General features: G+C 38.4%; 5 protein-coding genes across 9 annotated transcripts in view; all 5 read right to left on the reverse strand.

Annotated features, from left to right (window-relative positions):
- LOC139984180 (uncharacterized) overlaps nt 1-8,711 on the reverse strand; it is a 30,520-nt gene extending 21,809 nt beyond the window's left edge. Inside the window, exons 1-3 of one of the 2 annotated variants that reach the window (XM_071997958.1) lie at nt 8,460-8,711; nt 2,560-2,712; nt 494-601 (exon numbers count right to left, since the gene is read on the reverse strand). In XM_071997958.1, the coding sequence (XP_071854059.1) occupies nt 494-601; nt 2,560-2,712; nt 8,460-8,649 (451 nt within the window). In that variant the 5' untranslated portion in view covers nt 8,650-8,711. The remainder of the gene's footprint in view (nt 1-493; nt 602-2,559; nt 2,713-8,459) is intronic. The other variant, XM_071997957.1, reaches the window with a different exon arrangement.
- A 5,654-nt stretch (nt 8,712-14,365) lies between these two features.
- LOC139984196 (uncharacterized) lies at nt 14,366-28,943 on the reverse strand. 2 transcript variants are annotated; one of them, XM_071997988.1, is made up of 7 exons: nt 28,601-28,943; nt 24,244-24,560; nt 23,471-23,524; nt 22,677-22,745; nt 22,424-22,582; nt 21,527-21,664; nt 14,366-19,861 (listed from the first exon to the last, which is right to left on the reverse strand). In XM_071997988.1, exons 2-7 carry the CDS (start codon nt 24,481-24,483, stop codon nt 19,349-19,351), a joined length of 1,173 nt encoding a protein of 390 aa, XP_071854089.1. In that variant the 5' UTR covers nt 24,484-24,560; nt 28,601-28,943; the 3' UTR covers nt 14,366-19,348. The 2 variants fall into 2 exon arrangements, with proteins under 2 accessions (XP_071854089.1, XP_071854090.1); XM_071997989.1 differs by lacking the exon at nt 22,424-22,582 and having other exon boundaries at nt 22,632-22,745; nt 28,601-28,926.
- Nucleotides 28,944-31,989: 3,046 nt separating this feature from the next.
- On the reverse strand, nt 31,990-41,996 carry LOC139984195 (uncharacterized). Of its 3 annotated transcripts, none has more exons than XM_071997985.1 (6): nt 41,781-41,995; nt 39,002-39,301; nt 38,240-38,293; nt 37,327-37,548; nt 36,404-36,547; nt 31,990-34,631 (listed from the first exon to the last, which is right to left on the reverse strand). In XM_071997985.1, the coding sequence occupies exons 2-6, from the start codon at nt 39,299-39,301 to the stop codon at nt 34,116-34,118; spliced, it is 1,236 nt and encodes a 411-aa protein (XP_071854086.1). In that variant the 5' UTR covers nt 41,781-41,995; the 3' UTR covers nt 31,990-34,115. The 3 variants fall into 3 exon arrangements, with proteins under 3 accessions (XP_071854086.1, XP_071854087.1, XP_071854088.1); XM_071997986.1 differs by lacking the exon at nt 41,781-41,995 and adding an exon at nt 39,572-40,055; XM_071997987.1 differs by lacking the exon at nt 37,327-37,548 and having other exon boundaries at nt 41,781-41,996.
- Nucleotides 41,997-43,370: 1,374 nt separating this feature from the next.
- LOC139984181 (uncharacterized) lies at nt 43,371-52,946 on the reverse strand. The gene is made up of 2 exons (XM_071997959.1): nt 52,242-52,946; nt 43,371-47,939 (listed from the first exon to the last, which is right to left on the reverse strand). Exon 2 carries the CDS (start codon nt 47,928-47,930, stop codon nt 45,183-45,185), a length of 2,748 nt encoding a protein of 915 aa, XP_071854060.1. The 5' UTR covers nt 47,931-47,939; nt 52,242-52,946; the 3' UTR covers nt 43,371-45,182.
- Nucleotides 52,947-57,461: 4,515 nt separating this feature from the next.
- LOC139984553 (large ribosomal subunit protein uL30-like) lies at nt 57,462-65,421 on the reverse strand. Its single transcript, XM_071998491.1, has 6 exons — nt 65,368-65,421; nt 63,786-63,891; nt 62,603-62,769; nt 61,863-62,000; nt 61,037-61,146; nt 57,462-57,833 (listed from the first exon to the last, which is right to left on the reverse strand). The coding sequence occupies exons 1-6, from the start codon at nt 65,376-65,378 to the stop codon at nt 57,625-57,627; spliced, it is 741 nt and encodes a 246-aa protein (XP_071854592.1). The 5' UTR covers nt 65,379-65,421; the 3' UTR covers nt 57,462-57,624.
- Between the last annotated feature and the right edge of the window lie 6,668 nt (nt 65,422-72,089).

The following is a 72,089-nucleotide window of genomic DNA, read 5'->3' on the forward strand; positions in this document are numbered from 1 at the left end:
TTTATTTAACATTGTAAGTACCTTTTTCTGCATGTTAAGCTCTAATAGGTTCACATATTTTCTATTAACTCCCTTCCTCTATATATGGCTGATTACTGAACTGTCTGTACACACAGTATCTTACATTCCTGAACAGGGAATTATTTAGAATTCATTATTTGTGTAGCAGTTTTGCCAGCTCTAGATTTTGTCTACTTATAAAATGCAATGGTTCATACAAAAGAAAAGAACAAATTTGCTATGTAAACATCTTTGAACTTTCATAGCGAAAAGGTTAACCATTTCTGCATAGAATTTTGCAATGCTATAACGGATAAAAAAAAAATATTCCCTGCTGATAAAATCTACCAGGTCAGCTCCCTGAAATTTCTACTTGTTCATTTCTGCTTACATATTTAGGTAACCTTTTACACAGTATTTAACAGTTTGCCCAAAATTACTGAAACATCTGTACATGTCAACTGGATTCTCATATTTGACCGCCACTCCTTACCAGCCTTTGCTTTAGGTGGGTCCTGTTTCCCTCCCGGGCCAGTATCCGGTCCATCCTTCCCCAGAGCTTGATCCACGAAAGCTTTGGCACTGATCCATACTGGACTGTCTGTTGGCAGATTTCCATAAAAATGAAGCTTGAAAAAATTCCTGGATCATAAGAGTAACAAGTTGAAGGAACAGGTCCTTACTGTCACATTTGTAACAGAGAAATTTCAAGTTTCTTTTTTTTTCATCAGAGTAATTCTACAATTTGTTCATGCTAGCTCCTGATAACAGTTTAACTGAAATGACAGGACGTTCTACTGAAGCAATATTTCTCTGCTCACTGAGTTATTACAAGTGGATCAAAAAGGTGGATAAAAGCCTGGTCGATATTTGCTTCCAAAAGTACCCAAAAAAGGAGAATGTTGACCAAACAACGAGGTGCAAAATGATAACAACTATCCATTAAGCATTTTGTTGATACCTAAAATTCAGGGGTTGATATTTGGTTAGAAAGGTACAGCCCCCAGAAATGTAGACTATAGTTTCTAATTTTTTAAATTTGAATTCATGATATCAACTGTTGTTAACAAGGTTTTCACTCTAGTTTGATGAACATACAGTATTTTCACAAGGATAGCACTTACACTGTACCTTACTGTGAATAAAACACACTACCTGTTGCTTTTAATAGAAAATAGTAAATTTCAGGTAATCCTTTCATTGTCACTCTTCGGGGCATAGATCTGGCTTTAACACTTGTACTTTTCAATAAATTTATTCAAGTCCTATGAAAAGTGCTTTGAGATATTCTTTAATTATGATCATTATTATTAGTGTTGTTTTGTAGATGTCTATTTCTTCAACTTAAACTCATTATGTCCATGTTGTGTTCATATTGTAAATTCTTACTTTCAAAGTAACATTTATATTGTTCTTAAAGTTTTGCTGAAACATCTTTTCTTGTTGTTGCAATGTTTTGTTTTAAGAGCTTCTTCCACACAAACTGATCATGTCCAGGCCAAAGTTACAAATATTATACCTTGGTACAATACTGTACATTCAAGGTAAACAGGTACAACTTGACAATAATTGCTTTATGACTACACACTTGACTGATGTTAAGGACGGTTGTTAAACTATATTAACCTAACTCTACTAGTGTACATACCACTGGTATACATACCAGATATCTAGGTAAACTCACTGCAGGACTAAGCTGCAGGTGGGAGTTGACACACAATTGTTTGCCCATATAGAGTGCCAACACTCAGGCACTCTTAAAACCATTGCTTTCACTGTACAGATTGTAAACACTCTCTACATGTACAGTATGTACTCAGACTTCATGATTCATAACTTCGACAAAGATCAAAGATTTGCTAGGGAGGTACAGTAGGTAGGGAGACAGGTAGGTACGGTGGGAGGGAGGTAGGTAGGGAAGGAGGTAAAGTAGATAGGAACCGAGGGAGGTAGGTAGGGAAGTAGGTAGGTAGGTAGGGAGTGAGGTAGGTACTGTAGGTAGGGAGGTAGATAGGTAGGAAGGAATGGAGGGAGGTAGATAGGGAGGTAGGTAGGTAGGTAGGAAGGGAAGTAGTTAGGTACAGTAGGTAGAGAGGTAGGTAAGGAAATAGGTGATATGTAGGGAGGGAGGTAGGGAGGTACAGTAGGGGGGTAGCAAGGGAGGGAAGTACTGTAGGTAGGTAGCCTTAGGGAGAGAGGAAGGTAGGGAGGTAGGGAGGGAGGGAAGGAGGTAGGGAGGAAAGTAGGTAGGGAGGGATGGAGGTAGGTACTTTAGGAAGGTAGGTAGGTAGGGAGGGAGGGAGATAGATAGGAAGGAATGGAGGGAGGTAGGGAGGGAGGGAAGTAGGTAGGTAGTTAGGGAGGGAGGTAGGTAGGTAGGGAAGTAGGTAGGTAAGTAGATAGGTAGGTAGGAAAGAATGGAGGGAGGTAGGTAGGAAGGTAGGTAGGGAGGGAGGGAGGTAGATAGGTAGGAATGAATGGAGGTAGGGAGTTATGGAGGTAGGTAGGTGGGTAGGGAGGTAGGTAGGGAGAGTAGTGGTAGCATAGTTCCAACCTTACCTTTAATTTCATCAACAGAGATGACACCCAGTGCAATAGCAGCAGCTACACCTGCTACCACAACCAATGTAAACCCAAGGAGCATCTGCCATAGAGGAGTTCCTCCTGACTTAGTGGATTTGTGTGACTTTGTTGATCCATTAGAACTTCTCCCTACCGAGAAAGAACAGAAATTGATTATCAGTAAGATTCACTCATGCATATGACATATGCATATGACATTGACCTTGTCAATTACATGATACTGTTTGTCACTGAAACTTGATTGTTGATCCATTAGAACTTCTCCCTACCAAGAAAGAACAGAAATTGATTATCAGTAAGATTTACTCATGCATATGACATATGCATATGACATTGACCTTGTCAATTACATGATACTGTTTGTCACTGAAACTTGATTGTTGATCCATTAGAACTTCTCCCTACTGAGAAAGAACAGAAATTGATTATCAGTAAGATTTACTCATGCATATGACATATGCATATGACAGTGACCTTGTCAATTACATGATACTGTTTGTCACTGAAACTTGATTGTTGATCCATTAGAACTTCTCCCTACCAAGAAAGAACAGAAATTGATTATCAGTAAGATTCACTCATGCATATGACATATGCATATGACAGTGACCTTGTCAATTACATGATACTGTTTGTCACTGAAACTTGATTGTTGATCCATTAGAACTTCTCCCTACCAAGAAAGAACAGAAATTGATTATCAGTAAGATTCACTCATGCATGACATATATATGCATATGACATTGACCTTATACAAAAATACATGATAGTGTTTGTCACTGAAAGTAAATAAATGCCATATTATAAGTTTAACATTAAAATAGTTTACTTTTTGACTCATTGGGAAAATTGATCTGAACCCTGGAAGGAATAAGGCTCTTTGACTGCATACTGTACGTACAACACTTCATACAGTAACAAGCAAGCATAACAAACCCTTTTTTGAATGAATATCTTTCTTTCTTTCTTTGTTTTCAAAAACCATAACTTCTCAAAAGATCCAAAATTTCTTCAAATCCTTTGTACAGATAACTGAGTTTTCTGAAAACAAAAGAATCATCACAAACAGCAACCACAAAGTACAGAGTTGACAATATTCCCATTACAGAGATTTTAATGCTGAAAATAGTCAATGATGCGTTTCCAAATTTCCTGTTTTTTTAAATTGTTTGCAAATATTCTTGCATCAATAGTTATCAATGAATACAAAGCGTGCTGTTTACATGCAACTGCTATCCCCTGTGAACAGATAGCCAAGTTTTCCCACAGGCTATCATAATATGTGTGCAGCTCAAATATCATAACGTTAGGCCTTGTTGACACATATATGACAAGAAACACTCATTGTAGGAAGTTGTAGCTGAAATGGTTTCTAAGAATATCACGTATATTTGAATCATTGTTTTGGTCACAAAATGTTATGAGTTGAGACAATTTATCTATGATACTATCATCTATGATACCTGACCCTGCCCCCCCCCCCCCCCCCGTCACTCCTCTTCTCGTAGCTATCTTCCCCATTATTTTTCTCCACACCTTTCTGTCTTTGTCCTTCTCCAGTTTATTCCCTACCCTCTTCCCTTAATACTCTCTTTGTCCCTCTACAGTTTATCTCCTACCTCTTCTCTTCCCACTGTTGGTTTCTTCTTCTCTCCATCCCTTGTACTAATCCTCTTACATCTATCTCTTTTTGTTCACCATGCTCATTAACCTGTCTGTATTCTGTACTTGTACAGTATTTCCCCCTTATGTTACTGTTACTTGTCATATAGCCTCCGAAGAAGATCCTGCTAGGATCGAAAGGTCAGGCCAAAGTACTTTTACACGTTTATGATACTAAAAAGTATTTTTCATCAAATTCATCTAATAGTATGATTCTCTCCCCATTGAGAGTTGCTAATTATGTAAAATGTGCATACACACCACAGCAAACTTGCATACATTTTTACAGCCCCTTTCACCACAAGCTTCAGTTAAATTTTGTGTTTGAAGTGTAAACTATATACCTCATATTTCGAAAAAAGTAGCCATTGGCACTTGAGTTTTTAATTGACATTGCATAAAAAATTGTTTACATGGGAAAGGGGTCGGAACAGGCTGGAGTTGGGCTGACTTGCCTGTAGTGGTTGGGCCCGGGAAAAGGAAAAATGTGTCCAACTTTGAATTAAAACTTAAAGAATGAAATTGCATTGGGTAACTGTTAATGGTAAGTTAAGACAAAGTCTCATAAATGATGTGAGCAAGTACTAAGCCTTTTTAGGGGCGTATTCTTGTGTTGCTGAGATCGATAAATATTTTCTACATCATTTAAAGGGCCTCAATTAAATCAGTTGAAAGTGTGGTATTTTTATTCTTGCATTTTCTCCCTAGGCACTAGATTTACTAGGATTAATTATCTTGGTTTCCGACATTCATAGCATATTCATAGCCCATAACATTTTCATAGGTCTACCATATACATGTAAAGGAGTTGTATACCCGGTACAGAAGTGTGTACTGCATGGTGCCTAGGCTAGCATATATGGTAACTAGTCTACGGCAAAACTTCCTGCTTTCAAAATGCACATTAAATACCTATCACTTAAATTAGGCTTTCAATGCACACAAGCCAATGTTTTGTCAGGGGTCATTATAACTAAGTATTCTGCATTCATGTCAAGGTATTTTAAAGTGCATGTTTTCATGGAGGACTGCAGGGACGCAAGTTTTTTCTGAACAGACGCAAACAATTTTTAAGACGTCGAGTCCCGCGGACGTAACTGTTATACAGTAATCCTACTTTACAACAATACTGCCGACTGTGTGGGAATTTCCCATATAAATTTTAACGACCAAAAGTCACTGTACTGTATATACTTTACCTACTGTACATGTAGAAGTTAATGTACTGTACAAATTCATTGCTATAGATTTGGTAGAGCTGAATTATAAAGTAAGCCAACTCGGCAGTTCCATGATTGTCGGCGAAAATGGTTTACCAAAATGACAGATAATTGTGTACCGTGGATACTATACTCGACTGTTTAGGGGTTGCCTGCGCACAACCAAGCCGTAGTGATATCAATGTTCAACAAACTTTTTTAATTGGCACATGTTAATGAATTCCTTTAAAACACATTTCGCATTTCCCTGAAATGGTTCTCTGTAATCAATTGTATAGATTTTAAATGTGTTTTGCTGTATGTTTTTAAATGCTCCGTGAAATTAATGAACAACCTCCGTACATGAAAATTCTTGTACATAATGCATGTGCATAGAGGGAACCATTTTTACAGTCTATTCTCATTGTTTATTCCAATGTACTGCTTTTATCATACTGTGTAATGTTTGCAACGATATTCTTGCTAATACTGTATATTGGGGTTCAAGAGTACAAAATGTCAAGCGTAGTACATCATGTTCTATTCGCCAAAGCTAAAATTCTACTCCAGTGGCGAATTGGCGACCATATTTGTCGAGGCATGGCTGGTAGTATTAAAGGCAAATGCTTTGTGTTTCAGAGAGCTACTGCACTTCTCAGCAACTCCCTGACTGAATAATAGACAACTTTCCCAAGAAATAAAAAAAAAGTGTCTTTTCTCCAAACTGTACTATTGTCCCCCCCCCCCCCCCCCGTAGGAACTGTATAGACCTGTATAGTATCTCAGTATGTGACTGAATTAAACTATGTACTAAGAAAGCATTGCCACACTGTACTATTTGTGGAATGCATGATTCAACCTAATTATGTACAGGATAGAACATATACATTCCACAAGATTATCTCTCCTTACTGAAAAAGGTGGTAACTGCTGTACTGTTATCCTTCACTAGCCCTAGCACTGGCAGAATTATCATAGCCAATAAGTTTACCAACTTCTTGCCTGATTACTGTCATGTAGTTTTAAGTTTTAAAACTAGGGTTTGCTCATCTGTGATGTCAAGTCTTGTCTTTATGCTACAGAAAGTGTATGAAGATTAATAAGCAGTTTGCTAACAGTTTTTATTTTATTAAGATTAATAACTGTATATTAGTAATCTAAGTAGTTCATTGTAGCTAACATTAACAATTTCGAGGTCCAAGCAACTAACCTTGCACAAGATCGTGATACGTGGCGGAGGTTAATCACTGAGGCATGTCGGATAGACGAGACTCAACTTTCTACTACTACTACTATATTGTAGCTAAAGGTAGCATGCTAGCCTTATTGATAACTACTGTAGTACAAGATCATGAAAGGGGTCTGTGTTCCAATTGTTTCTCATGGTTGTGCTATAAAGTACTACAAGTAGACCCTACTACATTTCAAATTTTAGACTTTAAACATTACATAGTATGACATATATATTATGAGGCTTAAAGGCATTGAAGACTTGCCCCAAATCGCGTGCAGCCATCTGAAAAAGTTAACTTTCTGTTGCGTGCAAGTGAAGTTTTGTTTGTGTTGCTAAAAAATGCAGACAACAATGAAACGTGATACCTTGTCATCTTTAGCTGGACCTGAGATATCCATCGCTGTACATATCGTGTGTACACTGTGCTGTGGGTATTGACAGCACCTGTATGTTCACTGACTGCACACTAGTGTCTAATTACCGAAGGTAGCAAGCTGTGTGTGTATTTCCTGGGATCGATGGTGGTGTCTAACACTCTGTTACACCTCATTGAAAACTAGGTCAGATTACCGGCATAAGACGTTTCTTTTCGCGCAAGTCTTCACATCCTTTAATATCAAAAAGATTAATGCATTCCTCTTATGCTAGTCTCATTTCAAATTTTGGAGATTATAATCAAATACTGATGGCCCATAGATTACCCAGCTGATGCAATGAAACTATGGAGAGAATGACTAAGAATTTAGAAACACTTAATTGCAGAATACACCGCACCACATAGCAGGCTGTAGCTGACAATACTGTCTCACAAACCAGGTTTTTTGTTAAGAATTGTAGTAGGTGGGTCAAGTTGAAAAGTTGGCGGGACTGTCTGTACCCGGACATGGGGGAGGGGTCTAAGGGGAGGGGGTGAAAATTGGAATTTAAAAAGTCTCTAGAAGCCAAATGGTGCAATATACAGCTGTTTGGTCAATGATATTGCCCCCCCTCCCAATCACCCCTTTCTTCTGTCCTATTTTTCACAAACAAAAAACAAACTCACGTTGAAGTTTCAATCACACCTGACCTGGTTGTGGGTATTTATTCCTCTTGATTTTTTGGCGTCATTTTTTATATATTTTTTTAGCCGGGTCATGTACGTGCAGTAGGCGGGTCATTTGACCCGGGTCCCGGCTACTAACGAAAACCCTGCAAACTAGGTAACCAAGTTACCCTTTCACAAAACGGCTAACTTAAAATAAGACTGAGAATCTGATTACATTTTTAGTAATAATATCACAATAAAATTATAATTTCAACAGGTCCCATAGTAACAATGTAAAGATGGGTCAGTTTTAACGGAATGGCAAAAAAATAAACTCCAGTGTAGCCACAACAGCACTACTATTAATACTTACTATTACTAGGCCTTCTACTACTAGTACTACTGTACTGGTACTACAACTACTACTACTAGACTCCCCATAGCATAGCCGATGCCTTAGCCAACCACTTTTAAGTGCTTGCTTCAAAGTTGTGGAGTATACTACAAGTACTAGAGTCTATGTACTTTAGTGTAGGCTGGCACTAAACGTTAACTTATTTACAGTATAATAACCTAGCCTAGGGTTATTAGTACGGGCAATACCCTTGAGTTCTTACTTGGGGACTAGGCCTACGCACACAATCTCGTAATATGTATACTAAGACAAGTAACATGATAACTGTGGTAACTATTGTACGAGTTTGCCTAACGTTGGTCTGAGTTAGCCCGCTCCGCCGTTCAACCTTAAGTTCCGTACCTTTCGTCGTAACTGCTTTTGGGCTTTTCCTTTTTCTTGCAGCCTTTTTCCTATCCATTGTGCTGATTAAATTAGTAAATGAAATTGACTTCACGGGGAAAACACGTCGACAAGAAAATTGCGAGAGACAGGACCACGTTGAAGAGAAGAAATATGAGGTCAATGCCAGGTCACAAGACCCTGTGCACATACGTAAACAACTTGAGCTAACACAGAGTACATGTGCACGCTGTTTTTCTGGCTGGTAGTATTACGTAATATGTTGATACAGACATTATAGACCGGCAGCCCAGAGCACTTTGATCAAACGAACGAGGTACCAATATCTGAGTATTGGAACATTTGTGGAAAAACCCAGTATATCCAAAAGTGGACGTCTGCCGTGGTCGCTCTGCTGCATGTGGCCCATGGGGCCGGTTAAAGGGGGCCAAAAAATGCATCTGATCAAACGAACGAGGTACCACTTGAAACCAATGTCAACTTAATGCATGAATGCCACATAGTACTGAATGGCCCATGACAGACAAATTTTCTGCTGCAAAGGGCCCGCCAGACGCCCCAAAAGGGCCCCTAAAAATGCATCTGATCAAACGAACGAGGTACCACTTGAAACCAATGTCAACTTAATGCATGAATGCCACAAAGTAATGAATGGCCCATGCCAGACAAATTTTCTGCTGCTAAGGGCCCGCCAGACGCCCCCAAATATGGCCCAAATGCCCATTATCGTAGCATTGACCCAGATTAAATATGCAAGGTACCACTCAAAACCGGTTTGGAATGTTCGGGTTGATCTTACAGACTATGGAAATAATCATGCCAGACAAATTTTCTTCTACAAAGGGCCCGCCAGACGCCCCAAAAGGGCCCCTTAAAATGAATTTGATCAAACGAACGAGGTACCACTTGAAACCAATGTCAACTTAATGCATGAATGCCACAAAGTACTGAATGGCCTATGCCAGACAAATTTTCTACTGCTAAGGGCCCGCCAGACGCCCCCAAATATGGCCCAAAATGCCCATTATCGTAGCATTGACCCAGATTAAATATGCAAGATACCACTCAAAACCGGTTTGGATCCACACAAAAACAATATTAAATGCAAAGGTACTTTCCACAGAGTAAAGAACTACCATACTCGGTTGGCGGGATGCTTCTTGGTATTAGCATATCACATGGACTCATTGCCGAACACGTTCATGTATACAGAATCTCTGCACCATTGGTCAGTTAACTGGGTACAGCCAGCTGACGCAAACACAAATATAGGGTCTGCTCAAACAAACTTAATGAGGATATTGAAAAGGCGTAATAAAATTTGTACTACCACGACCTCGGGTAAATTGTCTAATCATTATAATTTCTTCTCTGCCTGCTCAACCCAGGACAGTTATGCAACTATGGTAGGAGAAAATTTAAATGAAGGTTATTTTGGACAGATATCTCTTTCCGTGACAGGGCAAGGAATTAAGGGCCCGGTAAGCAAGAACGTAATGGTCAGTCGTGGATTCCGGTCGGCGACACGCTGAGCGGTCGATGTCGATCCCGCTGATAGGTCCACCAAATACTGGTCTGTACATAATTGTGTTATTTCCAGCCTATATAGCGCAGACCGAGTGTAGGATTTACAGCTGGTCACGGAGATTGAGGCGTGGAACTTCTGAAACGGCCTGCCAACCACACATCATCTTCCATATAATCAGTGGCGTCGCCAAGGGGGGGGGGGGCAGGGGGGCACGTGCCCCCCCGAGTGCCCCCCCATCTGAGATTTGGGTTGGTAAAAATATATATATATATTTTGTTATATTCAACTCCCATCATCTGAGTTGGTTTTTCATAAGGACAAAGAAGCACAGTAATTCGTATTTTCTTCAAATGAGCTGCGAAAAATGAAAAAGTTTATCCTTGAACGTCGGGTATCGAAGTCGTGACCTGCGCCATCACAACAGGTGTCGATATTTACATTGAATGTGTCAGTGTTCACGCCATACCAGCGGATATACACGTCCGGTTCGCGAGCTACATGACTGTGAGAAGGGAGGGTACTGCAATATGTTGCCTTGGTCTGAGGTTGACAGGTTAGGAGCTGACGAAATGTGAGAATGTGAGGGTCCGCAGGCACCATACTTGCCTATATTTGTGGACCCATATATTAACCCTGTTGTGTAGGGGTGCAGAGGTCATTTGAGGTTAGATGCTTGTAGGAACAAATGGCGAATGTTCACACCTGCATACTGAGCCATACTCGATGTGTGATCAAACTTTGGATTGCATGGTGAGATCCCTGATAGGAGCCAATAACGATGCTGGAACCTGTTACATCTTAACAGATACTGGGCGAAAACGAGAAAGACAAGAAAGGAGTCGGGGGTCATGCACACATTACTTCAACAAATGTAGGTTCTATTGATATAGGGTTAGGCATAATATCGACAGCATGTGGTTCATATCCTCTGCAAAATTCTGCCCCTTGTTAAAATCATTACCTCAAAAATAGCAATTTCTGGAGATATCTTCAGATCGAATTAAGCATCATATGTGGCAGCATTTTGCATCTAGCCCATCATCCGTAAGCGAAAATTTTCCAAAGGGGAGGGGGGCAGTGGCGGCGGAACCGGGGGCTTGGGGGGCTCATCCCCCAATGAAAAAGTTGAGGGGGCAAATGCATGATAAGCCCCCCCCCCATATTTACCAAGGCTCCGAAACGTGCATCTGCCCATTTTTCAATGCATACTTGTCGATCTGTCCGATGCACACGTATACTATATAGGTGTAATAATTTTAGTAAATGCTGGGGGGACCCTCGGCCCGTCCCCTGGCTATAGACCACATTGTCACCCCAACCGCGTCTTCACGCCCAGTGAAAAGTGGAAGCAGTGAGTGTGAGTACCGGTAAGCGCAACACAACTTCGTCTTAGGCCAATGACTTGCTTCATTTCAGCCAGTTCTCCAACATCCCCTTATTACACTCAAAAACGTCTTTGCGAGTACACTACGAGTAATAGCTACTCTCTTAAAACACCATCGAATATACAAATTACAATGTTTTTACAGACTTTTACGTGCAATCTGAGAAATTGCAGGCTTGAGACCCATATTTAAGGGCTAGGTATTCGCAGCATAAAACACTCGGAAAGTGCCGTTTCCGGCCATCTGGGGGTTTGAAAAACCCAAAAATTTCTTGTACGCTCCGCGCCAACCGATGGTGGCGCTCCGCTTAGATAGTCTCTACACATTAGCCCCCCCCCCAATAATTTTCCCGTTCTGCCGCGCCTGGAGGGGGCACCCCCTCCCCTTAGACCCCTCCCCCAGGACGGCGATCCGTATCCACCTAAGTGCCCCCCATCAAATGCTGGTGCCCCCCCTGTGCCCCCCCCCAGTCTGAAAAGTCTGGTGACGCCACTGCATATAATCATATAACACGCCTCGGGATTACGTTCCTTTGTTCAGTCACAATGATAAGACAAGATACACGATCGCCATGATATCTCTATTATAATGTGTAGTTAAAAGTATATGTGCTCCAATTAATTAACTGAATACGTTCGCTAACTTAGGTCTGGTTGTGCCGTAACCATCAATATAATCATGGTTTAGGTTTGAAAAATGGAATTATAAGCTGCAGGCCAACCTTATTAAGCGATCTTCATACTTTAAAGGGACTCGAAGACTCGCGCACAAAGACACGTCTGATGCCGGTAATCTGACCTAGTTTCGAATGAGGTGTAACAGCACTGTTTGACACTACAGTCAATCCCATAAACTACACACACAGCTTGCTACCGTCGGTATTTAGACACTAGTGTACAGTCAATACATGTAGCTACGGTCAATACCCACAACACAGTGTATATGTAGCAGCGATGGACATCTCAGGTCTAGATAAAATTAGATAACAAGGTATCACGTTTCATTACTGTCTGCATTTTGTAGCGACAGGAAGAAAACTTCACTTGCAAGCAACGGAAAGTTAACTTTTGCAGAGGGTGACACGCGGTTTGGGTCGAGTCTTCAATGCCTTTAAGCAACATCATCTCGTATCATAACGTACGTACATGCAGTACGGTATGCGGTTCTACATATTTCCAGAAATTGGCAATCAAAACGAAAACATGCCACTTCAAATGAGGAATCATGTTTTTTGATTGTTTTTCAGGAAACTTGGAGTAAAATTACTCATGTTTTCCTTTCCCTTCAAACTGCAGGAACTATACAAACCAAGGGGTTGGTGCGGGCTAACCTGGTATTGAGTCCACCAGTAGGCTATATCCTGCCAGAACAACAATTCCCTGGTTTACCTGCCTCGGACATGTTAGATCTCAGTCGCGGTAGACTTAGGGGAATTCGAGCTGTGCCAGTCACATTTCCACTCTCGTTTCCGTTGCTAGGCTTGGGCAAATTTATTACGTTACACACAGGCTAACGTTCCAGACTATAATAACCTTGAACGGTGAAGAAGTGGGCAGTGGCGAAAAATGAACGGCAGTCTTACTAAAAAGGGCTGATTTTGAAATGAAAACACCGCTACTCCCTCCTTTGCCCTACGGTAATATCCAAAAGATTTGTTATAAAGTATACGATAGACTTTCATGAGAGGATTCTGGCCTTCCAGACATAGAATTGTCTTCAGTTACTCATTTCAGACAAATATAACATCTCTCTGTTTGTATATATAAACCGCAGACGTGTTATTACCGGTAATATCATAAATCCTGTAGAAAGTGAAACTTATAGCACCGGAAGCCATGGTTTCATGTTTCTCTTTTTCTTAACAGAGGAAGTGAAATGGTAAACGTGGTATCGCTTCCTCAATATGCTCATATTTCGAACAAGACCAAAGACATATATATACATCAGTTGCCTATAACACACTGGTGTTTGCCAAAACCCTGCTGGTTTAATATTTGTTATCTTAAAGTTGTTATCAATATAAAACTCGGGTTCTTCATATATCATACCACCATACGATATCGCCGTATCGCGTACACCATCCTGTACTGCAGCAAACTATACTCGTTTACATCCAACACTCGCCAAACTCAGTGTTTTCACTTAGCCGAGGATTTGTTTCTGATCTGTTTCATATAACAGCGACTACCATCCAATCGACGTGGAACCTTATTTCACGGTTTGGGTATATAGAAATATTGAAAAGTTCTCAGTGCGAGAGTAATTATTCGTTCCAATACTTGTAATGCAAAGCGTGAATCATAGATATATGCATAGCCTATACGTACATGGAACATACTTTGTTGCTGATATATACCGAGTGAGGAATAAATTTATATTTGGATAAAAAAAACACTGAAAAAAACGTTACCGGTTCATATCACAAACCGTTGCTATATATTGCCATTCGACTGCAGTTATACAAAAGTCCTTCGAGTGCTTTCATCAGCTGAACTGCAGTAATACTAAATTGTATGGTCGATCACAGGAATATATAGATTCAATCTAATGTAAGAATCTCTTAATACTGATAAATTAAATCGAAAAACGGATAAGAAATAACTAGAAATCGAGATCATGGCAGTTTCCTTTGGTATCTTGGTTCTGTTCGGTTGTCTGATGGCGTTGATAATGTGCATCCTGTTGGTTGTAGGGACTACAACTCTGTGTGGGCTGCAAGATCGATTATTTACTACCCACCATGCATCTGAAGACATCGCGGCCCAGCATCAACGCGGAATGGTTGCAGAGGATCAGAGGCGGATGGAAGAAGGAGTTGCAGGGACATATAACCCAATTCAACAGTGAGTCTACAGGTGACAAAGATTGGCGATGCAAGAAACCAGTTGACTCTTTACTAGCTATACAATATATACCAAGCTTAGATTAGTGTTTAAATTTCGCAACTGTTAAACCCTACAATTGGACATCATATTGAATTGACGTGTTTGGCGCAAAGCTCGGGAGGGATTTCGATAAAGCTTTCACCCTTTTTAGCTTGCAACATCTACAAAATCATGGTATATTTTTTTTTCAAGTGGCGTGGAAGTCCAAGCCTTTAGCTATCATGTGGTGGGTAGGACATGTTGGTAGGACAAACTTCAACTATGGTCTATATAGCGACATCGAAAAGTGTTCAATTAGTGTGTAAGTCAATGGAGCAATTACTTCTGGCATGTACGATGCATGATACAGTTTGCGAACCAGACGCTCTTTAATGTAGAAAGAACAAGTAATTACTAGATAGATCTGTCAACTTAATTAAAATGAACACTGGGAGTTGATCAGTTGCGTAGCAAGTAGCAACAAGGCCCGGTGCCACACTATATGGATGGAGGGTCGTTGAAAGCGACACCCATGTATTGGGATCAGCCCACGAGATAGTTGATGCATGGTTATTATCCAATAGATCCCAGTAGGATTACGTATGCATACATTATAAAATAAATGCTGGTAACATCACTGAACTTTGCCTATAACCCTATTCCTTAAGTAAACCTATAGAATGCTTATCTTTCGTGTTTACTATACCATATGTCAACATTTAAATAAAAAGGTTTCAATTTAAATTTACTTTGAAGAAACGTATTGAGGTTTGTCGTTTAGTTTATTACATACCCATTCATATGTACCGTAGGTATACTTTTGCCAAATGGTTTTGGAAATTTAACAAGCATTAATTAACATCAAAGTCACTCTTCAGGCAAAAGTTATAAGGTTCAAACCAGACGGTTTGAACAAGATCACATTCCGAAACCAAATGCTCTAGTGTTTAGCTTTCTTTCTGACAAAATGTACATAGCGAGCTATCCTTTACATTAATCTTGAATGAAAACATGTTGGTACTAACTATTCTATGCAAGAAACGGAACTGAAAGTAATGTATTTTAGTATCTCGTACAGCCAGATTAGGTAACGCAAAAATTATCTCCCAGTCATACGTCTCGCTATCGATTTCATGCCATTTCTGGATTACTGTTGGTTGTTAATTGTGATTTGTTCTCAATTAGATACTTGTAGATATACTTTGTTACTTTGGGTGACGTAAAGGGGTTGCTCATTACCATTTCGGTTGTGAGCGTGATGAACACTTACTTTCCATGGGCTTGGAATCGCCCAAAAATTCCGAAGTCAAAAGTAAAATGGAAATGATCAAGATCGAACTTTGTACAAAAACCATCATACCCAAAGCATTGCCATTGTTGTTGTCGAAAAAGTCACGCACTCAAAAGCAACTTTTCGTTTGAGAATATTTGAAAAGAGGAGCTTATTTTGATAAAGGAATTACTCAAAGCAAACAGGATACCGTACGTCTCTGAGGGTATGTAGTAAAGATCCAAACATGCGTAAAAATACATTACTAATAACATTTTTTGACATATTAATGTCATTTTTTATAAAAGTTGCATTTAAATAAAAGTCCTTTTCCATACCTCTAAGTCCTTTGTCAAATAAAACTTTCCATAAACCTTCATTTTCATCAACTTACAGTTTAACTCACTTACACTTTATACTTGTTGCGAAAGACCTAAAGTCAATCATATTCAGGCCTCATTTGCATTTTATCTTTAACCAAAATGTTTCTCTTCACTTTGTCGGGTTTACTACACCAAATGAACCAAAAAGAAGACTTTCAAAATTGTGTATTCGGATTTGGTAAAACGGTAAATAAATAGACAAGTTGTGAAATAAGAAATGTTTTAATGAGAACAATTTTCCGATGGGCGTAAGATCTCTGGAAGACCAGAGATTCATAATACTTTCAATACGAGACAGTTTGGGAACATAGTTCAACTTATGAAGTCTTTTTGGTGATGAGTAAAATAAGTACCTAAATAATTGGCAGGTTCGTCGCTAATAACTAACTTTAAATTGCGAAAATAACGTGGTGGTGTCGAGGACAAAGGTCCAAACCAGAAACTTTACAAGCGTACAAAAGAAACCTCTGCCTTCCCTATGGCATCGATCAATAGACTGATCAGGTGCGTCTTCGAAAAGGGAGGAAACTTTCTCCTTAACCAGACTTTCACAATCTTCATTTTCAGATACATGGATCCCAAAAGCTCTGAAATTAAGTTGTTTCTTCGGGTAAAACGTTCTACTTTATTGGTCTCCGTAGTGTTAGCCTGGACAGCATTTTCTAGAGCGGTGATTTTGACATTAACAGGTCACATTCTTTGCTCTTCTCATCTATAGTTTACTCATCGATTCTTTTGCCTTGAAACTCCACCGCTTTACTTAATATCTTTCTCCTATTTTGCGATAGATTTCTTCATTGACCGTTCCACGGCATTTTGGAATAATTCGATATTATATCATCGATATATATCATATAATAACTTATATACCGTTCAAGTTTACTGTTAAAGGTCATCAATGTTGCCTCCAAATATGCATGAAGTTCAGATAATGGCCACCCGTACTCAAAATTCAAACATTGCATTTTACTGACACTAGTACTGTTAAAGTAGTTACCGACACTGAGAAATCAAGTTGGCTATTCTAGTAATCATGAATGTCCGAGTATAATTTAAGGACGAGAACCTTCAGGAAAACGCAAAGTTGTGCTACTTACTAGATTGAAAGGGGCGGGGTAGGGGATGGGGGTAAGGGTTGGAGAGGTGTACAGCCCTACCACCCACTCCCAATGAATCCACGAATGTGTACACGAATAATACCGGAAAGTGCGGGTACTCTACAACCATGCATGAGTACGATTAAGAGCAAAAATGATCGGCTAACATATATATATATATATATATATATATATATATATATATATATATATATATATATACAGTGGGACATAATTAATACAGGTACTTTATTGACTACGACAGTTATTACTTCGATGTTATAAAGTGGTCATCAAATTGCAACACTTACAACAACATTGAAATCAAAACGTATCTTAGATTCGCAAAATCAACATGCATTTTCATTATAATTTCAAGATACCCTTTGCGTTCACAAGCTGGTTACACAATCAGAGGAAGCCTGTTGTAGTTTGTCGAAAGTTGGTACCATAAGTCAATAAATTGTTGGTTTAATTTTTTTTTTAAATAAGAATATGTCATTATAAAAGGAGTAAACACGTATTGAGTTCCATGACGTATCGTGCAATGATTAAGAGAAATTCAGACACTTCCAAGGTAAGAATTTTACGAGTCGATCCTTCAATTCAACAACCACCACCAACTTGGTATTTCTTTCTTTTTTAGTTAGACAATAATAAATTTATACCCAACACACAAAAAGTCTTATAGAACTGTCAAATAGAAAAATAGAAAATCTGCGTAGCATGAAAGACAATGACAACAGTAAAAATATATGTTTTACATAAATTTACACAACAGGACGGTGTCCAACACCAGATGGTTCCTCTGTGAACTTTCCATGGAGATAAAAAAAAAAGTTGTTTTGCTAACGTTTTGTTTTTCGGAGAAAGAAAACAACAATTACCATTAGAAATAGAATATTCTCAGATCATTCAATCAATAGATCAATTCCTTTCCTATTTATGCTTGCAAAATTGTTCTGTATATCTTTGCAGCAGAATAACAAGTTGTATGTTGATATTAACTGTACATGTGTGCAAATATAACAACTTAACTCATTCAAGCAATGCATTCTGGGAAATCGTGGGTTGGATCCATGGCCGGCCAAAGTATAAATTACACAACTTAAAATTGCATTAATTTTAAGAATACTTTTAACATAACTGTTTGTTTGTTTAATCATTAATTAGACATAATTACCTCATCTAGTTTTTTTTTGTGCGAGAAAACTTGTTACACGAGAGCAATCAAATGCAACATTTACATTTCAGCTTTTGCTTCTGAACTTTTTCAAGATAATACAAAAAGGAAAAAAAAACCTCTGAACTTTCCCATCAACAAGTTAACCTATTTTTGAATGTGTAAAAATACAACGCTTACATTTCTAATTGTGCATTTATACACCAAATTGTCATTTACTGTTTTAAAAACAGCTGCGAAAAGTATATCTCCTCGTTTCTTGTTAGTAGAGGCAATTGCAGGAGGAAAAGACAACATTAAAACAACATAACGAGCTGCAGGAAGGAAAGACAAATTTATACTGTAGCTGAGTAAATATTATAAAATATATTCTTTGGACTAAATAAAATTATAAAATCTTATAGAGTACAAAACAACTGACTAAAAGAATACAGTACAAAATCTTGTTAATGTCAATTAAGGAAACCTATAACTTGCAGGTTTTAGTAACAGTCTTGTCAAATTTTGTGGTTAAAATTTAAGACTTTTTTTCTTCCAATTCTCTTCATGTAGTATCTTTACCTCAATTTGTATTTCCAAAAACGAAAACTGACATAAACATCAGTTATATGTTTAATTCCACTTTGTAATTGACACCAAACTTACAACACCAAACAATACTTATATTCAGAGCTGAAGAATCTTAATTTCTTCGCAAATGTGCCTTTGAATGATGAAAAGGTGAAGTAATCGCCATTTTAAATTCAACGCAGCATGAATTTTACGATCACCCATAATTACCAAAAATTAACTGCCATTTTGTTTAGTTTGATACAGTTTCTCCTCTATTATTTCATAAACAGAGTTTCATTTATTGAAAGCAATAGGTCCTGAGTATAATCTATCGAAAGTTACATTTGGCACTATAGACCGATGAACCTTGTTTGTCTTTTAATATTATTTCTAACTTTATTTTAAGGTTACCACAAGACTACAATCAGACTGATAATATGAAGCATATGTGTAGTACAGAACCCAAGATTGCCTACTTGCAATTTGTTAAGCAATTTTGGCTAACCTGATCAATGATTATATATACGAGGTCAAAAAGATGAATTATCTTCTGACACTCTATGCAGAATGGCAACAACACCAACAAGTTTTAAAAACAATTTAAAAAAAAAGTAAAAGGGGCCATGTTTAGTTATTGATGGTAACATAGCTATCATCCTCATTATCAGCTCTGTTGTTGCTATGATCATCTGGTGGAGTAGTCGGTCTGTACTGGGGATCTGCATATGAATATTCTTGTTGATTCCCTGGAGAAGGGATCGCTCTATCAAATCCAGCATTGGGTTGTAAGTAAGTAGAATCATCATCGGCTTGTACTGGGGAAGTTGCTCCTTCCCTTACATTGGGAGTCAAATACATGTCACTGGGTGGTGGTTGGGACACAGGTGGTGGTTGGGATGCATGTGGTGGTTGGTACGCAGGTGGTGGTTGGGACACAGTTGATGGTTGGTTAACAGGTGGTGGTTGGGACACAGGTGGGACTACTACTTGCTGGGGTAGACCACCACTGGGCAAAGCATGTCCAGTTGTTTGTATCACTGGGTAAGGTGCAAGTTGGCCTGGATAGGGAGGTGGGGACCCATTCTGAACGATGAATGACGAAGGGCTCTGAAACTGTGGGACCTGTGTTTGATAGTACATCTGTTATATAAATAGAGAGAAAGAATACAGAAATTCCTTAGAATGCCTATGTGAACATCTTGAGGGAAAAAGAAAGGAGAAATAGTGAGTTTGCAAGAAGGCATCAAAAGCAATTAATACATTTTTCAAGCACAATTGATTTAGATATTATCAAGGAAAGCAGGCAGAAGAGGTTTTGGTACACTGAATGTGATCATTATTGCCTCTACAATTGGGAAACAAGTCAAAAAGTGGATATTCATGTTTGTCAGCAAGCATTTCACTTCAAATCTAAAAGGTACTTTCCATCAAGGAGGCATTTAATAGTTTTAATAATTTAACAATCCCCATTGTCTAATAATAATTTTGTTTGTCAAGAAAGTCCATGAATCCTAAGATTTGACATCTGCTGTGATAGCAAATGCAAACTTTATCAATAATGTGCATAACTCTATTCAAATGACCTTGATAGAGAAGGAAATTTGCATTGCTGCATGTGAAGCCGGCTTTACATGCACCGTGTACAACAGACCACGGGCATGGTGTTGTATGGCGGGCCATCAGTCTCAAATCGTGGGGAATCGACTTATACCGATTTAAATCGACATATACCAAATTTCCTTTGACTTTTACCAGTTTCCATCAGCTTTAATTGACTTCTACCGATTTAAAGCGACATTTATCAGTTTAATTCGACATATCATCGATTTAAATCGATACATACCAATTTGCATCGACAAATAACAAGTTAAATCGACACATACCAGTTTAAATCGATGATATGTCAAATTAAATCGGTATATGTCATTTTAAATCGACATATACCAATTTAATTCGACTTATACCAGTTTAAAAAAATCGACATCTACCAGTTTAAATCGATGATATGTCAAATTAAATCGGTAGACGTCAATTTCCTTGGACTTCCTTGGACCAGTTTTTAGCAACTCAAAGTGACATATACCTATTTAATTCGACATATCATCGATTTAGCTCATTAACATATTCCAAATCCCAATTCCGGTGATGATCAATATCATCGATTTCAATTGGTATATGTTGATTTAATCAGTACATGTTGATTTTAACTGTTATAAGTCGAATTAAATTGGTATATGTCGATTTAATTCGATGATATGTCGAATTAAACTGGTATATGTCAATTTAAATCGGTGGAAGTCAATTTTAGCTGCTGGAAACTGGCATAAGTCGAATTAAATTGGTATATGCCGATTTAAGTCGGTATATGTCGATTCCCCAAGATTTGAGACTGATGACCGGCCATAGGTGTTGCACCCCGCACTCTGTGTTAAATTTGTACTGTAAACGCGGATCACTGACCCTGAGATTTGAACCCCGCAATAGATTAGGATTGAGGCAGGATCAGACTCCATGTTCAGTGTTAAATACCGAGTGCAGAGTCTCATCTGTAATATAAATGCGGCCATAATAACGACACACAGGTTTTATTTCTCGTTGGTAAAAAGTTGTTTTTAAAAGACACCATATTTTTATTGCTTGTACTTTAATTTGATTGAGGGATTTCTTATTAAACTTTGGAAACACAACTTTTGGTTGTCAAAGGTGTTAACTTTTGACAACCAAATTTTCAAGTTTATAAGTTATTTTTAATATTTGCCTTCATTATTATGTTTTGTTTTTTATCCACACAATTGATTTACTTACCACTTGTTGTCTTGGCTTGCTTTTGTCCAAGCCGCTGCAGGTGGAACTTGCTCCAATAATGGCCAACAAAAATTCTGCTGACAAGCAAGTTAACATGATGCAATACATTGCTAAGTGAAGTCTTGCAGCTGTTAAATTCTGTAATAAATATGAATATTCATTTAAAAGTGAATGGCAATCAACAAATTTTCAATCCTTGTAAGTACTAGTAAAACTTAAACCAGGACTGTTGTACAACAAAATGGGGAATCCGATAGAGTTGTCGTTTAATTTATTTTCCACTTAAAAGATAACTTTAGGCAGAATTGAAGTCTTCATATATTACATCCAAGAAAAAAATGAAATATTTGAATGCTGGAAATGTTTCTATGGCTATTCCCGTTTTTATGTTATTCTGCTTAAAAGAAATATGCTAAATCTCTGTAATGATCCTTTAAGGCTTAATTGACGACGACGTCGACATCACTGTGCAGCGCAAAATGTTATTTGTTCAATCCATTGTTTAACAAATTAACAATAAGTGGGACAAGAAAATGTTCTTTTTTCTTCATACAACAACAGAGCACACCTGATTAAAATTCCACACCATTTTGTCCTTTGACAAATTTCTAACATATTGTCAACATATCATTTGGGACAACAGAAGTATTATGTTTCCACATTGTGTTTGTGTTGAATCTGAGCAACTGACTTACTGGTCTGTGTATTAGACTGCATAGTCCAGTCACTTGATTTGTTTATTTAAAGGGTCATTCATCAAACATTAAAAGTGTTATAGGAATACAGTATGGACTAGACAGCAGTGTTTGATGTTCTACAGCATAAAAGAAATATTATTTTTGCCTAAGGCCATCCTTTAATGGTTGTACTCCTCTGTAAATCTTAAATAACACTCACATCTTTAATACACTCTCTCTCAAGTTGTGACAGGTTATTCGAAAATGCTGTATTATTTGAATAACACTCATAACCATATGGTTTGAATGGGTCATCATAGCTGCTGACTGAATCATCCTGCAATACAGCCCTTATCTGGTTTGATTTACCCAATGAAATTGACACTGGGATGAGACCAATTCCTGAAAAAATCTTAAGTAACACTCACGTTTGAGTTACTCTGCAATACACGGTTTGAATCAGCAAATGAAAGTGACACTGGGATAACAGCACTTGCTGAAATCACAGAAACAGTTATTGAGAACGCCATGTAGAGAGAAATCTGTAGATTGGAGGGGAAAAAAATAATCTATCAGATATTGCTACCTCAAAAGACGAGCTGTTTAAAGATTTCTCTGAGTTTAACTAGCATACTCTCAGCACCATACATTCTACATACATAATAGAGCCCTTCCAAGCAAAACATGGCATCCCTCACCCCCTTTCTCTGCAGTACAGTACTTTAACAGCCAAAATGGCTTACCGTACTTTCTGACTTGTAATGTTAGTACAAAGACCCACGTACCAGTATGAGTACATGAAATTTGCTACGGGTACGAGAACGGAAGAGTGTACTCCATCATGAGTACAGATTGGAGACTACAAGTCTGCTTAACTGTAAGATCATATGTATGCATGTTATCAGCCGGACAGTTGCATAGTTTCAAAACAGTTTTGCAATTGTCAAATGCATTCAATAATTCTCTAACTAGGAGCACCATGCATGGTTGCATTACCATGTATCACTTTGATTGACTGAAAGGGAATCCATGTTTGTGAGTAAAATACCATCATAATCCCAAACAAATATCCTACTTTTGGTTAAGTCTTGAGATTGTCGTTGCTCTGCTATTTGATTACAGGAACTGACTGGTCTCAAATCAACAGTAATTCTCCTTTTGTATTTTCTACCGATCTTACCAGCTATGGGGCCGGCATGTTTTTCTTTTCTTTTCTTAAAAAAAAACCTCTTTTCTTCGTTTGGAGAAGTTACTTTTAATAACTCACCAGTGTTTGACCTTTTTTGCTGAAAATCCCAAAGACAGATTTAAAGATGATAACCTATAATGAAAATTAAAGTCAAATAATGTGATCAGGTTTTCATTTATGAGCAATAAATGTTATTTAACATAAAAATGTGCACACTTGTACTTATTTATAAGTTGCATCCATATTATCTCTTTGTAGATATGTGATGTAATAGAGTAATAACTACTAGTAGATTCTTTACAATGTTATCGACAACATTTACATTCTCTTTGTTTTATTTTCATATTTTTAAGGAAGAATGTGAAAATTATAGACACTGAAAATACTTTAGTGCCAATTATACAGTTAGGTTATGTTAAGAGCTTCGAGATAATTTCGATTCAGAATTTGCAAAACTACCTTCATGAATACAGAAAATTAACATTTGTTATAAATATTTAAAAATTAGGACATGAAAAACAAAGAGGAAGTTAAAGATAACAGATTCTAACTGTCACTACATGACATCACAGAGTTACAAAATGACAGCCCCCATACAGGACTTTTATACTGCAGTAAGATAAACAGAGCCAAGATTTTTCTCAGATGTTTTGGGGGAGTTGTTAATGGCAAAGATGAATATAATCTTGAGGTGATAGCTGGGTTTTGTTTACCTTATACAGGTTTTTGGACATTGTAGGGCTCAGTACATTTGAGCCATGAAAGTCTGACACCTGAAAACATTTAAGACGTCATTACAACTGAATTAATCGTTTTGACTATTACGACAGATATTCAAAATAATACAGTACCACGCCGATCCAAATACACCAGGCCTGCTTATCTCTGCTGTCTATTCTTCCTACAGTCACTGTGTTATTATTTACTTCTGGGAAGTCAACTCCAATGACAATGATTCCACAGATAAGAAGAGCCAGACCAAGGAGGGCCTGAATGAGACCAGTACTCCTAGCTGGGAAACCTCTGCGCGGCTCCGCTGAGGTTTGTGTTTCCGTCGGTACCACTGGAGGTGCAACTGTTTGCCACTGCATGGTCTGTGGTAAAGGCTGTTGTACTGTTTGAACACCCTAGTACTCGGTGGCTCCAAATAGCCTATAGTATACAGTACCTGATGTAGGTTTAGAAAGGTTTAGAGAACATAGTACATGTAGTATTTTGTAGTAGCTCAATTGGTTACATACAATGCACCAGTACACCTGTACATGTCCTATAAACAGACAGACTAATTCAAGAATACGATGCAGACCTGTGTAACAGAGCCCTATTGTACCACACAATACAGCACACACACACACATATATATATATATATATATATATATACATACATACATGAAAATATATGTAGTATAACTGTAGCTGTACAGTATATCACCATTATATCTTGAAGGTCACGTTTGTGTGTAAAACCTGCCCCTTTCTTTTTCCTTCGTGAAATCTGTGGATCCACAATATCATCGTTAAGTATTATCGTCAAACCTCTTTTACTTATTATTTATTTATTTATTTATTTTTTATTTATTTATTTATATCTTTTTTTTGGGTGTGCTTTATTTGTACAGTGACTAAGTTCTTGTAGCTATTCTGTGGTCGGATGGGTTTCACGTACACTTCATATCCTCCTAACAGAATCACCATACAGCATAAAAGATTGGTATTGTTGACTTTATGTCTACAATTTACAGTATTGTAACTCAACTTTTTTTCAGAATACATTACAGGTGTTTCAAACACAATCGGTATTTTGCATCCGCTGAATACTGAATAAAAACCTAGGTAATATGGAAAGCTATACTCTTTAAGATTTGTAGGCAGTAAATTTCAAAAGGTGTACTGTGGTGTGTACTGTACAGTTTATACAGTACTTCACTTGATCTTGCTGGTGCCTGCTCAGGGTTCTTCACAAATTTTATGATGTAAAGCACACACTTTTGTTTGCCACTTGAACAGACTTATTTTGTGCTATAGGAAAAACCATTTATTTACATATATTTATTCTAGTGCGTGTGCACGCTACACTATTGGCATTACTGGCCAAGTGAACAATACCTATATGATTGGACCTTGAAACTCAAAGTTTCATATAGTACAGAGACTATCAGAGTAGCCAACTTATTATGAGCCTGTCACGGTGCTCAAAGCGCCCTCCCTTTGTAGATACCTACATGACTAAACTCCCTGGTGTGTTGTCCACCTTAAAGACATTGCAGACTCGCCCCAAACCGCGTGCTGCCATCTGAAAAAGTTAACTTTCTGTTGCTTGCAAGTGACGTTTTGTTCGTGTTTTGTTCTCCTATTAGAGTCTATATCAATCCGCTTGGATGTACTCCTCCAGGAAAAGTTCCAAAATGCAGTAGGAAAACATCTTTGTTGACCTGTTACCAATCAGGATCAAGTTTTTTTGTGGCTTGCATGTTGAAAGGCATGTTCAATGGAAGTATATGTTGTGCAGAAATTGGGTCAATTGAGGCAATTTTAGACCCCTTTAGGCCTCCCACGAGCAGCATACGAAAATTGTTTACTACAGAGTGAAGAGGTTTGTTTACAAGTGACGTAAACTTCCGGCTACGATAGCAAAAATCTGCATGGTCATGATACAGAAAATTGATGGTGCCATGAAAGGCCAAATTGTCAGCTAGCTGGTGATGGGTAGCGTTTAGCAAGTGAGAACTTCTATCTACACTAAGAGACCATATTTCTTTTTCTCAATGGGGCTGTTAAAGGGCGTATGCAACCCTAAGCTGTTTTTTCACAACAACTATTTGCAACGTTAAGTACTATCCCTTGTATCCCTTGAAGTTTGTGTTATAGGCTTTCATAGACATGTGTGCTTTCAAATATCATAACAATAGGCCTTGTTCACACACATTCCGACAAAATAATATACATTTATACCACAGTAATTCCTTTGTTGCACGGCATGCTTCAGTTAATTTTTTATGTTGCGCTCATACTTTTTCCAAATTAGCCATTGAATTAAGCTTGAGCATCGACATTGCGTACAAAGCTCATCGACATTGCGTACAAAAATATTTCCATACTGTATTGGTTAAGAGATCGGAACTAACATGGGTTGGGCGGAGTGCCCTTTAGTCGTTGAGTAAAAAGAAAAAAATCTTTGTTCAAACTGAATAACAGTTATGAATAAAATTGCATTGCTTAACTTTTAATGGTTACTTACAGTACGACAGGGGTTCATAAAAGTTGTTAGAAAGTAGAGTTAGGTCTTTTGGGGGACATGTTATTGTGTTGTTGAGATCAATAAGTATTATTTTCTACAAAATTTAAGGGGCTCACTAAAATCAGCTATTTATATGCAGTATATCTATTCCTGCATTTTCTCTCACTTTTTTTCGCACTGTTAATGTTGAATTCCGACATTCACATCGTATGCATAGCCCATAGCATTTCCATAGACATTGTATTATAAGGGAGTTGTTTACCATACAGTGTATGCTTTTGCATGATGTCTAGGCCAGCCTATATGTAACTAGTCTACGTCCGGCAAAATTTTCAGCTTTCAGAATTTGACAGTAATTTTGTTGTTGCATAATTGTACTTAGAAAACAAAGCTTTGGTGTTGATACCAATTTACCATTTTATCTATTTGGTGGAACAGACCCCAATTAAATGCAAATGGCCTTAAATAACTATTAGTTATTTAACGCAATTTGAATTTGATGTATACAACTACTACTGTACTGTTCCCATCCACTGGACAACCTCCATGGCAGATTTTGTTTGTCCGAACAGAAATTTGGTTGGTAATTCCAGAAGTGTCAACCTGTTTGACCCCAAAATAGGGAGAATAACATTTTTCAGGGCCAAAGAAAAGGAAGAGAAAAGGGGGTAAATAGGGAGATTGGTAATTTTCAACTGAAATGATATGAATACTGAATACTCCTAAATGAGCATAGTCTACTTATGCAATACAGTGAGAGAATCATCCAATCAATGTTACTTGTTGGAGTTTACAGCAGCTCGCTTCGCTTTCTACAGGGTTTCTTTAGTAGGCTTCCATTTGAAACAGGGAACAGTGGATACTGGGTACTGTGACTTCATGGCTAGTATGCTAGATAGAGTCCCATCAAGCTTGAGACTTGACCTACTGTCTGTATTGTTCTTGCGAACTACACTGAATAGCCTTTCCTGTTCAGCGTTACTGTGGGGAATTATTAAGCATAGGACCTATTGTTGGCTATTTTCAGAAATGTTGCAAGTGATGAAACATTAAAAAACCGGGAGAATAGAATATGAAACCGGGAGGCCGGGAGATTCGGGTAAAAACCGGGGGCTCCCGGTAAAACCGGGAGAGTTGACGGGTCTGTAATTCTGACTACCGGACATCCATTAAAAATTTGCCAAGACTGGTATCGTACAACCACTACAAATTCTCACTGGTTTTTGTCCAAAATAATTTCCTGATGTGATGTAAATAAATATCTTCCTAAAATTGGTCAAAGATTGCTATATAGTACAGTAGATCACCTGTGATACACCTGCCAGCCTGCAAAGTGTATAATTTATATATAACTGCATCAGTTTTACCCAGTTTAAAGTTTGAAGTCAATGTCTGGTGTCCGCTATGGATACCGTACAACAATTTGAACATTAATGTACTGTAATGAATGTGATACATTTTGTATTCCACAAAGCCATGTGCCTAATCATACATAGTGATGATATACATTACAGGGTATGGATTATTTCCAATGAACAAATTAATATAATCGTTCGTTCCTGCAATGAAACTGAAAGGAAAAGTAACAATTTCAGGGTCAAAAACCACTATATACTACAATATGGTGTAAATTAATTCCAGTAAACAGCTTTTATCTTCAGTGTGACAAAGCAGAAACAGAAAATATATATGATATGATAATAATGTGATAATTAATGGGGGTGACCTCCTCATGTTGTTATCTCGAGTTTCCAGGATGGCCAAATGCCCAAACTAATGTCTATATCTGTAGGTGAGAATACACTGTAGTTGTGAACGATAACAATGTCGACTTGCTTTCAAGCAGATTCAACACAGAGAATACCAAAGACGTATAAATATACTACTACTTAACTGGCCTGGGCTAAGCCAACCTAGTCACTCTTAGTAAGGGTAAATCTCACTGCTAAGCCTACTCTTATATTTTACCTTCGTTATGTGCGATCGACACAAATTCTGATGTTAGTAATTGTATTCAACTGGAATCCAAAACGAAATCTCTGGTAATATGTCTTGCCACTTTTGTACGCGTCATTAGGTATATGCAGTCCAGAAGTCGTGTCAGTGACAGATATGACAATAGCTTTTCACGGAACAAAACAAATTCATATGAGGAAGATACGGCAGGTGATATGAATGAAATGACGTCAGGACGTGTGCAGCGCCGTTCAATATACAAACTACAATTATAGTGAGAATGCACGACAGCATGTTTTTTTTTTTTCTCGTGCATACAGAGGTGAAGAAGTGCTTAGGTAGTATATGATCGGAGGACAGTAAACCTATCAAATTTCAATAATTGTGTCGTTTGTGAAGATTAAAAAGTAAAACAATGGTGACTCAGCATCGCAAGGCATTTTGAATGGGTGAGGGTCAGCGGAATTACAGCGGAAATATGAGGGCGATGTTTAATTATCGTGTGACAAGAACTTCAAATTAAATCGAAAACGGATGAGAAATTACTACAATTGAGATCATGGCAGTTTCCTTTGGTATCTTGGTTTTGTTCGGTTGTCTGATGTCAGTCATAATGTGCATGGTCATTTTGGTTATAGGGACTATAACTCTGTGTGGACTGCAAGATCGATTTTTCACTACCCATCATTCATTTGAAGACATCGCGGCCCAGGCAACAACGCGGAATAGTTGCATAGGATCAGAGGCGGGTGTGACAAAGAATGGCGTATGTAGTATATTAACTGTTATTATCGAAACCGTTACGTCATATTTCTATGTAGCGCCACCTACTGAAAGTTGTCGTCAGCCATTAAATAAACGAGTCGGTAGTTAACTCTGCTCTCTCCACCTCCACCTCTCTCTCCACCTCTCTCTCTCTCTCTCTCTCTCTCTCTGTTCTCATTGAAATCTCTTGAAACAAGACTGTGGCATTGGCATTCCTATCATAGGCCTTCTTCCCCTTAACAGCAGCTTCGATTGCATGTTTGTTAGCGATTTCAAATGCTTCTTTCATTCTCTCTTTCCACACCTCTACGTACATCTTATGGTTATTTGACTCTCCTTGTACCTCATTGAAAGTTTCAAAAATCAGATCAATGGGGAGACGGGATGATCTCCCAAACATCAAGAAAAATGGTGAGTAATTTTTGCTGCCGTTACGGGTACAGTTGTAGGCATAGAAACAATTGTGTAGGTGGTCCTTCCATTTTGACTTTTGTGTTTCTGTTAGTGTTTTCAGCATTCCTTAAATTGTGCGGTTAAATCTCTCCACCTGACTATTGCCTTGTGGATGGTATGGCGTTGTCCGGGAGTGGTTTATTCCAAAATAGATTTGCAATCGGATGAAGAGCTGGTTCTCAAACTCTGTCCCTTGGTCGTGGTGGATTCTACGAGGTATTCCAACCTGCATGATGTAATCATTGAACAACGTATCTGCAACTCCTTGTAAACCAAATGGCGGTATCTCAGATGTAGCACCAGCTGGTCTTTTCCCTTGATCACCCTAGGATCCCACTTTGATAAATTAATTAATAAATGTTGATTTATTTTAAAAGTTTATCCCACTGCAATAGGAGTTTGGACACATTCTTTGTCTCAGCACGCATGGTCTTTGGCGAAGGCCAGTGGCCACTTTGTTTGTAGAAAAGCACTCTCGATATGATTTCATCATCTGCCTGCCAGTGTGCCTCTCTCAGCTCACTATTTGATATACTTCTGCCTCTCTTATCTTCAGGGAACTTTAGTAGTTCAGACACTTCAACACTGGAGCAGACTGTTTCTATCAAAGTCGTCGCCCCTTGGCTCACAGCTTCCACGTTATCTTTTACACAGGTCAGGACAGTTGGTGACAGTTCTTCAGTGCAGTCATCCATCATGGTTTTTGTATCATATGGTATTTACCCTCCCAGGTCGATATCGAATGGTGAAATTATAATCTGCCGGCTCCGAAACCCAACGTTGTCCTGTAGCATTCAGTTTGGCATTTGCTAGTACATAGGTGAAAGGGTTGTTATCTGTATAGACAGTGAAATGCTTCGAATAAAACAGATAGTCCCTGAATCTTTCTGTTATGATCCGCTTTAGGGCAAGGAATTCTAGTTTCCCTGAATGCATGTAGTAATTCTTTTCAGCCGGAGAAAGACTCCGTGATGCGTATGAAATAACTCGGAGCTTTCCGTCTTGCTCTTGGTACAGGATAGCACCGAGGCCTCCATTCGATGCATGTGTGGACAACAAATTCTTTATCAAAGTTTGGGTAACTCATCACTGGAGGGTTGGTCAGAGGCTCCAACAGTTCCTCTAAGGCCTAGTGATGTTGTTCTCTCCATACCATTGGATATCTGGATGGTAACTGCCCTTTTAGGTTGCCCTTGCCTTTTGTTGAGCCTTTACGCCCACCCTTGATTTGTTTACCATTCAGCGTCTTTGCAGGCGGTGGTACTGTCAATAGATCATATAGAGGTCTAGCTTTCTTAGAGAAACCTCTGATGAACTGGCGGTAGTACCCTACCAGGCCAAGCATATGCCTTACCTCCCCTACAGACGTCGGTAACGTTTCCTTGAGATGAAGGACTACCTTGGTATCCTCTGGGTTTGCTCGATAACCCCAGGCTGATACATTTTTCCCAAGTATTTCACTTCGGACTGGAACAGTTCGCATTTTGAGGCTCTCAGTTTCACACCTTTGGCCTTCAATCTCTGTAAGACTTATTGGAGCCGTCTCAGGTGTTCCTCATGTGTATCACTAAAGACCAGTAGATCATCTAGGTAGGTGTAACAGATTTCACCATTCATGTCCTCCCAACACACTTCCATATGTCTCAGAAAGGCTGCTGGGGCATTCATCAGACCAAAGGGTATCCTCACCCATTCATAAAGCTCCCACGGAGTGATGAATGCAGTGGCCTGTCGACTCTCTTCGATGATGAAACCCTGGTATATATGACTTATAAACCGTTAAAGATTGCGGTTAATTGTCGTCAATGTTGCCTCCAAATATAATAAAAGTTTACATGACCACCCGTACTCAAAATTCAAACATTGCATTTTTATGACGCTGTTAAAGTAGTTACCGACACTGAGAAATCAAGTTGGCTGTTCTAGTAGTCATAAATGTCCGAGTATAATTTAAGGACGAGAACCTTCAGGAAAACGCAAAGTTGTGCTACTATACTACTATTGAATTTTTGTGTTAGATTGAAAGGGGCGGGGTGGGGGCGGGGTAAGGGTGGGAGAGGTGTACAGCCCTACCACCCACTCCCAATGAATCCACGAATGTGTACACGAATAATACCGGAAAGTGTGGGTACTCTAAAACCACATGAGTACGATTTAGAGCAAAAATGATCCGCTAACGTATATACAATGGTAATTAATACAGGGACTTTATTGACTGCGACAGTTATTACGTCGATGTTATAAAATGGTCACTAAATTCCAACACTTACAATAACATTGACATCAAAATGTAAAGCAGCTTTGCGAAATCAACTTGCATATTAATTATAATTTCAAGAAACTCTTTGTGTTCACAAGCTGGTGACATAATCAGAGGAAGCCTGCTGTCATTTGTCGTAAGTCGGTACCATAAATCAATAAATTTTATGTTTAATTATTTATTTTTTAGAAATAACAATGTGTCATTATAAAAGGAGTAAACACGTATTGAGTTCCATGACGTATCGTGCGATGATTTAGAGATATTCAGACACATCCAAGGTAAGAATTTTACGAGTCGATCCTTCAATTCAACAACCACCACCGACTTTTTATTTCTTTCTTTTTTGGTTAGACAATAATAAATTTATACCGAACACACAAAAAGTCTTATAGAACTGTCAAATAGAAAAATAGAAAATCTGCGTAGCATGAAAGACAATGACAACAGTAAAACTATATGTTTTACGTAAATTTACACCACAGGACGGTGTCCAACACCAGATGGTTCTTCTGTGAACTTTCGGGGAGATTAAAAAAAATGGTTTTGCTAACGTTTTGTTTTTCGGAGAAAAAAACAAAACAATTACCATTAGAAATAGAAAATTCTCAGTTCATTCAATCAAGAGATCATTTCCTTTCCTATTTATGCTCGTAAATTGTTCTGTATATCTTTGCAGCAGAATATCAAGTTGTCTGTTGATATTAACTGTACATGTGTGCAAATATAACAACTCAACTCATTCAAGCAATGCATTCTGGGAAATTGTGGGTTGGATCCATGGCCGGCCAAAGTATAAATTACACAACTTAAAATTGCATTAATTTAAAGAATACTTTTAACATAACTGTTTGTTTGTTGAATCATTAATTGGACATAATTACCCCACTTGTTACACGAAAGCAATCAAATGCAACATTTACATTTCAGCTTTTGCTTCTGAACTTTTTCAAGATAATACAAAAAGGAAAATAAAAAAACCTCTGAACTTTCCCATCAGTGAACAAGTTAACCTATTTTTGAATGTGTAAAAATACAACGCTTACATTTCTAATTGTGCATTTATACAACAAATTGTCATTTACTGTTTTAAAAACAGCTGCGAAAGCAAGTATATCTCCTAGTTTCTTGTTAGTAGATGCAATTGCAGGAGGAAAAGACAGCATTAAAACAACATAACTAGCTGCAGGAAGGAAAGACAAATTTATACTGTAGCTGAGTAATTATTATAAAATATATTCTTTGGACTAAATAAAATTATAAAATCTTATAGAGTACAAAACAACTGACTAAAAGAATACAGTACAAAATCTTTTTAATATCAATTAAGTAAACCTGTAACAGTCTTGTCAAATTTTGTGGTTAAAATTCTAAGACTTTTTTTCTTCCAGTTCTCTTCATGTAGTACCTTTACCTCAATTTATATTTCCAAAAACGAAAACTGACATAAATATCAGTTATAATATATATAATTATAATAATGTTTAATTCCACTTTGAAATTGACACCAAACTTAAAACACCAAAAATACTTATATTTAGAGCTGAAGAATCTTAATTTCTTTGCAAATGTGCCTGTGAAGAATGAAAAGATGAAGTAATCGCCATTTTAAATTCAACACACCATGAATTTTACGATCACCCATAATTACCAAAAATAAACTGCCATTTTGTAAGTTTGATACAGTTTCTCCTCTATCATTTCGTAAACAAAGTTTCATTTATTGAAAGCAATAGGTCCTGAGTATAATCTATCGAAAGTTACATTTGGCACTATAGACCGATGAACCTTGTTTGTCTTTTAATATTATTTCTAACTTTATTTTATGGTTACCATAAGACTACAATCAGACTGATAATATGAAGCATCTGTGTAGTACAAAATCCAAGATGGCCAACTTGCAATTTGTTTAGCAATGTTGGCTAATCTGTTTAATGATAATATAACGAGGTCAAAAAGACGAATTATCTTCTGACACCAAATGCAGAATGGCAACAACACCAACAAGTTTTAAAAACAATTTAAAAAAAAAGTAAAAGGGGGCCATGTTTAGTTATTGATGGTAACATAGCTATCATCCTCATTATCAGCTCTGTTGTTGCTAGGATCATCTGGTGGAGGAGCCGGTCTGTACTGGGGATCTGCATATGAATATTCTTGTTGATTCCCTGGTGAATGGATCGCTCTTTCATATGTAGCATTGGGTTGTAAGTAAGTGGAATCATCATCGGCTTGTACAGGAGCAGTCGCTCCTTCCCTTACATCGGGAGTTAAATACATGCCACTGGATGGTGGTTGGGACACAGGTGGTGGTTGTTGGGACGCAAGTGGTGGTTGGTACACAGGTGGTGGTTGGGACACAGGTGATGGTTGGTAAGCAGGTGGTGGTTGGGACACAGGTGGGACTACTACTTGCTGAGGTAGACCACCACTGGGCAAAGCATGTCCAGTTGTTTGTATCACTGGGTAAGGTGCAAGTTGGCCTGGATAGGGAGGTGGGGGCCCATTCTGAACGATGAATGGCGAAGGGCTCTGAAACTGTGGGACCTGTGTTTGATAGTACATCTGTTATATAAATAGAGAGAAAGAATACAGAAATTCCTTAGAATGCCTATGTGAACATCTTGAGGGAAAAAGAAAGGAGAAATATTGAGTTTGCAAGAAGGCATCTAAAGCACTTAATACATTTTTCAAGCACAATTGATTTAGATATTATCAAGGAAAGCAGGCAGAAGAGGTTTTGGTACACTGAATGTGATCACTATTGCCTCTACAATTGGGAAACAAGTCAAAAAGTGGATACTCATGTTTGTCAGCAAGCATTTCACTTCAAATCTAAAAGGTACTTTCCATCAATGAGGCATTTAATAGCTTTAATAATTTAACAATCCCCATTGTCTAATAATAATTTTGTTTGTCAAGAAAGTCCATGAATACTAAGATGTGACATCTGCTGTGATAGCAAATGCAAACTTTATCAATAATGTGCATAACTCTTTTCAAATGACCTCGATAGAGAAGGAAATTTGCATTGCTGCATGTGAAGCCGGCTTTACATGCACCGTGTACAACAGACCACGAGCATGGTGTTGTATGGCGGGCCATCAGTCTTAAATCGTGGGGAATCGACTTATACCGATTTAAATCGACATATACCAAATTTCCTTTGATTTATACGAGTTTCCAGCAGCTTAATTGACTTCAACCGATTTAAATCGACATATATCAGTTTAATTCAACATATGATCGATTTAAATCGATATATACCAATTTAAATCGACATATACCAATGTATATCGTCATATACCAGTTTAAATCGATGATATGTCAAATTAAATCTGTATATGTCATTTTAAATCGACATATACCAATTTAATTTGACTATACCAGTTTAAATCGACCTATATCGATTTAAATCGACATATACCAATTTAAATCGATGATATGTAAAATAAATCGGTAGACGTCGATTTCCTTGGACCTATACCAGTTTTTAGCAACTCAAAGTGACAAATACCTATTTAAATTGACATATCATCGATTTAGCTCATTAACATATTCCATATGCCAATTTCGGTGATGATCAATATCATCGATTTAAATTGACAAAACCTTAACAATGACAGCAACATCAGTATGACTTGGTCACCAGAGGGCAGGGGAAAGAGAGGGCAACCAAAAACAACATGGCGTAGGACAGTAGATAAAGAGAGAGAGAGAGGGCTGGTCGGCAATCCAGGAATAAGGCCAGAAATGCAGCTGCCGACCGAGATAAATGGTGACGCTCTGTTGAGGCCTTATTTGCCTCTAAGCAAGAAGAAGACAGATAAAGATTAGAAATTGGTATATGTTGATTTAAATCAGTATATGTCGAGTTTAACTGGTATAAGTCGAATTAAATTGTTATATGTCGATTTAATTCGATGATATGTCAAATTAAACTGGTATATGTCGATTTAAATCGGTAGAAGTCAATTTTAGCTGCTGGAAACTGGTATAAGTCAAATTAAATTGATATATGCCGATTTAAATCGGTATATGTCCATTCCCCAAGATTTGAGACTGATGGCCCGCCATAAGTGTCTCTGTGTTAAATTATGACACACATGTTATATTTTATTTCTCGTTGGTAAAAATTTGTGTTGAAAAGACGCCATCTTTTTATTGCATGTACTTTAATTTCATTGAGGGATTTCTTATTAAACTTTGGAAACACAACTTTTGGTTGTCAAAGGTTTTAACTTTTGACAACCAAATTTTCAAGTTTGTAAGTTATTTTTAATATTTGCCTTCATCATTATGTTGTTTTTCTTCATCCACACAATTGATTTACTTACCATGTGTTGTCTTGGCGTGCTATTACAGCAATCCAAGCCACTGCAAGTGGAACTTGCTCCAATAATGGCCACCACAAATTCTGCTAACAAGCAAGTTAACATGATGCAATGCATTGCTAAGTGAAGTCTTGCAGCTGATAAAGTCTGTAATAAATATGAATATTCATTTAAAATGGCAATCGACAAATTTTCCATCCTTGTAAGTACTAGTAGATTAAACCAGGACTGTTGTGCAACAAAATGGACAATTGATTACTTAGTACCACCAGTAGGGGAATCCGATAGAGTTGTCGTTTAATTTATTTTCCACTTAAAAGATAACTTTAGGCAGATTTGAAGTCTTCATATGTCACATCCAAGAAAAAATGAAATATTTGAGTGCTGGAAATGTTTCTATGGCTATTCCCGTTTTTATGTTATTCTGCTTAAAAGAAAAATGCTAAATCTCTCTAATGATCCTTTCAGGCTAAATTGATGACGACGTCGACATCTCTGTGCAGCGCAAAATGTTATTTGTTCAATCTATTGTCTTACAAATTAACAATAATTGGGACAAGAAAATGTTCTTTTTTCTTCATACAGCAACAGACCACACCTGATTAACTTTCCACACCACTTTGTCATTTGACAAATTTCTAACATTTTGTCAACATGTCATATGAGTCTATAAAAGTCTTATATTTTCCCATTGTGTTTGTGTTGAATCTGAGCAACTGACTTACTGGTCTGTGTATTAGACTACATAGTCCAGTCACTTGAACTGTTTATTTAAAGGTTCAGTCCTCAAACATTAAAAGTGCTATAGGAATACAGTCTGGACTAGACAGCAGTGTTTGATGTTCTACAGCATAAAAGAACTATTTTTTGGCCTAAGGCCATCCTTTAATGGTTATACTCCTCTGTAAATCTTAAATAACACTCACATCTTTAATACACTCTCTCTCAAGTTGTGACAGGTTCTTCGGAGTTGTATAATATGAAGACCCATAACGATATGGTTTGCATGGGTCATCATAGCTGCTGCCTGAATCATCCTGCAATACAGCCCTTATCCGGTTTGATTTACCCAATGAAATTGACACTGGGATAAGACCAATTCCTGAAATCACACAGACAGTTATTGAGAACGCCATGTAGAGAGAAATCTGTAGATTGGAGGGAGAAAAAATTAATCTATCAGATATTACTACCTCAAAAGACAAGCTGTTTAAAGATTTCTCTGAGTTTAAGTAGCACATTCTAAGCATCATACATACATAATAGAGCCCTTCCAAGCAAAACATGGCATCCCTCACCCCCTTTCTCTGCAGTACAGTACCAAAATGGCTTACCGTACTTTCTGACTTGTAATGTGAGTACAAAGACCCACGTACCAGTATGAGTACAGGAAATTTGCTACGAGTAGGCTACGAGACATACTGTAAGAGTGTACTCCATCATGAGTACAGATTGGAGACTACAAGTCTGCTTAACTGTAAGATCATATGTAGGCATGGATCAGCCTGACAGTTGCATAGTTTCAAAACAGTTTTGCAATTGTCAAATGCATTCAATAATTCTCTAACTAGGAGCACCATGCATGGATGCGTTACCATAGATCACTTTGATTGACTGAAAGGGAATCCATGTTTGTGAGAAAAATACCATCATAATCCCAAAAAGTATCCTACGTTTTGGTTTAGTCTTGAGATTGACATTACTCTTCTATGTGATTACAGGAACTGACTGGTGTTGATTAAATCAACAGTAGTTCTCCTGTCGTATTTTCTACCGATCTTACAAACTAACAGCCTTTTTCTTCTCTTTCGTATGGAGAAGTTACTTTTAATTACTCACCAGTGTTTGATTTTTTTTGCTGAAAATCCCACAGACAGAATTAAAGATGACAGCCTGTAATGGAAATTAAAATCAAATAATGTGATCAGGTTTTCATAGTGAGCAATAAACGTTATTTAACATAAAACTGTGCACACTTGTACTTAATTATAAGTTGCATCCATATTATCTCTTTGTAGATATGTGATATAATAGAGTAATAGTACTAGTAGAGTTACATTCTCTTTATTTTTATTTTCATATTTTTAAGGAAGTATGTGCAAATTATGGACACTGAAAATACTTTAGTGCCAAACATACAGTTAGATTATGTTAAGGGCTTCGAGACAATTTTGATTCAGAAATTTGCAAAAACTACCTTCATGAATACAGAAATTTATCATTTGTAATAAATATTTAAAAATTAGGAAAAGAAAAGCAAAGAGGAAGTTAAAGATAACAGATTCTAGTGTCACTACATGACATCACAGAGTTACAAAATGACAGCCCCCATACAGGACTTTTATACTACAGTATGATAAACAGAGCCAAGATTTTTCTCAGATGTTTTGGGGGAGTTGTTAATCGCAAAGATGAATATAATCTTGAGGTGATAGCTGGGTTTTGTTTACCTTATACAGGAATATTGGAAATTGTAGGGCTTACCTGTAGTACATTTGAGCCATGAAAGTCTGACACCTGAAAACATTTAAGACATTCATTAAACCTGAATTAAGTTAACTGTTTTGACTATTACGACAGAAATTCAAAATAATACAGTACCACGCCGATCCAAATACACCAGGCCTGCTTATCTCTTCTGTCTATTCCTTCTACAGTGTTTCTGTTGTAGCTTCTAGTGTCATAATTTACTTCTGGAAAGTCAACTGCAATGACAACTATTCCACAGATAAGAAGAGCCAGACCAAGGATAGCCTGAATGAAACCAGTACTCCTTCTAGCTGGGAAACCTCTGCGCGGCTCCGCTGAGGTTTGTGTTTCCGTCGGTACCACTGGAGGTGCAACTGTTTGCCACTGCATGGCCTGTGGTAAAGGCTGTTGTACTGTTTGAACACCCTGCATCTAAAAGAAAAGGCAAAATGCAAATCAGGCAATCAATGCAATCAGGATCAAGTTTTTTGTGGCTTGCATGTTGAAAGGCATGTTCAATGGAAGTACAGAAATTGGGTCAATTGAGGCAATTTTAGACCAATAGGCCTCCCAGGAGCAGCGAACGAAAATGATTTACTACTGAGTGAAGAGGTTTGTGTACAAGTGACAAAAACGTCCGGCTACGATAGCAAAAAATCTACATGGTCATGATATGGAAAATTCATGGTGCCTCCAACTTGCCAGCTATCCGGTGACAGGTAGCGATTAGCTAGTGGTAACTTCTATAGATCTGGACTTAGAGAGCATATTTTTTGGTTATTTAGTGTGTAAGTCAATGGGGCTTTTAACAGGCATATATGCTGTTTTTCACAACAACTATTTGCAACGTTACTATCCCTTGTATGAAGAAGTTTGTGCTATAGGCTTTCATAGTTATGTGTGCTTTCAAATATCATAACAATAGGCTTTGTTCACACACATTCCGACAAAATAATATACATTCATAATTTCTTTGTGGCAAACTTTTTGACGACATGCTTCAGTTATTTTTTTGTGTTGCGTTCATACATCGTCCAAATTAGCCATTGAATTAAGCTTGAGCATCGACATTGCGTACAAAACTAATGGACATTGCGTACAAAAATATTTCCATACTGCAGTGGTAAAGAGATAGGAACTAACAGGGGTTGGGCTGACTGCCCTTTAGTCGTTGAGTAAAAAGAAAAAAATCTTTGTTCAAACTGAATAACAGTTATGAATAAAATTGCATTGCTTAACTTTTAATGGTTACTTACAGTACGACAGGGGTTCATAAAAGTTGTTAGCAAGTAGAGTTAGGTCTTTTGGGGGACATGTTCTTGTGTTGTTGAGATCAATAAGTATTATTTTCTACAAAATTTAAGGGGCTCACTAAAATCAGCTATTTATATGCAGTATATCTATTCCTGCATTTTCTCTCACTTTTTTTCGCACTGTTAATGTTGAATTCCGACATTCACATCGTATGCATAGCCCATAGCATTTCCATAGACATTGTATTATAAGGGAGTTGTTTACCATACAGTGTATGCTTTTGCATGATGTCTAGGCCAGCCTATATGTAACTAGTCTACGTCCGGCAAACTTTTCAGATTTCAGAATTTGACAGTAATTTTGTTGTTGTATAATTGTACTTAGAAAACAAAGCTTTGGTGTTGATACCAATTTACCATTTTATCTATTTGGTGGAACAGACCCCAATTAAATGCAAATGGCCTTAAATAACTATTAGTTATTTAACGCAATTTGAATTTGATGTATACAACTACTACTGTACTGTTCCCATCCACTGGACAACCTCCACAGCAGATTTTGTTTGTCCGAACAGAAATTTAGTTTGTTATTCTGACTACCCGACACCCATTAAAAATTTGCCCTGACAGGTATCGTACAACCACTACAAATTCTCACTGGTTTTTGTAATAATAATTTCCTGATGTGATGTTCATACAGGTACTCAACTGTCATAGAAATGAAAAATCACATATTTTCGACAACTGGAGTTGCAGAGGACAATTTGAAATAGCGGGAATGCTTGGTAGTTATGACTTTCTACTATACAATACAGTACTGTATGTTTTTGCGGCAGTTACAAGAAACGTCACATTTAATAAGTGAGAGGGCATTAAATGTGACGTGGGCCAGTAAATATCTTCCTAAAATTGGTCAGAAATTGCTATATATAGTAGATCACCTATATACACCCAGAAATTGCTTTATATACTACTGTAGATCACCTATGATACACCAGCCAGCCTGCAAAGTGTATAATTTATATATAACTGCATCAGTTACACTGTTCTAAGTTTGAAGTCAATGTCTGGTGTCTGCTATGGATACCGTACAACAATTTGAACATTAATGGACTGTAATGAATGTGATACATTTTGTATTCCACAGAGCCATGTGCCTAATCATACATAGTGATGATATACATTACATGGTATGGATTATTTCCAATGTACAAATCAATATAATCGTTCGTTCCTGCAATGAAACTGAAAGGAGAAGTAACAATTTCAGGATCAAAACCTACTATATATACTACAATATGGTGTAAGTAACAGCTTTTGAACATCAGTGTGACAAACTAGAATCAGAAAATATATATGATAATTGATATGATAATGATTTGATAATTAATGTGGGTGACCACCTCATGTTGTTATCTCGGGTTTCCAGGATCGCCAAATGCCCAAACTAATGTCTATATCTGTAGGTGAGAATACACTGTAGTTGTGAACGATAACAATGTTGACTTACTTTCAAGCAGATTCAACACAGAGAATACCAAAGACGTATAAATATACTAGTTACTAATTAACTGGCCTAGGCTAAGCCAACCTACTGTAGTCACTCTTACTTCTTAGTAAGGGTAAATCTCACTGCTAAGCCTACTTTGAAAGTTTACCTTTGTTATGCATGCGATCGACAAAAATTCTGATGTTGGTAACTGTATTTCAACTGGAAACCAAAACGAAATCTCTGGTAATATGTCTTGCCACTTTTGTAAGTATCAGCAATTAGTGAGGCAAAACTTTGTTGAACTTTCATTCCCTTCTGAACGTTGAGTAACCGCTTACGGGAGTCCGGATGTACTATCACTCAGTCATCGCTATGAACAATTGCGTTTCACGGAACAAAACAGATCACTGTGAAATCTATCTATAGTGGTATGAATCAAATGACGTCATCACTGTGCAGCGCTATTCACATGCAATATACAAATAATATACTAACTTGGGGGGTGATGAGGGCAGGCATTAACTTTGATAAGGGTTATATATGTTTCTAGTGGAGGTGCTTATAGGTGTTTTGAAAGCAAGGAAAGTGATAGTCATAGTTCTAAAATTATCAGGAGGCATATTTTAGGGATAAGCTGAATATTGTCTCTACAAATACTAGAAGTATTCGTAAACATTTTGCTGAATTTTCTGTCTTCTTGAGGATCTGAAACCTGATGTGTTTGGTATCACAGAATCTTTACCTTTAAGGTAGGACATTGACTATAGTGCTGAGGTTTCTTACACAGGGTATGTTCTGTATCGTCATGACAGGAGGGATACTCATTATGGTATTGGCGGGGAGTTTTACTGTATGTTAGGGATGACATTGTAAGTGTTGAGAAGTCTCAGTTGCAATTAGGTTCTTTTGTAAATTCTGTCTGGTGCGAGTTGTCCACAGACAACTCCAAGAGGTCCAGTGATATGTCATAACTATTGGTGTTATGTACCGTTCTCATAACAGCAGCGAAGAGATATATCTTGCTGTTTGATTCAATTAGAAAGCCTGCTAAAGGTGATGTTGTTATTGGGCGACTTTAGTTTTCCTGACATTAATTGGATAGACGGTTCCAGTAGTAGGAAGGGTAGTGACTTTCTATAGATGTTGTGCAAGATTGCTTTTTACATCAGCGTGTTACTTTCCCTACTAGGTGGATAACATTCTGGATCTTGTCTTGAGTTCTGATCCAAGCAATGTTGTTGATTTGACGGGTCTAGGAAAACTAGGAACTAGCCGCGATCATGATGACTATAACTTGCACAGTTCTATTATTGATAATCTCTTCAGCACATGTGGGAAAGTTTGACCCGCGGCTGAGGCCATATCGATCGAGGATTTGAATTTCCCACATTATAACGCATCCTGTATGGGAACCTAAAAGGAAAAAAAAAACATGAAATATATATTTACAGTTACACTTTTCGGAGTTTGTATATATAAGACCAAGCCTATTAGTGAAAGAATAATGACTGAGATGGACAATCTAGGCTTGATGTATCAGACGTTTCTCTGGTTTTAGTTCGAATATATCCCATGACTATTCTGGTAGTGCATGTGTGTTACCAAAGTATAGATACATAAACGGGCCTGTGGACAATGCATAAAAAAGTCCGATGTGGCCCGCAAGATCAATACCTTGCCCTGCAGTCCTGCTAGTATACTGGATCATGTGAGATGAATTTATATAGAAATACAAAAAAAATGTAATTGTAGAAAGTGCTCTGTTTGGCTTTATATACATTCCATCAGTGTCACAGATAACAGCATGAAAATTGAAGGGGAAAAAAGGGAAAAGAAAAATATTTACATTATATGGTTTTGCGATGATAAACTACAACTTCATTGGCTACAACTTCAAAATGGGATTAAAAGTTCAAGACAAGAAAACTTTATACGGTACGATTTAAAAGTTATGCATGGTGTCCTAATTATTATGAAGAAATATACAAATATAGGAGAAAACATTTCAGAATCTCCATGCATAACAAAATTGAAAGAATTGCTAAACACTCTAATTTATTTTGAGACAAAACTGATGATATCTAATTTTTTTATTACAATCAACATACAAATCGAAGGATACGCCGTTCAAATTCGGCAAGCGATGGAAGCAAATATTGTGTAGAATCTTTCACAGTCGTACATAGAGAAAGAGCGCCACCACATGTATCATCTAAGACCAACCATCGCGGGGCAGCGCGCAATGGTTACGGTGTATAGAGTTTGTCAAACAAAGGGATTTATCATAAAATTCTTAGTTTCATATTTCATATTATTTGACTATTAGGAAGCAGCCAAATGGTTGTAACCATCTAGACCAGTGTGGGCAACCTACGGCCCGCGGGCCACATGCGGCCCGCCAGTGATTTCTTTTGCGGCCCGTGAGATGTCTCAAGAAAAAAAATCAATCTATTTTACATCATCACAAAAAAACGAGCTAGCTGCTTAGAATTTATCGGCACTAATGATGCTGTCAGGTAGGCCTATTATCCCCATTAATTATCAACTGTACTGAATTGACATTATGTGTTTGTGAATACAGATTAAGTACACACACCTATTACTTGAAAGTCCTCGGAATCAAAGGTTTGAAATCAACTGCAGGTCGTTGGTTAGGTGCGGCCCAGTCAATTTTTCACCCCATATATCTGGCCCATTCATTCAAAAAGGTTGCCCACCCCTGATCTAGACGATGCCCTGATGACGTCAGCTTCTTCATTCAGACCTAATCAATTATTTTACGAATTCTTACATATAAAAGTATAACCATGTTCGTTTCTTTTTATATAAACAACTTCAAACTTTGCCGACACCATTTTTCCTTGAGAAAAGTGTAATACATTATATGAGGCGATAAAAGTTTCATATTATGATTTGCAGGTGTTAATGAAGAAGAGACTTAATGGTCCGTGTACGGTAGACCATGGAGCTCAAGGGCGTAGGAACCGGGGGGGCTGGGGCGGAAGTGGGGCGGAAGTATCATTCCGCCCCCCCCCCCCCCGCTTCGCAAGTCAGAAAACCCCTTTTTCATTTCCAAATGAGAAAAAAATCTCATTTGGAGCACCAAATTGCATCTAAGGCCAGGTTAAAATGCAAAATTATTTACAAAATAGAGTGGGTGTTGAAGTGTGCTATATTACACCAAATTGCATCTGAGGCCACCTGGAAATGCAAAAAATTTCCAAAGGGTAGGGGGACACCCCCTCCCCTTAGACCCCTCCCCCAGGCCGGCCATCAGTCTTCAGCCCCCCCCCCCCACTCAAAAGTACCTTCCTACGCCACTGATGGAGCTATAATCTGTTTATAGCTCCATGGGTAGACTAAGTAGTCCAGTCACTTTGATATATGAGCCTCTGATGTTTGAAAGGTCATTTCGATTAAAAGCCCTAAGCTGTAACAGAAATTAAAACCAGTGCTGATGTATATAAAGCAGTGGTCTATAAACAGGTCCATAAACCATATCATAATTAAATCTATATGTTTGCAGTCATCCTTTTTCAGTGTACAACTTCCGACCTCAATTCGGGTCTTATTCGTAATCTGTCGGATCTGGTAGATGCAAAGAGCTGTACGTATCGTGCCTAGCACGAGACTGTGGATCAAGATCAGCATACGTCTCTGTGTCTCGTCGAACTGGACGTGCATTCACATATTCTGAATCGACAGCGCTGTTTCTATGGGAACCCGAGGAGGATAGCGCCGAGTCCGATTCCGACGTAATCTCGGTGCTTTCCTCGACGATGTCGTCATCTCCGGTGGATTCGTAGACTATCGTTGGAACCTCCGAAACTCTATTGGGAACTTCTCCGCTGTCGTAATAATTGACCTCTGACACGGTACGCGGTCGCTCTAAAAATGATTCTCTTCGGTTCCCTTGTGCAGGCCTTCGCGTTGACCTCCAGCTTAGAAAAGCGCAAAATGCTATCGTACAAAGAGCCACAGTGACTTGAAAAGTGATAAGAACGGCTACTGCGACAGGCACACGTGTACATGTAACGGTTTCACTGGCTTCGTATCCCTCAATGTCGGTCTTATCAAACGGACTACTTGTAGTTTTCATCGGCGAGGAAGCTTCATCAGACGTTAACATGTCTCCACTTGTGGTGACGAAGTTCATTTCCGGTATCTGATGGCATGGACAAGATACGCGTAAATCCACTGACGTCACAGAAGGGTCCTCCATATACTGCGCTTTTACACAGTGATATGTACCTTGATCTGACGCTTCCACGCGCGCGATAGACAATGTGCCATTCTTCGATTTGGTGAATCTGTTCATACTAGATACTTCAACCCACTGTCCAGAAGGTGACAACCATTTTGTTTCGTAATCGGATAAGTAGTTGCGAAGCGGTGCTAAGATAGATACCGGACATTCTAGTTGGACTAGCTCGCCTACCATAACTATGCGGACCTCGTCAGGTTGAAAGCTGTCATTGAATAAATGCAAGTCATCTCCGTCAGGTTTTTGGAAATTGGTAAAAGTTGTCTCGTCATAAACTCGTTCTGGATCTGCAGTTGACATATCATCCAAAATAGGTGTAGGATACTTGCCTAGCAACCCACCTCTCAGAGGTGCGCGCATTGGTTTTGCATCGGACGCAACGTGTATTGATGATGTCTCCACTTGAGAGTCGACACCATTTAGATTAGATGTCATAACATTAGATTCGCGACTCTCATATGGAGGAGTTATTGGAACGCTGGGTTCTTCAGGTTGGGTACTTAATAGCCAGTTCTGCTGGTTGCTAGGCAACGTGACCTCATATTCACCGTGCCTCTCTGTTATCACAGGATGGTCTTCTAGTATACGTCTGTCGTTATTTGGAAATTTTGTAACCGTCTGAATTGTATTGGGCATGGAAGAATCATTCAAGGGACGAACCACATTAGAAAGTGTGACGTCACTGCGGTCCCTAACAACTTCATCAGGGACCGTCTGCGATTGTAAGTTCTTATTCATCGTGTCGCTATCAGCTTTAGAAGCAGTTTCCGTTAAGGTTGATGACGTCACCTGTTGTCCCTCTTCATTTGGCTTGTTTGTATACGATAAGTCCGTGGTGACGTTGTCATCTGTCACCGTTGGTTTTGCTTGTTTTTCATTTGACTTTGGAATAATGGTGGCGGTCGACGCAACTGCATTTTCCTTTTCAATTCTCGTGGTGCCTTCCCTCGCTACCGATATGTCCACTGTACCGCTTGTAGCTGCATATTGTGACCATATTTCTGTTCTACTACTCAAGGGTACAGCAATGGAAGTTCTTGGATCAGACATTGATGTCGATGCCGACGTCATGATGCCCGGTGACGACATTATTGCATCATGAGCAGTGATTTGTTGAATGTTGGCCGTTGCCGTGGTTACTTCAATGTCACTAGATACACTCTCGTAGCTGTTGCTGTCAAATCCGTCACACCGCAACTGTTTTCTTATCGAACCAAGCAGTCTTCCCGTCATTCTTAGCGGCTGTGAACATTCTCCAGATTTCCTGTATGAATCGTCATCACCCTGTGCAGCACGGTACCATTGTCTCAGAAACTCCAAACTACAATCACAATACAAAGGATTACCTCTCAAACTCAGGTCTTCGAGATCGGTTAACGTCCCGAGAAATTCCGGAAGTGACGCGATTTTATTATAAGCCAATGACAGTGTTTGTAAGCTGACAAGAGTAGTGAAGGATCCATAATAAACTGTATGAATTTTGTTCGAATCTAAATCCAAGGTCACCAAACTAGTGACGTGTGCAAACGCATCCGGGTACACCACTTGGATGGCATTATGATGAAGCTTTAAAATTTTCAGGTTCGGCAATAATCGGAATGTCCCGGGCTGTATGTCGCTGATCCTATTTCTCGACAAAATCAAGGATCTTAAATTAAGTAGTCCTTCGAATACTCCTGCTCGTAATATCTCCAGTCTATTGTTACGCAAATCTAACGTCTGCAGATATCGTAACCCTTGGAACGCCCAAGGAGACAAAACTTGGATGGAATTCGACTTAAGGTCCAATGTGTTTAGATTTGGAAAGCTTTGAAAGGCCAGTGGACCGACAGTTGTTATGTTATTTATAGAGAGATCCAACGTCCTCGTTCTCTCTATACAACATGGCTTTGGTATGCATGTTAATGAGATTCCGGTACAAGAAAACCTCAACTGGGACGGCACATAGTTACACTCAAGTCCACAAGGTCTGATGAAGAAACTAGTGGTTGGACCAATCAGAAGAAGACATCTCACGATGACGTCGAATGACGTCACAGTTACTCGTGCCATGATCTTTACCTATCAAGAAAACGAAGGAAAAAAAGGAGAAGTGGATAAATTTAGATTGTAGCATTGACATCATCATCAATTAAAATGAATTACAATTGCGATAAGTCCCCACTGACGTAACTAAAGCTCAGTTGTCACGTCACTTCGTTAATATTCATCAGGTGAACTCCTTAAGGTCACAATTAGGCATAAATTGAAACGATTTATAAAACTTTCTATACGTCTTTCTTACGGGTGGGTGGAGGGGGGAGATGATAAGTCTGAAAGTAATGAAAATATCCGTGATTAGTGGTGTTCTTTTGTGTGAAAATAATCTAAAAGCCTTTCCTAATTTTGGTCCATTGTAATATAATGTAGCGTAATACTCGACAGGTTTCATATAAAATCCCCCCCCCCCCCCCAAAAAAAAACCCAAGTTGATGTTTAAACGCGAAAACGGAAACTTTTGATGACGAAAATCATGCTGTATTGGGCAGGCATATCCTCTTTGCTTATTATGTAGATTTGCACCGATTCATGGATTTGCTTATATGCTTATCAAGTTTCAAAGTCATTGGTCATGCACAGAACAGTGATATGCCTTATATTTATATCATTGCCTCCAACACCAAACATGCTCGGCCTATATACTTCACCGGAGAAATAAATATCTGTCGGTATTAGGTTTATTCATGATCGGATGTAAACAATCCGTAGCTTATATGGAAACAAACTGAAGTTAGGTCGAAGCTCCTGCAATCCCCCCCCCTCCCCCACCACCTCCACCTCCACGGAGGACCCCCCCCCCTCTTTCCTATAGAGACAGAAAATTTACGGGCATAGAAATAACCACAACGTCGTGAAACAAAATACTCACTAAAGTTAATCAAGCAACCATAAAATACAGTTAACTTAACGAACCCGCTGGATTGTTTCCCTTTTTTCTTCTCTTAGAAGGGACAGGTTTTATGTGTACTTATAGATATTGTGGTGAGCCCTTCACCCAAACTCTCCCAATCCCCTCCCCCAATTTCACCCACAACCCCCCGCTCTTCACTGGCCGTCTAACCGTCTTTTTATATTGCTTAAAGGGTGTGAAGACTCGCGCAAAAAGAAACGTCTAATGCCGGTAATCTGGCCTAGTTTCGAATGAGGTGTAACAGAAGTGTTAGACACCACCATCGACCCCAGAAAATACACACACAGCTTGCTACCGTCGGTAATTAGACACTAGAGTACAGTCAGTACATACAGCTGTGGTCAATACCCACAACACAGTGTACATAGCAGCGTGGTCATCTCAGGTCTAGATAAAAGATAACAAGGTATCATGTTTCATCACTGTTTGCATTTTGTAGCGACAAGAGAAAAACTTCACTTGCAAGCAACAGAAAGTTAACTTTTTCACAGGGCGGCACGCAGTTTGTGGCGAGTCTTCAATGCCTTTAACATTCTCACTTTTGAGCTATATCCAAAGTTCCATTTAGCATATTATTGTGATAGTCATTATCTCCACATCGTCTATTAAACTCCCTCGTTGGTTATTTACAGGAAGTGCTAATCGAAATAAATTAAACGGACTTCCAGGTATGATTCCATGATATCCGAAAAACAGTTACTAATTATACATAACCATAATTACCTTAATTAACTAATTATACATGAATGTTATCAAGGTAATGTTGCCAGTCTGTCTCAAGGATACATAACTAGTTTAATTTCAGCTTGAACGATGCTTTTCTGGAAGATGTATAACGATTCAGCGTAGAGGACGATTGGTGGGGAGGGGTGGGGGAGGGGAAGGGAGGGCTGGGCTAGGGAGTGAGTGACGAACTGGCGATGGAGGTGCAGCAGCATGTTAGGAGGGACACCATTCATTTAACTTAAGGAGGGACACAATACCCATGTCTTGTGAGGTTTGTATACATGATGTTGGTATATATGTTGAAGAGGGGGCAGTAGTCCCCATGTCCGTGTGCCTCGTCCTGGCTAAGGACCTGCACGGGGCAAAGGAGGGGGTAGGCAAAGAACATCAAAGACACATAACGTCATGTTTGATTTAAGACGTGATTGTTATATAACATAGAGAAGGAAACCACTTTGCTTATTGACAGCGAAAACTACTTTATTTTACAGTTACATTTATCAAAGTTTTTATATCCATATATAAGGACCCATACAGGCGATTATGATTCCACTCAGTATACACTTTTTTTTTTCTTCTTTTTTGGCGAGCCTGAGATAACTTCAGCAAGACTTAGCCGAGCATTACTCAAAATTAGGTTGTTATTAAGCAAGATTCTTCTTTAATTAAGGTGGTTCCACAAAAAAGAATGTTAATTAAATTCAGGGGTGGTATACCAGGGTTCCAAAACGAAGGGTGGGATATCAGTTGGAAGGTTAAAGGCGACTCCGATCTATGGGGTCGGGGGGTGAGATGTAAGACGGAAAAGGGCACATGCCGAGGCACATGTATATAATGTATAAATTCGGATTTATAATAAAGTCTAAAACGCAAAGTTGAACTGCTTTTAATTTCTGTGTGGAGATTTACCCCACCCGGACAGCTTTACCCCTAGGATCCTCGCCTGAATTAATTAGAGGCTGATAGCGATTCTAAAAAAAACTTTTACTTTTCGGTGTTGATTACAAGCGAAAAGCGAACCGGATTTTTTTTTTAAGTTTTTGAAGAAAAAATAAGCTCAAAATGTTTCCATTAATGTTTTTTAATAAACAAGCTCTGTTATAGAGCCCCACACTTTCAAAGTAAAATATGTAGCTCACATAGGAAGCCCTAGGGGCGAGATCAGTTTGATTACTAAAATTTTGCCCTCATAGGGAGAAACTTTCGGTTGTTGTACGCGAATATTTAAATACAAAAAGGTTTGTTTCATATTTAACCCAGATATCGGACACGGGTGAGAGGCCATTTGCCCTGAAACAAAACTTGTGACGTCTCAATTTGTCAATCAGAATAAATCAATTTTGACATGTTGCGGGAAATACTTTGTACATCAACGTTGGCCCCTTGAATAGCTTGCCGCCAAATAAGTGATTCACTGGAACCAGTTCTCAAATGAATATTTCTAGCTATCAACTAAAATTACGATTTAATAATAGAAATTTTGCAAATTGAAATTTTGCATCTGGCTCTTTCAAATCGAGGTCACCAAAGGTTGCAAGGTACTCTGTAAGGATATAAACTCTGGTTGGACTCAGCTTCAAATATATAAAGGGACACGTCGTAATGATAATGAAAACTGCGTCATATTTTGCATTTCCATGACAGCCGGCAACTATATATCACAGACGAAATATGTCTCTGTAAATTTGAATAGTTAATAGTTTTGAATGCGTTACTCCCTTGGAGGGGGGGGGTGGGGACGAGCCTGTTACTATTATAAAAGCTGTTAACTAGCTTTCAAAGCTTTTAAAGATACGGACTTATTTTATAACAAGCTTTTCAAGACGCAAATGGTGTCTGCACACAAAAATAAAATAGTTTAAATAGATTTTTAACCATTAATGAGTCCATCCTTGCATGTGATAATTATAAACTCGTGTTGGCCGTAAAACAATGGTTATTATCGCCGACATTCCCTCTTCTGGTATACAAGACGCTGTGTGGACCGAGGAGGGTGTGTGTGTGAGGGGCGGGAGGGGGGGGGGAGCGGCCAGTGTGTCTCTGACGTAAAATGGAACGTAAATATTGGGGAAAGCCTTCACTTTAAATACTTCACACATTTCATGTTAAGCTCTTATAGCTTGGGTAGGCTATATTTGTACAGCCCCTTTTTTTTATTGATGGAATTAAAATTCCTATTAAAAATCTTTTGACTTGTAAATTTCCGTCAGAATTCCACATCTGTAAAAACAAAAGTGTATATTCCCTAATTGTTGTTATTTACATATACGCTGACAGTAAGTAAGGTTAAATACTATCGTTAGCGTTGCCAGATTATCTAACTTAGAACTACAATGACGTACATATCATCAACTTTATAGTCACAATACTATACGGTGATTTTAATATCCCAGTTTTTGCTCGCTCATGTGGGGTGTTAGCTCCATGTTTGTTTGTGTTCAGCGAGTCGTGCGACAGCACGCTTTCAGCACATTTTATTCAAATGTAATCTTTAAGAACAGGAATGAATCGAAAATGGTTAAATGCCTCAATATTTCTACGAATCAAGAAATGTCTTAGTGATTCAATATTGGATCTGGTGTTATAATCTATTGATATTTAAATGCGAAGCAAAAAATAGATAAATTCATAAATAAATAGATAAACGTTCAATGATGTTATTGAAAGCGAGAATGAATATTACAAACCTTTTTTAATATTTTAATCCGTAATTACGACGACGAAAAAAAAATAACTCCCGATTGAAACAAACGATGTCGTGTACTACTGACAGGTGCATGTGAAACTTACAAACTTCAAGATGTAATAAAGCTGTTCCTTGTAAGACTTTTCTTTCCCGTTTAATCTTGATCGAAAAAACCTTCTTCTATAGCCGACACATAGTAGTAGGATAGAATCACCCAGACAGGTAATTCCAATCGAATTTGACTAGCCACTGTAATGCTATACTATCCAATTCCATAGCGGAACACTCCATCATTATACGTTTAACCGTAGTGTCCGTCGCCTAGGGAACGGAAGTCCGCTATAGAGGTGGCATAGAGGTTAAAAGAAAAACATATTCCCTGTGTTTCATCGTCTTGCTCTAATTGGGACTTATCTTAAATCCGTCCATAACAGCACGCCAACCAACCGTATCAAATCCTTCCGCGAAATTAATTTCTTTCTCATTATCCAACCCGTTTTGAAAACTCTCCAACATGCCTAAACCTGATCAGACGGTTTCAGACTCAAAAAAAAAAATTTCCGTTTTAAAATCTGATGGAAAAGTTCCAACTCGTCCCTTTTGTAGCACTTAGTTTAGTTGTACATTATGACATGGGTTGGTATTACGTATGAATGGTTGGCGTCCATGTCGAAATATAAATATTAAACTTGACAGTGAATTAATGTCGCTTGTCTTTCGTCCTTGGTAAGGTCCTTCAACCAGCTCAGTTGCGTGCAAATTTGAGTCCCGAAATTTTGGGTTCGTATACTGCAGATTCTTGCATGGTCATCAGAAATATAAATGAAAAGAGTGGTACATGAGAGTGGGTGGGAGAGGTGGGTGAGTGGGGTGAAGTGGGTAGAGGTGAAGTGGGTGGGCGAGTTGAACTGAAGTGGGGGAGATGTGAGATGATGATATGTGGCTGGGTCTGGTCACAATATCAGAAAAGAGAATTCCAGAGATTTAGTGTATTTTAAATATGAATATCTTGAAGACCGGAATAGCTAGAAAAGCATAAGTACTAGCATTCATATTTATGCCCCTTTTTTGGGGGAGGGGGGGGGCTTAAACTATGACATACCAAAATTAACGTTCTGCCTAGTAGAGTAATTAATTTGAACGGTCTGCAAACATTCAAAGTTAATTGCCTATACCTCCGAGGTCAACCTTTAAGGTCACAATTCTTGCATAACTCGTGACACCAGACAGATTGGGTTCGACGAAAGTGGAAAAGATCAAGCCGCGTGAAAGAGAACACACCATTGTTAATTAAGTTTCTTAATTTAATTTAATAACTTTTGTCATATCCCATAGGTTATTATAGGAAAATAAACAGAGGACCAGTGTTGTGTGTAAACATGTTTTTCAAACCATCGTATAGCCTATACCGCCAGAGATGTACACCTGGGAACTTCAATACATTGTAATGAACTCTCAAGGTAATCATCTAAATGAATTTCCTCCACCATCATAATTAGGTTATAGCCGTTTCTAACCGTTGTACCTTGACACGTAGACATAACGACGACATCACATCACTGTATACTCTGTACGATTTAGACATTACCCCAGTAAAAGGGATCCGTGGCCAAAGCTGAAAAAGGAACGATGTGGGTGCGTGCAGGGCGGGCGTGCCTTGGACGGTAGGGGAGGGGATGGGATCCGCGGGTGAGAAGAAAGGCAGATGGACACCGTGGAAAATGCTTTCACTTGTTTATTGTTGCTTTGAAATGATAGGGATAGGGAAAAAATATATGAAACTATGTGTGATACAAGGAATTGGCAGAATAACCAAACTGTTTTTTTTTTTTGTTTTTTTTGGCAAACTTGTACAATGGAGTTAGAAGAGACGGTAACCTAAGGTGACCAGACGTCCCCGATTTTTGGGGACAGTCCCCGATTACAGTGTGCTGTCCCCGATGAACAAGTGTCCCTGAAAATGTCCCCGATTCGTCAAAATGTTCAGGAATTTCGAAAATATCCGACATTATTAGTAAAATAATTGTAAAAACAAAATTTAGTCAATTGATCAGTCGCGGAACGGAACTATAACCAGTATTTCAGGTGGGCCAGTGTAAAGTGGAATATGCTAGATCGATCTAGCCTAGCACTCTTTCGTAAAGTAAGTAAGTAAATTTCCTCTAAGAAAAGCTAAATTTTTGAAATAAACTTGATTGTAACAGTGCTTCTAAGTATCACCATTTTACATCTAAGCACCTTAGGCACTTGAACATTTTCCAAAGGGGAGGGGGAAACACCCCCTCCCCTTAGACCCCTCCCCGATATCAATCACGCAATATATGTACTTGATTCCAGCCAGGCAAATATGGTCACCTTACGGCGTAACCCACATTCCGAATTTAAATTGCGTTATCCGTGTAGGTACTCATGCATACGCCTTTAGTTGATTCCCGCTGTGTCAATGTTGTCTAGTATGGTTACATTTCAAATCATAACTTTTGTGTCTGAAGGAAAGAAAACGAAGGATGTTTGTAATTAAAGACTGGACCGCCATTACTCAACAGGCACTAATAGAGAGACCGACCATTAACTATTATACAGAAGTCATCGACCATGCCAGACTGACTGTTTCCCGTCTGCGCGTGCGTAGTAGGGAGACACTGTTGATTTGAAATAAACTTAAACAAAATACATATATTATAGACTTCTGGGGTTAGCTGAAGCTGTATAGGATGTTAGAACTGCATATACTAGTGTTGATATATATGCACATTCTGTTTGCATTCTTCTCCAAACCGTTGTGTGCATTTGCAGAGTGAGTAAAGCAATACGCTAAAAACAGCTGTTTTCAGAGTGTACATACAAGGGATTGTGGTGCTACCCCCCCTCACCCCCTCCCACACCGGCCAGTGAAGAATATAAAAAAAAACGTTTCAAATCGACGTCAAGTCGGTCTCAGAATTGGTGCCGAATCCAGTGTGGTCTTACACACATGAATATAAGGATAAAACACAAATAGCGCTAAAGCTTTCTGGCGGAGACTCCCTCTTGATCACCCATAAAACATTGAGATGCATTTCAGAGAATTGAATTCCTATATTCATTTTATGTCACATATGTCATTTTATGTAACTTACACACTTTCTGTTTTTTGGGGGGGACGGGGGCTATTCAATTTACACTTTAGGTAACATTTTGTGTGAAAAGGACACAATATACCCCCCCCCCCACCGTCCTCACTATAGAAGAAAAAATGCATGTTTGTTGCTCTTATATATCTTAGTGTTTTCATCTTTTCTTGAATAGCCTCTCTTTATTTGCCGCATATTAATAGGTAGTGATCTTCTCTATACATATGAACCACGTGAAGTAGTAACGGAAATTTTCTTGTTCTTTCCGTTTCTTTTTAGTTGCCTTATCTTTTGTTTAATCCAACTTGACTGACGAGAGGAAACAAAAGATAATTAAATCCATATCGGATAGAGTTAATCCGTGTACATACGGCCAGCACAATATGCAGACAAGACGCAACATAGGTCTACTACAGTCTCCCCGATGCTCGGGTGTAAGGACTGCTTGTAAATTGATAATCTCAGGAAACCATTTGAGGAAGGACGTTCAGATTTTTCTTTTACACATTTGGCATCAGAAGTTCCTACGTTTAAAAACATTTTCCCTAGAAAGGTATATTAACAGTTTTTTGGACGAGGGACGGGGATGAATCATATGTTGGAAAGCATAATAAGTAGTCCTACACGTTATGTCCCCAAATAAGCCCATCCCACACCCCCCCCCCCCACCTCTCCCAACTAAAATGTTACATTGAGTAAAACTGATCAATCTAAAGCAAAGCATATACAGAATTTTTATTTGTGGCCCAATATGATGATCTTTAAACACAACCTAGACTTGGAAATAACCACTTTTCATCACGACACCTTGAAGGAACATATAAATTATAGCGTACTGAAACGCGTAACGATCATATTTTGTTGTGAGAAACAAAATTTATAAAGTTAAAGAGCGCTAACCAAGAGGGGAAATTTCTTCACCCCGAGCACCACCCCCAGGACAAGAATTTGCGACTTGGTGGCCATCCCTTTATTTGATAAAGGCCCTTTTCGTCACAAAAACCATTATCTTGCCAAATGTAAGTCTCACTTATTTCTCATAATCATTTGCAGGCTTATAACTTTCCGGAAACTCCATGGTTGTTCAGGCAATTACAGAACTGTTTTGATTAACACGACCAAATGCCAAAATAATTTCGGTCAGATAGATGAAAAGAAATAGCGCCACCTATTTAACCAATGACTACGCACACCCTCCTCCATAGTGGTGACCTAGATGATGCAGCAAAAAGTTATGAGGTAACTTCCTTGCCAAGGTAATGTAAATGACCCTAAGGGAATAAGTTGTGTCGTTGTTAAACCTTCCCAACTAAGATGACGCAAATCCCTCGAGTTTTAGGAAACTCCATTTTCATTGGCCTTCATCACTTAACAGTAACCTTAACAGCTTTTCTAGTTCACATGGTTTGTATTGCTATTAGTAGGCAAGCTTTTTGTTTAAAGACTAGCTGTTTTCAAGAAAGGAGAGATCTCACACAAAATGTGATCGTTCTTGAAAACAAAACATAGCAGTTTATTCGATTTATTTCATTTTTTAAATTTACTTAGATTCAATCTGTTTTTTTTTCGGGGGGGGGGGGTTGGGTGGGGTGGTTGGAAGAGTTGGGGAGCTTGGTGGGGTAGAAATTTGAGAGGTTCTAAAAACCCCTTGAAGTTTATCACCTCAACGCAGCAAGTTGTCAAATACCCTTTCCCTTCCATTTCCATTCTCTTTAAAACATATAATTAACTAAAACCATACATCTAAAATAAACTTTAAATCTGTTGATGTAGCCATCCATTGTGGGCTTTTCAGCCTTTTCACATAGTCCATCCTATTTTAAAATCCAAATGCAGTTATTTTTGTCAATATAATTCATACCAGCTGTAAATCATTTTTCACTAGTGTGAAAAGAAAACAACTTCTGCTTGTTTCAACATTTATAACTACAGTTGTCAAGAGCCAGGTCGACCCTTATAGAAAAATATTTTACCAGCCCCCCTTTGACCACACCTCTCTGACCCAAACCCCCCCCCCCCCCCCTCATACATGCACGCTATGGAAGATTTAAATTCAACATATTTTAATAGTACTGTACAAGCAACAAAAATGACTAAAAAGATCAAAATTCTGTTTCCATAATTGGACAATTTTATGTATTTATTGTACTATTCCATGAACAGACATATATCCACCAAGGGTTGTTTTCAGTGACTTTTAATACATCCCTTGACTAAATAAAGCCAATACCACCGCCGATCTCATGGCCGCCTCTCCCGCTAACAGCATCCTTAATTCATCCTCCTGATGAGCTGGTTGATGTAGTTCTCTCTGTTGCCGTAGTCACCACCCTCGACCCAGTGGTTACCCTTCTTCCTGTACCCTCCCCTTGGTGGGTTCAGTTTGAACGGCCACAGAAAGTTGCTGACCCTCTTGAAGTCGGGACCCACTGTGTACATTTCGTGGATGATATCCTCAATGCAGATGATATTCTTCCTTCCTGTAAATTAAAAAAAAAAAATAGGGGAAAAAAGAGACCAGAAAGTCAAAAGACTTAGTGATTCCTTGCCCATATGATAATAAACTTTAGGTAGAAGATTTTCTAACGATCTGAAATGCTGAGCAGAAATGGCAAGTCTTGCAGAATGGAGTAATGCATATCTATGCAAAGAGGGTCGAAGGTCACACAAACTTCACTTCTGTAAAATTCTACTTATTCTGACTATAACCAACAATTGACCTTGAATGACCTTTGACCTACATGAAAAACAATAGGGATTATCTTCTCATCAAAGGCTACCAACATACCAAGTTTAAGTTCAGGAAACTTTTCTTCTTGAGATATTGTATTCACAAGGTTTACAGCCTTTGACCTCTGGTGACCTCAAATAACCATTAGCCTCCATGAAAAACACTAGGGATCATCAGTACACCAAAGGCTACCAATATACAAAGTTAAAGCAACTTTTACTTCTTGAGATATCGTGTTTACACGGTTTTCAGACTTTGACCTGTAGTGACCTTTGACCTTCATGGAAAACATGAAAAACCATGTCGGACGCCATCAGTTGGAGTTTCACAAGTTATTGCCCCCAAGAGCCATAATTGACCTTTGGTGACCTTGGATTACATAACGTTTATTTAGTAAAACGTGCATCTACTTCATTCACAATATGTCCCAATATATCAGCCATGTCAGACTTCGTCACTGGAAGTTGTTGCAAAAATTAACGTAAGTGGACATTTTTTTGCCCATAAGCAACCTTGAATGACCTTGGATGGCGATTTTATGAAAAATGTTCCCCTTGATGAAGTGCACTCCATCCTTAAATTGTTATGCACTCCAATGTACGTACACAATGTTATTGCTAAAAAGGTATCAAATCCAACCGTTGGCACCTCATAACTTAAGAACCAGGTGTCCGATCGAAGTGGGAGTTAGTTTCGTCTATAGAGCACACAGAGCTCTATCATATATTAAAATATTGACAAACATTTTTTTCTTTGCCTTGTATCTCCTAAAATGAGCATATTTATAAAAAAAACATGTCGGACCCTGTCAATGGAAGTTTGTTTTCAGCCTTTGACCTCTGGTGACCCCAAATGACCTTTGACCTCCATGAAAAATAACAGGGATAATCTAATCACTAAGATTTACCAACATACTATGTTTAAAGCTCAAGTCAACTTTACTATTTGAGATATCATGTTTACATGGTTTTCAGCTTTTGACCTCTGGTGACCTCAAATGACCTTTGGCTCCCATGAAAAACCATAGGGATTACCTGCTCACCAAGGGCTATCAACACACAAAGTTTAAAGTTCAAGCATCTTTTACTTCTTGAGATATCGTGTTTACAAGTTTTTTTAACTTTTGACCTCTGGTGACCCCAAATGACCTTTGACCTTCATGAAAAACAATAGATATTTTTTGCTCACCAAGGGCTATCTACACACCAAGTTTAAAGTTCATGCATCTTTTACTGGCTGAGATATCATGTTTACATGGCTTTCCGCCTTTGACCTCTGGTAACCCTAAATGACCTTTGACCTCCATGAAAAAGAGTTGGGATCATCTGCTATCCTAGGTCAATCCACAGTCTAATTTTCAAGTTGAAGCATCTTGTACTTCTTGAGATACCGTGTTTACAATTTTTCCCGTCTATGACCTCTGGTGACCTCTCAAATGACCCTTGACCTCCATGAAAAAAGATAGAGACCATCTACTCACTAAGGGCTACCCACATACTAAGTTTGAAATTCCAAAAACTTTTACTCCCTGAGATATTGTGCTTACAAGGTTTTCAGACTTTGACCTCTGTTGACCTCAAATGACCTTTGACCTCCATGAAAAACAATAGGGATCATCTACTTACCAAGGGCTACCCACATACCAAGTTTGAAGTTCATCCAACTTTAACTTCTTGAGATACCGTGTTTACAAGAAAAGCGTCACATACACACACACATACATACATACATACATACACACACACGCCATCACCATCGCATAGATTCCTTCGGCCTTCGGCAAGGAATCAAAAAAGAAATGAAGTTGCTGGTGAGTTTATTTCAAAAGTTTGTACATCGAGCTGAACAAGACACTGAATATTGTTTCCGTCCAAGAGAAACCAGTAGAGTGGCTTTCAAACAGTATTCCATAAATAATCAAGATCAGAACAAGATTTATACCTTGTGATGCTGGCAGGGGAAATATTTTCCCATTCGATTCATTCGACTCTGGATACAAGTCTTAGGAAAATGGATTTGAGCATTTTGCACCAGAACTGGGAAATTAGAAATACTGCCTACGGTATCCTGAATATATCGGGAGAGGCAACATTCCAGTGTGTGATTATCGATGCAAACAACTATAAACAAATATTGCTAAGCCCAGGAAATTATATTGACCCTAGTACAGTCCCAGGAGTGAACTATATTTGAGATGGCAGCATACACTTTTACATGTCAAGTAGAGCGGTCGGTTTCAATTGTAACACTTACATTATAAGGTTTGCAAATGTTGTCAATTTAAAAAAGCACCCTCTAGGAAGGAAACAACAAACTGTTGGTACTATTTTGAATCACAATAGCAAAACAGCTAGCACCTTCATAGTTTCATACACACTGAAGGGTTTTTACCAGAAGGGAAATAGACTTCGATGGATGGGAAAGGAGGATGTTGCATATATTCACTTCAACGAAAAATAATACTTGAAAGCCAAGATGTAGATAAATCAGTTAAGGCTTGTTGAACGTTCATAACTTCTATAGGCTATATCGATACAATATGACCTGGAGCTTTTAGAAATTTCTCATAAAAATTAAAGGTGGGCTGGGCCAGCTCCCCAATCCAGAGATACATTCACTACGTGAAGCATGACAAAACTACATCTACAAGAAGGCTCAGAAGGCCTACAAGTATGTTTCTGAAGTTATCGTGTTCACAAAGTTGTCAGACTTTGGCTTTGTCGACCTCAAAAGACTTTCAACTGGAGGTTCCTTCCAACCTTACTGAGATGTATCATCCTTGTAGTTCAACCACCATGAACTTTTTTAGTCATAGCGTTTTAAAGCCCACGGTGTCACACAACACACACACCATCGACACCACCATTACATTGATTCAGTTTCCCAAGGAATCCACAAAAAAAATTGGATTGCCCTTCTGGAAACGAACAACATGCTGATCAAGAGACTCACCGAGTTCCTTCTCAATGATGGCATTGTCTGTGAGGGGAATGCGAGAGCCCCTGATTTTTCCGTAACCACGTTTGTAGATGAGCTCACGGACAGACTTCAGGTTCGGGTAGCTGTAAAGGTACAAAGTTCCAATATCATTTAGTTCTTTGCCACAACATTTATATCAAAGATATTACAGAAAGTAGCAAGGCACATAAAACGAATCGTTGTGAAACAACGCGATTTTGAATACCGACACTCCATCTTCAAGAATCACGAAATCAAGATATAATATTAAGCAAGCAAAACAGTGGACAGACTCCTTCCCTTTCTTCACAATATAAATACATAGATGCCAACTAAGTGACAAAACATATCAACAGGGAAAATTGTGAAAGGAAGCACTCCAAAAAATCCAGGGGGCTTGTCTAGTAGAGCGCTCCCATAAGCAAATAGAGAGAACAATACAAAGAAACGGTGACACTTATATCCACCCACACACCAACCCAATACGTTCCATTTGAAACATTAAAAAAAAAAATAACATACACCATTGATCAAGCAAGACAGCAGGTACATATTCCTTGACTTCTGCCCGCTAGATGTCCCCCACCCCCTCCCTTCCCCATCTGACTTAGAACTTTCCACACCCTATTCCAAGAGAGAGAATATTTCACCTGCTGTATGTTATGTCAAATATATTAGTACTATGTCCAGTCCCACCGATGTACTATAGTTAAAGATGGATGAATACACTGTAAACTGTGTCACATTATCATGAGTGTTCATAGCTTTCAAACACATTGACAATGTATAGCAGCTCTAATCACTAAAAATCTCATCTTACCCCCAAGCAACGTATGGCTCTACCAATCGCAGCATGTTCAGCGTTGCCTTGTTCAGACGGATGAACACGCCGTTCTGGATCTGCCTCAGACGAAAGAGTTGAAGGATTTTACGGACCTTCGGGCTGACTCCATTGATACTGTAAATACAAGCAAGTATTAAAAACGTCAGCAAACTGTGTCACAGAGTCAAAATTATGTAAAATTATTATATCAACTTGAAAGCAACTTGGTAGATGCTCCTTACTAGCAGAAAACCCCCGCCCCCCCGCCAAAAAGGAAAACAAAACAGGCTGGTTAGAGCTCTTGCATGCATGCATCCATCATCGCACGGGATGAAGATGAAGAAGGAGTGTTAGCTCAGTGGTAAACGTCGGTGCCTTTCAATCATAAGGTCCCGAGTTCGAGTCACTCCAAGATTAATGTATGTCGTCCAGTTACAGAGTTGTTGACAATTGAAAATTCATAGTCATGGACGTTAAATATGAATGTAAGAGACTCAGCTTGCTGCTTTGATAAGCCAATGATGGCTTCTTCCCGAGTTCCTGCTTACAGGAGGATCTAAAATACATACACACAAGATAAATAGAACTACACTGATACTGCTGCAATGCATGTTCTAACGAGTGATCATAGTTTGCCAGTTGGGTACATTTCCATTCAAGAGAGTACTTGTATATGAAAATTAAATGCCTTGTTTTGGCTATGGATGAGAGTTTGTCCAGTAGCTTGCTTCACTTACCCTCTGATTCTGATCACAAATGCAAGTTTGGGCTCATCTGGGACATAGTAGTTGCCGTGCTTGCGTGCTTCCCGAGAGAGACGGATCTTGTCTTGCTCTTGTTTCTTGTAGGTGAGCGCATACTTCTCAGCCCGATGGAAGATTTCTCGCCTCTTCTTTACACGGTTCTGAAGAAAAGAAAGAAGCAGATGACGATGAACAAAACGAAGAAAAGACAGTCTACACAAAACAGTCGATAAGCTTAAATGAAAGCTTCCAATACACTTAGGGCAACAGTGCTAATACTGCCCCACACAAAGTGACAATAGGCAATAAACTAGGCTCCTGGTTGGTTTCATAACATAAGTGGACAGATAGGAGGAATTCTACCAAATTACCAAAAGAAGAAACATGCAGTATTAGGGTTTGCCCTGGTATTCATTTTGTGATGTGACTGCGTCTCTGTTATTTGCGAACACCGCGCAAAATCATTACCAACATTGCCACCTCACTGTTTCAGAGAAGGAATAAAAAATGCGATGTTTGCAATCCAACTTATTTTTATACCATGCCATCATCTGACATTGAAAACTTGGCTGTGAACACTAAATTATAGCAACAAATAAAAGCTCTTCTGCCTATTTGACATAGCATTTGTATCTAATTTATTGTTAGGATGATTCACATTAGGGATGTTTAACAAAATTTTCCAGGCAATCATGCCCCCCCCCCCCTCCCCCCCCCAACCCGGTATGCTCACGCTCTCAAGACAGTTACCGCCTCTCAAATGAGAAACCTAGGGAAGGCAAGTATATACACTATGAAGGGTCGTGTTTAGAAGGTTTAAAGTGTGAAGGATATTCTAACATAACAGATGGACAATGCACAAGTATGAAATTTCTGAACTGTTGTTCCCTAAATGAGATATTTACATGCTTGAGGGCTGCCTGAGTGTGATGAAGTTGTCCTGGAGGCAAGGTGGTTAGTACTGCTATTGTCTCCATGACATACAATAGACACTAAGCTTTGACTATGGACTCAATGTTCAAAGAAAAAAACTTAACCTCTGTAAGCAAACTTCAAAATTTGTTAGACATTTTCTGCAACAATCCTGACCCACTGTTAAATTTTGCCACCCATCTTTGGGTCCTAACCCATATGTTGCAGTCTGTTGTTTTAGATCAACAAATATGCTGAGCCTTACCTTCTTAGCAGTGATCTTCTTCTGGAGTTCCTTGGCATCTCTAGCATGCCTCTGCTTCCTACGTTTCAAAACAGTCTCGGGTACAACCGGCTTGCGGTCCGCTTTGCTGAAAACACAGAGATCAGGAAAGGAACATTAATCTACCTAGCCATGAAAATACTATGCTCAATCTGGATTTGATTTTGTGTAGAACACCTAGCCTATGGCACAACTCAGAGCACAGATTTCATCTGTAAAAGCTTAGAAGAGTTCACACAGTATTAATTTTTGTTTCCAGGTATTATATAGCAAAGGTGCTATACAAACATACAAAATTATACAACAAAGAGCAAAGATGTACACAAATTAACCCTCAACGAGAATGGCAAATCCCTGCTTATAAGAGACAATTTAATCCACTTTGTTTGTCCTTTTGCAAATTTGCATATTAAATGAGAATGGCATAATGCTTATAAACTGTGCCAATGCAATGACTGTGTGGACAAATTTTCCAGGTGAAAATGTCTAAACCAGGAAAGGGTTACATGTTGGACTGTAGACAAAGTAAGCAACCACATACAAATAGAAATCAAATGAACAGTTAAACAAAGCAATGGTTGGGTTCTTTGAATTGTATCTGTGCAATATTTGTTAAGCCTTGGGAAAGTTAATGATTAGCCTGGGTTTAACGTAGTATCCACGCCTACAAATACATAGCCATGACATGACCTATAAGGATTGTACACTGTAATTTCTCAATGGTAAGAGCAAAAATGTGCTTTAAAACGAATAAAATGACATTGGAACAAGACAACCACAACTATCACTCAGTGCAGCTTGGGCCTGCTGTACATCAATTCTCACAGAGTTAGGTGTACACACAGAATGTTTCCAAACTCCAGCACATAATTGTCATATATGAGGCGGAAACCCAGAGAACTACTGCCACCATGTATGTTTAACTGACATCAAGCAGCTATGCCTAGGCCTTTTACTTTATGTATAGATTATATAGCCTAAGCTCACTACTTGCAATACTAGAGCTAGGATAAAGGCCTACTCTGAGTATGCAATTCAGGATAAGTCATGATGTTACCATGCCAGGCCTCTATATGATAATCTTAACTTCCCACAAAGAGGTATAGGTCTAAAACAGAATGCTAGCCCAGTACTACTACTACTACTAGCCTAACACGCTAAGGTTGGGCATTGAGCCTTATCTACAATTACACTACTAGTACCCCTAAGACAAGTCTATACCTTCATTTTTTAATTCATTATTGCAGCTAAGAGTCTGTGGAAAGTGAGAGCCTAAGGTTGGCAAGTCGTGGCTTACAAGTAAGAGAGTAATTCTGTGCTGTTGTCGGGTAGGCTGGCCTAACATTATTTGACAGGCTAACCGTACTCAGTTTACTAACGCAAGTGTGTATTGAGATGTTTAAAATATCAGTTTAAATTCACGATTCGCTACAACCAATTAGTCTAATAAATGCGAGTATTAAATGAGAAATTTCTGGAATCACTTAGTGTGATATTCTTGCAAACATTTGGAAGGTGATGCTCGAGATATATACAGATAAACTTTTGTTAATATGTTACGTACTCGTTCGCCATGATGGCCTAGTAAAAAGAGGACGTTGGGTGGAGTCTATCGTTACGCGTGTAAGCGCTGCAGCTCTTGCCAACGCATGGATAGCTCGACGAATGGTACACATATTATATCAACATTGAGCAATGTTTGTGAATAATTATGACCTTAACTATTGTTTTAACTAATAAATATTCCTTTGAAATACTTCTTCTTTCAACTTGTGGATATTGTACGATCCAGTTTGTTGATAAGTTCTGAGATAGAAAATCCTTGGTTGTGAGATTTGGTTCATGGTTATTGTTTTCATGCATAATACGGCCACTTAGGTGAAGAAGCTTCACTTCTCTCGATATTGCTTTTACGCGCTACTAAGGATCCAGTGTCAAAATTTGATGCACAGAACAATGATACTTGCATATCAGTCTATCGAATTCGCGAAAAGGTAATTTTGCGACAAGTTTGTTTTCAGTGACACATGCAGCTGTATGTAGCATAGACCCCTATTAATTTGTTTTAAATCCCCTTTCTTCGGTGCAGGAAGGCTATACGGACAATTTGATATCATAGATGATGGAACTTACACTTAGCTAGTACTGGAACACCATTTTCTTAGATAAACAGCTTATTTGCCAGTAATACACTGTGTGAAATACGCACTGAACTATATCTAAACTATATACATGACATTATGTAAATGTTGTGTGACTGACGGCATGATATCATTTTACTGCATAAAATCAGGCCATGGCAGTACAAATTTCCTAATACTGTTTCTGGCTGAATTTCCTTAACAGGCGCTTGCGGACGGGGATGGGGGGGGGGTGCAATCTAACACAATTTCACTAGAAGTAGGGGGCCTACACAAAATTTCAATAGGAGTCCTTCTAACGTAACCCTGCCTTCGACCTGGAGAAGATATACACCCCACCCCCCCACCAGTGGCGTAGTTACGTTCTTTTGAGTGGGGGGCTAAAGACTGATGGGCGGCCTGGGGGAGGGGTCTCCCCTTTGGAATTTTTTTGCATTTCCAGGTGGCCTCAGATGCAATTTGGTGCAATATAGCACACTTCAACCCACCCACTCCATTTTGTATATAATTTTGCATTTTCACCTGGCCTTAGATGCAATTTGGTGCTCCAAATGAGATTTTTTTCTCATTTGGAAATGAAAAGGGTGTTTTCTGACTTGCGAAATGGGGGGGGGGCGGAATGATACTTCCGCCCTCCATATTTTTCACCGGGGGGGCTGGCGCCCCCCAGCCCCCCGGTTCCTACGCCCTTGGTAGTCACACTCAAATCCTTCAATTTTTGTTTTTTGTGTTCCTCTACCCTAGCTCCCAAGTTTTCATCAACGTCAATCTTAGGCCTATACAAATTAGTCCTATCAATTACAAACTGCCATGATTTTAAGCCGTCTCACCCAAAGTCCTCATCATAGCCTAAACATGTCTCTTGAGTGATGCCATATGTAGATCTAATTATCAGTTTGTAGCTAATTATAACTTTAACTTTCATATCCCAAACCAATAAAAATTGTTATGTTGATCATGATGAGTACATGCACATCTGAAGTTGGTTTCACAACTCAGAGGCTCGATAATTGGCTATAGATAAAATATATATATATATATATATATATATAAAAAAATAAAAATAGCAAAATGCCCAGGTGTGCACGGGAATGAACTCTTTTCAGCTGTAAACTCCAACAAGAATGAGATTAAGTTAACTATAATGCGGGATGGTGTGGGGGGGGGGGGGTTATGGGGGTATGCATCTTAAAGGTCTTCAGTATTTACCCAAACTGTAACGTGCTAAATGTTGCTAAATGTCTTCGAAAGTAGTATGGCAGTATTTCTTATATGAATATATTACATTTAATTAATACATATGTAACTTAAATTAGACAATGTTAATTGTTGTCGCAATGAGGACAAATGCTTTGAGAGTGGCAATCCGAAATGCAGTTTGGAATTTGAGCATGAGCCTGGCCATTATTTGACACTTTCTAACATAATTTAGGACGCAATACTGATGACCAAATATCACGGTAAGTCATCCGTCTCGTGATGATATTTCAGCATTTTCTAAAATACAATTTCTGGTTACCCACTGCGCACATACTCATTATGTATGCAATAATGTTCAGTACAATTGGCAAACCAATTAATATACCTGTGATGTGGCCGAGTGGATAATGGCGATGGTATTTGAAGCAATGAGGCTTACGACAGTCGGGAAGTTCCGGATTCTATACCCGGCCGGGTCATAGTTACGTGGGTTTTTCATCCAAGAGCAATCTTCAGTTTGCCCATCTGAAATGACTTTCTAGACTCCATATTTGAGTTAAAATGTTGAATTGAAAGCCACCAGACGTGTAAATTGTAACCAATAACCTTTCGGGTTTCTCCCACATTTGTGGTCGCTTAAGCGTCGTAAAAATAACTGATGATTATTATTATATTATATATATTAAAGTATGAAACAGAGGTGCTTCAAGTCACATGTGATCTTTAATATAATAACAAACAATACCAAACATCGAGAACTTACAAGTAGCTGCCGAATGTGTGCCAATCTATAAGACAATGAAACTGCAATATGCTAACGGTAATCAGATAGGCCCTATGACGTAACGGATTATCATTCTACTTGAGCGTTGAAGAGAAGAAAAACGCATGCTTTTCGGGAAAATAGCTCTCGACCCAAACGAAAATTGTCTCGCGACCAACTCTTGAGTCGCGATATATATATATATATATATATATATATATATATATATATATATATATATATATATATATATATATATATATATATATATATATATATATATATATAGTTTCGATTTGTCTTTGTTGTAAACTCCCATGGTGATATGGTTATTAAACCACAAAGAAGCTATATATTCGGTGCATTGATTTGTGAAGAACCGGAATACCTTCTTCATACGTTAAAGCAGTAATTCCGCGTTTGATCCATAAGTTTGTGGATACTTTACCAGACGTATCGAAATGTGATCATCCAGTCCGATCAAATAATTTGTCTCCTTTTTATTCCTTCAAAGAGAATTAAATATAACTAGGAAGTAGTAGCATTCCATTCGGTACTTTGTACTACGCTATATTCTCGCAACCAGGTGTTGGGAGTTAGGAGGGGGTGGGTTGGATACCAACAAGTAAAAAAGCGGGACACAACATTCGCGTCCCGTATATGTAATTTGTGAAGTTATACCACGCTGCATCGTTGTATACATGCGGAGGTAAAATCTCAATATGGTTATAGCCTTGGAAACGTCTGGCAAATTTGTAGGATACGAAAGTTTATGGGCAATTAAGCTAATTTGCAAACCCATTAAAGAATCTGCTTTGGGATCTTAACTCTCATTTTAACTTGCTGCTTTAAAATCCCAATCAATTTGCTTCCAGTTATTAAGATTGACTGAAACTGATTCCAATGTTTGTTGCGACAACTTAGGGTATTTTTTATTTTTATTTTGGGATGTGATAACTTCTAAGAAAACTTTCACAATTATTCGTTGGTGATTATCGCCGATAGTTCCGGATTCAATGGTTGGATCAATGCCGTGATAGTCACATCGCTTTATAGTGTACTTACCGCTTTATACATGTGTACTTATATATGTGTGTGTGTGTGTATTTGGGCCCCGATATGCGCGTTCATTGTCACCGACAGCATTCGCGAATACCGTTACAATATTATTTGCGAAGATTTTTAAATTTGTTCATGTGGAATTTCTCGAATGTTGGAATCTATTGACAAGAATCGTAAAGTTACCTATTTTTCTTTGAAGTTCGTTTGGAATTCAGTTATTACTTTTTTATACTGACGTTGATACAAATACTTCTTATAATAAGATACTATATATATATATGTTATTCATTATTTTACTGGATAGTACGTGACTTGTCGACAATACCATTATGAACTGCATGTGAGCGTGTGAGTCTATATAAACAGACATATATTAAATCGTGCTAAGACGCAGGCTGAAAAAAAACCCAAACTACCTCAAAGATGGATTAACTCAAAGCCATTCCGCTTTTTGCAAACTTTGTAGTGTATATGAGCCAATATCTACCAATATTTCTGTATTTGAAACTTTCACTGTTGATGGATCTCAACGTATTTTAAGTTAGGTCATTCCGCGGTGGATTGTTTTGTGCCCTGCGTGTTTACCGCCAATTGCATCATAAAACAAGACAGACGATTTCAGATTGATTTTAATTTTATAACAAAAAAAGCTTGTTCATAAATCTGAAATATATTACCATATCCGTCGATAACGATGATCGACAATATGCAACCAGGCGGTTTCCCAAAGCAGCGAAGACGTTCAGTAATCGAGAAAATTATCCAGATTATAGCGCCAACACCTCGGAGGTAAGTATATACCCGCACTGACTATATAAACGCCACTTAGTATGCATATCTTTATACACAAAGAGACGAACACACACACACACACATGGTGGTTCTCATAAACAAAAATCCAGAGTGGAGGGAGAGGGAGAAGGCCGTGGCAAGTAGTGACAGGTCTGCGATAATAGCCTAAGGATCAAACGATTTACAATAAGAAATAGTTAACCTGTTTACAGGTTGACCTTTTTCAAGGGTGATTTTTCAAGGGAGAAGTTCAGCCCTCGCTTACCCCCCCCCCTCCCCTACACCTCCTCCAATGCACGTTCACAAATGTAGAAGCGAAGAATCGTGTATCAAGCGCATAAGAGTATACCATTGTTCTTGCGTGCCTACCGTCCACGGAAACTCCATGTTACTCTGTGATTTTATAAAAGTAACTGGTTAGGCCTAGTGTAATAACCGTACTTCATTTATCATTCGATGCATACAATTGTAACTTCATAGTTAAATATGCCGTTAATATATGAATGCAAGAGACTGACTTGCAGTTTTGATCAGCCAATGAGGCTTCTTCGCGAGTTCCTGCTTGCAGGAGGATCTAAATTGCATACATACATAGTGCAGCGTTTCGCATGCACTGTGATGATAGCAATATGAAACGTTTTTGTAATGAGCTGGTAATTATTCTCAAACATGTAGTAATAATAATAATAAGTAACTTTCCGCCAAAATTGTAGTACGCAAATTATAAGCTATAAGCATATAGTGTACACGTTTATGCTAATGTGTTGCATTGTATATTCAAGGTAATTGTCCACTAAATAACCCCAGTTCCTGCAAGTGAGTTCAGGATCTTTCTCTCGTATAGTCATGAAACATATATGTTCTGACATGAAGTCCAGTGCTCCATTGTGTTGTTGTCAAGGGAAAGCCACGCTCACCATACGTAAGCATGCACATGTAGACACAATCATGTAAACGCCGATCTTGTGAGCATGCGCATAATCAGCTGTCATATATCATTAGCACATAGCGTTACGAAATATTGCAACGTGAATTGTTGTGGTGTAGACTATAACAGGAAATATAACATGACGTACCCAGGGAACTTATACACTGGCAGTTAGCCAAAACAAGATACATCTAAGTAGTACGGTATAGGAGTGACTACGCAATCGTATTATCGACGCTCGTTAACAAACGGATTATCATGCGGGTAATTGTATGGGCTGATTAAATGTTAGTGTACCCGTAGTAGACAGACGTATGGAGTCCCAAGTGACTTGACCGTACCAGAGAGAGCCTCTTAGAATACGACGTTCCCCAGGTCCTACCAAGAATGTGACGTCAGATGGGTGCTAAACAATAGGTAATGAAAATTCCAACAGATTGACGGAAATTAACTTAGAAGTAGCAGTCGATCCCTGCGGGAAAACAGCAGCTGTTGTCAAAACATCGCGAGCTTTAGTGTGTAAAGCAAAGGTTTTTATATTGTTAAATGGTTTGAGTCAAAACTCAAACGTGCATGCTTTTTATTTTTCATACTAATTTATATTGTATTTTATTCTGCATTTTTTACTACATATTTTGTGTCATATATATATATATATTATTTGCTGTTACATAGCGTTTTAGAGCACTTTTGTGGATTTTACGCTTTACAAAATAAATTATTATTATTATTAAGTTTACCGGTTTTATACCGTCATGAGCAACGCCTTACCTGCTTGCGTAATACAAAATGTGCCGGTGTACATCGTCAACGTTCCCTTATATACCTTGTCGTACGTTTGTTGTTTGTACTCGAAACAACCTTTATGCACTATAGTTGTAGAAAGTTACTCCTCCAATCTATTTTATATTTTTCGCTTAACAATAAGGATAGTTTCAACTGCCGTCCTTTTAAGGTTATTCAACATTACATAAAACATTTTTAATGTGTGTAAATACTGTTTCTCTACACGTTGTCTTCATTCTATAACCTGTAAGCGATTTGTTCAATAATTCGTCTTATAGACTTTTAAGTAGCGCAGAAAAACATTTTTGCACCGTTGGCTTGCCATAGGCGTACGTTTTGGTTAACCTTGGCCTCAATATGTTAACTTTTGTATCATTGCTAACAACCATAAAGGTATAAGTTTATTCATGGCCCACATATCGATAAAGGCAACCTAGAACATTGACTAGTTAGTTATACATAGCCTGATATTTACATGAAAAGCATCATGTTGAACTAAATGATTAGTAATGATACTTCCATACAGTAACCTTTTCGGTTTTGTTTTGGCATTGGAATTTTTGTGAATGATTGTTTCTGGAAGTGAAGTATTCTAAAGTTGGCCATATATCCTG

The sequence above is a fragment of the Apostichopus japonicus genome, chromosome 17 (assembly GCF_037975245.1).
Source record: "Apostichopus japonicus isolate 1M-3 chromosome 17, ASM3797524v1, whole genome shotgun sequence".
NCBI classification, from domain to species: Eukaryota; Metazoa; Echinodermata; class Holothuroidea; order Aspidochirotida; family Stichopodidae; genus Apostichopus; species Apostichopus japonicus.

Excerpts from the sequence above, each read along its gene's own strand:
- LOC139984196 (XM_071997988.1), bottom strand. The coding sequence starts at position 24,483 with ATGCAGTGGCAAACAGTTGCACCTCCAGTGGTACCGACGGAAACACAA. Across the intron at positions 22,746-23,470 it reads GCAAAAAAGGTCAAACACTG|ATTTCTCTCTACATGGCGTT; the intron begins GTGAGTTATTAA and ends TCCAATCTACAG. Across the intron at positions 21,665-22,423 it reads AGAGAGAGTGTATTAAAGAT|AATTTAACAGCTGCAAGACT; the intron begins GTGAGTGTTATT and ends TATTTATTACAG.
- LOC139984553 (XM_071998491.1), bottom strand. Across the intron at positions 61,147-61,862 it reads GAGCCATACGTTGCTTGGGG|CTACCCGAACCTGAAGTCTG; the intron begins GTAAGATGAGAT and ends GTACCTTTACAG. Across the intron at positions 57,834-61,036 it reads CATCATTGAGAAGGAACTCG|GAAGGAAGAATATCATCTGC; the intron begins GTGAGTCTCTTG and ends TTTAATTTACAG.
- LOC139984195 (XM_071997985.1), bottom strand. The coding sequence starts at position 39,301 with ATGCAGGGTGTTCAAACAGTACAACAGCCTTTACCACAGGCCATGCAG. Across the intron at positions 38,294-39,001 it reads GGTGTATTTGGATCGGCGTG|GCTGTCATCTTTAATTCTGT; the intron begins GTACTGTATTAT and ends TTTCCATTACAG. Across the intron at positions 36,548-37,326 it reads AGAGAGAGTGTATTAAAGAT|ACTTTATCAGCTGCAAGACT; the intron begins GTGAGTGTTATT and ends TATTTATTACAG.
- LOC139984181 (XM_071997959.1), bottom strand. The coding sequence starts at position 47,930 with ATGGCACGAGTAACTGTGACGTCATTCGACGTCATCGTGAGATGTCTT.